At 56.4% G+C, this 68,999-nt stretch overlaps 6 protein-coding genes across 6 annotated transcripts; all 6 read right to left on the minus strand.

The window, feature by feature from the left end:
• Positions 1-12,834: 12,834 nt before the first annotated feature.
• Positions 12,835-13,514, minus strand: LOC102445701 (ribonuclease-like). Its single transcript, XM_006113839.3, has one exon. The coding sequence runs from the start codon at positions 13,498-13,500 to the stop codon at positions 13,078-13,080; it is 423 nt and encodes a 140-aa protein (XP_006113901.2). The 5' UTR covers positions 13,501-13,514; the 3' UTR covers positions 12,835-13,077.
• Positions 13,515-24,353: 10,839 nt separating this feature from the next.
• Positions 24,354-24,713, minus strand: LOC142821319 (ribonuclease pancreatic-like). The gene has a single exon (XM_075912198.1). It carries the CDS (start codon positions 24,711-24,713, stop codon positions 24,354-24,356), a length of 360 nt encoding a protein of 119 aa, XP_075768313.1.
• A 12,667-nt stretch (positions 24,714-37,380) lies between these two features.
• On the minus strand, positions 37,381-37,803 carry LOC142821214 (ribonuclease-like). Its single transcript, XM_075912064.1, has one exon. The coding sequence runs from the start codon at positions 37,801-37,803 to the stop codon at positions 37,381-37,383; it is 423 nt and encodes a 140-aa protein (XP_075768179.1).
• Positions 37,804-39,368: 1,565 nt separating this feature from the next.
• LOC142821320 (ribonuclease-like) lies at positions 39,369-39,728 on the minus strand. Its single transcript, XM_075912199.1, has one exon. It carries the CDS (start codon positions 39,726-39,728, stop codon positions 39,369-39,371), a length of 360 nt encoding a protein of 119 aa, XP_075768314.1.
• A 9,558-nt stretch (positions 39,729-49,286) lies between these two features.
• Positions 49,287-50,777, minus strand: LOC112544246 (ribonuclease-like). The gene is made up of 2 exons (XM_025180084.2): positions 50,700-50,777; positions 49,287-50,030 (listed from the first exon to the last, which is right to left on the minus strand). The coding sequence occupies exon 2, from the start codon at positions 50,010-50,012 to the stop codon at positions 49,590-49,592; it is 423 nt and encodes a 140-aa protein (XP_025035869.1). The 5' UTR covers positions 50,013-50,030; positions 50,700-50,777; the 3' UTR covers positions 49,287-49,589.
• Positions 50,778-66,373: 15,596 nt separating this feature from the next.
• Positions 66,374-66,784, minus strand: LOC142821321 (ribonuclease-like). Its single transcript, XM_075912200.1, has one exon. It carries the CDS (start codon positions 66,782-66,784, stop codon positions 66,374-66,376), a length of 411 nt encoding a protein of 136 aa, XP_075768315.1.
• Between the last annotated feature and the right edge of the window lie 2,215 nt (positions 66,785-68,999).

Here is a 68,999-nt window from a genome sequence, read left to right on the forward strand (position 1 = left end):
GGTGTGTCCGCCCGGCGAGGGGAGGGGTGGGTGGCATTGATTAGTCACTGCAGTATGACAGCTGGCGGGACGGACCTGGTCCTGGGGGAGGATTATCGCTGGGGCGATCTCGGCTGGTGCAATGGAGGAAGACGATGCGCTGGAGGGGGGCCCACCAGCTGTTACTACCGTGCCAAAGGAGAGTTGTAAATGCTTCTGAACTAGTTACGGTCCCAATTCCGCCCAGGGGGCGTCCTTCCCTTCAGAGCCATTGCAGGGCTGGGCAGAAGGGCTCCCGAGTTCTCCCCCCTGCTCCGGGCGGGAGTGGGGTCTATGGGGCGGGGGGGGGGGAGAACTCGGGAGCCGACTCTGGGGTGTGAGTCCGAGTCGGAGCAGGTGGGAATAGGAGGAGCTGGGACCCAGAACTCCTGGGTTTTCTGCCCTGTTACAGCCCCATGGGACGCCTCACCGGGTAGGGTCTCTTCAAAGAGCCCAGTCGGGCGCTAAGCAACCCCCGATCAAAGGGCTAATCTTCCCGGCTAGGAGATGAGCCACAGAGGTGTTGAGAGCCCGGATCTCATTTGGGCTCGGAGAAGCCCCGTCGGTCATGCCACGGCCTGGGCCACGATTCGGCACCATCTGCTTCGGGGCAGGCAGGTTTATTGCCCGCAGGGGGGGCACGTGCTGTTCAGAGTCCTCTCCGGCTCTGCTCCCCTCCTCAGCATTCAGGCGGGGGGCCCGACGAAGTCACGGCCCTGTGAAATGCACCAGCCCTGCGAAAGCTCAGGCTGAAGTAGCTGAAACGACCCTTTTGATGGCACAATTCCCCAGCAATAACGTTTCAAACGAAGAAGCCGGCAAAGTAAGAAACGTGCAGAGAATTCCTTAGACTCCGAGGTTTGGATGTTTCCTTTGTGTTTATTGACACAGGATGCAAACAAACTGCGTTCTAGCTGCTGTGTAGTTGTAATGGTTTGACCCTCGGTCTCTGGTGTCATGGGGGGCGGAGAATGGGGAGCAGCTTTTGACTGTCTGAAGGGGGGTCCCAAAGAGGCTGGCGAGAGGCTGTTCTCAGGGGTGGCAGGTGGCAGAACAAGGAGCAATGGTCTCAAATTGCAGTGGGGGAAGTCTAGGATGGCTACATTAGGAAAAACTCTTTCCCTAGGCGGGTGGGGAAGCGCTGGGCTGGGTTCCCTGGGGAGGGGATGGAATCTCCATCCCTAGGGGTGTTTCAGTCCCGGCTTGACCAAGTCCTGGCTGGGATGATTGAGTTGGGTTGGTCCTGCTCTGGGCAGGGGGCCGATTCGGTGTCTCCTGAGGTCTCTTCCAGCCCTGGGACTCTAGGAGTCAATAATTGTCTGACCCACCTTTGTCCAGACCCCACGATCTCCCAGGACAGAAAAGGGACGATGTGCTGGGGAATACACACTGGTTCTTTCCCTCTTTCCGTGTGCCAATGTCACGAGGGGCTGCCCCAGAAGTGGAGGTGAAGGAAAGGCCTGGCCCCCTCCCCTGCTCGCCTCCCTCAGTGAGGCAAGCCGGCCCCTCAGACAGCAGGGTCCGGCTGGGCTGGGACGGTTGGCTCTTCAGGAATCCACGCTGGCCCTTCCTCCTAGCACGGCTCTTCTCTTGCCCTTCCCAGTGCCTAGTTTAATGCCAGGCTTCAGTATTCCTCTGGGCACCCCGGCGGGGCTGTGACCCCCAGGTCCTCTTTGGCCCCCTTTCTAAAGCTCGATTCCACGTTCGCCCTTCCCCGGGGCCCCGCCCGCCCTGCATGAGCTCGTGAAGACAGTTAATGGCTGCTTCCCTAAATCCCCGGGATCAATGCCTCACGCGCTGCCCACTGGAATCTGTCCAACGCCTCCCAGTTGTCTTTCACTTGCCCTTGCCCTACTTCGGCCTGGCTTCCGCCCTCCTTGGTAATATGCGGTGCTGAGTCTCTGAAGTGAAATAAACATTACACGCCTCAGCCAACGTCCTGCCGTCCCCTGCCAAGCAGGGACCCTCCACTGCCCTCCATCCTTCCTTTGCTCCCAAGCTGTGCCAAGAGCATCATGTCACTCTCTTCTTCTTCCCCTTCCTCGATGAAGCTCATTTGGTGCCTTCGCCCTACCGGCGGGCCGCCATTTCACAAGGTCTTACCATAGGAGATTTTGCATCCCACATCCGTAAGTGTCTGCACCACTTCAGGGAGAAGAAATGGGAGGGAGCATTTTCCAGGCCATTGGTGCCTGATGGGGAGCCCACAATGCCTGGCACACTGAAAGCAATAAGATACGGGGGACGAAAGACCTTGAGCTAAGATCCCTTGAAGGGGAACCGGCCTCCAGCCCGGAGCACAAGGCTGGGCCCTGCCAACTCCACGCAGAGGTAGGATTACGGGACAGCATTTCAGGGAGTGCCACGGGCCTCGTTAATGAGGTGTTGGGAGATGAAATCACCCGAGCTTGGAGAAAGGATTCCTTCCATGCTGCTGTGACCTGCGGTTGGACTGGAGGCTTCTGCTCCGGGCCAGGTGCATGTTATCGCCCACATGGGGTCAGCTCCGACTCTCATGGGCCACACACGGAGTCTTCCTCTGCTGGACACCCCGCCTCAAAGTCCGTGGGGCACGAGGAGCAGGGTTCCCTGGAAGCCAGGTACTTTTGTGGCCACGTGGGGAAAAACTCCAGGGCTGCCCCGCTGATTAGCACAGCCCCCAGCGCTTGTTTTTTTTGTTTCTACTGGTGGTGCACATTCGGTGCATAAAATTATTCCACGCATGGATGAGAAAAATATCCTCACTTGGAAAGAACATGGATGAGGAGGCACAAGTCTAGGATTGGAGCAACGTTCCTGGAAAAGCGCTCTACCTCAGCGGAGCAGTAGATGCTCAACAAACCCTGTCCCAGGTGCAAACCAGACCCACCGCTCTTCCCCACCGCTTGGTGCCCCCTCCCTGCCAGGTCGCCAGGATCCCAGCCCGGTTGTGAGCCAAGAGAACTTCCCTGGAGCACAGCAGCCTTTAGGCCACGTTTGGGCTCTTGGGTCAGCACCGAGTTCTCCGGTCGCCTCGTGAGTTTGCGATTTCGTTTCAGGGGCCTGGTGGCAATGAGCCAAGGATGCGAGTGATCGGAATGTGTCTCTTTCCTCGGTCCCTGTAGTCCTGCCCCACAAAGAGCCACCAGAGTGTAGAAACACGGAGCTGGAAGGGACCTCCAGAGGTCACCAAGTCCAGCCACCAGGCTGGGTCAAGGACAACGAAACCCAGACCAGGCCGGAGAGGTGTTGGTCAACCTCTTCTGTAAAACCTCCCATGGAAATCAGTCGTCTCGGAAGCCCCGTTCTGTAACTTACAACTCACCCGAGTGAGACAATTTGTCCTACTACCGAACCTAAATCTCCCCTGCAGCAGATTAAACCCACGCCTTTTTGCTCTACAATCAGTGGCCATGGGGAGTAATTAGCCACTGCCCACCTGGTAACAGACTATAACACCGCTAAAAGCGGCTATCACATCCCCCATTCGGCTGCGTGCTCAAACAAAACGTCTCCGGTTTCTTTCCTCATGGCCCAAATATTCCGACTCTTGGATCGGTTTTGTCTGCACTCCTTTCAGCTTCGCCTTGGCTGTGTGTAGACTGGCCAGTTTTTCCAGAAAATCAGCCGCTTTTCTGGAAAAACTTGCCAGCTGTCTACACTGGTCGCTTGAATTTCCGCAAAAGCACTGACGTCCTACTGTAAGAAACCGGTGTTTTTTGCGGAAATACTACGCTGCTCCCATTCAGGCAAAAGTCCCTTTTGCGCAAAAGGGCCAGTGTAGACAGCTAAGATTTGTTTTCCGCAAAAAAGCCCCGATCGTGAAAATGGCGCTTTTGCAGAAAAGCATCCGTGCTAATCTAGATACTCTTTTCTGAAAATGCTTTTAACGGGAAAACTTTTCCGTTAAAAGCATTTCCGGAAAATCATGCCAGTCTAGACGTAGCCTTTGTGTTTCCTGAAGGGGGGAGGACAGATTTGAACCCACGCGGAGAAGAGCCGCTGTGAACACACCCAGGATTATGCTCCGCTGTCTTGCAACTGCATCATGTGGCTGACCCAGATTCTAGTTAGGAAGGATTAGCTTTTCATTGGCAAGCGTCGATGTCACCACACACGGACACACTGACTGAGAAAAGAGTCCGGCAATTACAGGAGAAATTGGTGCACGAGGGAAGTAAGAGAAATGCTACCAGAAAACATGTCCGAGTTTGTTTTTAGGGTTAGGGTTTAGGTATGGCTTAGGGCTACGGTTAGGGTTTGGGTTGTGTATTTGAAATGTAATACTGATTATTTTGTCTTGAGAGTCAAAAAGATAAAATGTAATAAATCTCAACATCCACTGTCATTAAATAATTGTGCTCTGACCCTTCTGTTGCATGATTAGGCCTCAGCTGGAGTTTTGTGTCCAGTTCTGGGCACCACATTTCAGGAAAGATGTGGAGAAATTGGAGAAAGTCCAGGGAAGAGCAACAAGAATGATGAAAAGTCTAGAGAACATGAGCTATGAAGGCAGGCTGAAAGAATTGGGTTGGTTTAGTCTGGAAAGGAGAAGACTGAAAGGGGACATCAGAGCAGTTTTCAAGTATCTAAAAGGGTGTCATAAGGAGGAGGGAGAAAACTTGTTCTCTTTGGCCTCTGAGGATAGAACAAAAAGCAATGGGCTTAAATTGCAGCAAGGGAGGTTTAGGTTGGACATTAGGAAAAACTTCCTACCTGTCAGGGTGTTGAAACACTGTAATAAATTGCCTGGGGGGGTTGCGGAATTTCCCTCAGGGTACATTTACACAGCAACAATATTTTGAAATAGTTAGTGTTATTTTGAAATTAGTCCACATCTACACAGCAGCAGTTGTTTTGAAATAATATCGAAATACTGTCAAGCTGGAAGACTTCTTCCTCCGACTCCTGTACCCCCCATTGTAGGAGGAGTAAGGGAAGTTGGAGGACGAGTGCTCTGTTTCGAAGTAAGTGCTGTGTAGATGCGCCCAAGTTTGGAATAAGCTGTTTCAAAATAAGTTACACAAGACGTAGCTCAATTTGTGTAGCTTTTTTCGAGTTAAGCCCTGCTGTGTAGACACAGCCTCGCTGGAGATATGGAAGAGCAGGTTGGACAGACACCTGTCAGGGATGCTCTAGACAGTGCTTGGTCCTGCCGTGAGGGCAGGGGACTGGGCCAATAATCACTCCCAGGTGTCTGTGAGACTTCCTGGACTATCACTGGCAGGAAAGAGGGTGGGTGAAAATCTACATCCTGGGTTGGGATTTGCCCCTCGCTCAGATAGCTTTCATGCAGCAGTAGGTGCTACCGACTCGTGCCCAAGACAGGAGGCTACTGGGGGTAGAAAGTCTTGCTCTGAAATGAGCTCTTCCTGTCTTCTCTGTGCTCAAGGCCTCTCCAAGCCCGCAAGGGCAACGAACAGAACTGGGGAGGGGTCCTGTCTGAAAGGCAGGCAGTGAATGAGACAGCCAGAAAACACGGAGAGAGGAATCCTTTCGCCTGCTAACCTGAGGGATCCGATTGCGTTTCTCTTCCCTTTTCGTTGGGACCGGTTCTGGGGTTTGTGCCTTATTCGTGGCAGCCACCAGAAATCTTGCCTGCAGTAGGTAATAAGCAGGCGTCAGTGTTTCATCCCAACCGGGCTGTTCCAGGTCAAGTCTGTGAGAAGCGTTATTCGGAGAGCGAGGTCCGGGCGTGTCATTCTCCACTGACGACTTGGCAGGCCTTACGGGGGTCTGCACGGCGCAGTGAGCAAGCCGGGCCGTACAAGACACACGTCAGTGGGAAGAGGCCGATGTTGGGGGATGTGCTGGTCCATATGGAACACGGGGGTCTTTTATGTTCCATGTTCTCAAGGGGGATACCAGTTCTTGTGGCATCAGAAAGGACCAGGGGTAAATTACTGTAGGGATATGCAAAAATGAAGAGGGGTCTGTACGCTGTACACGGGTGGTTAAGGAGGTCAGCCGCAGAAGACAATACCCTTGGACGTGTGTTTTCCCTTGTTTCTACAGTCTGGAAAGCTAGATGAAGAGTCTGGCCAAAACCAGCATTATCCTTCCTGCTGTATAAACATGCTCTTTCCCATCGTTCTTGTAGCCTAGGGAAATAGATACGCATGCGGCTGCTCTTACCCGCTGTGGTGCTGGATAAGATATTTTCAGGGCTACTTCTCTTGTAATCTCTGTAACCTATTCATTTGGAAAGTTAATAGTGTAGAAAAGTGTTTGATTTAATTAGAAATATTGTCAAGAGTATTTGGGAGCAGTGTAATAATATTAATCACCTGCTTATTAATATTCATGGTGTAGGAGTTACTATTACTCATAGGCTGTATCTAGACTGGCATGATTTTGCGCAAAAGTGGTCGCTTTTGTGCAAAAACTTGCCGCCTGTCTACACTGGCTGCGAGTATTTGCACAAGAACACTGACTTTGTAATGTACAAAATCAGTGGTTCTTGTGCAAATACTCTGACGCTCCTGCTCAGGGATTAGCCCTCTTGCGCAAGAGGCCAATGTAGACAGCCACGTTAATTTCTTGCACAAGAAAGCCCAATGGCTAAAATGGCCATCGGAGCTTTCTTGTGCAAGAGAGCGTCTACACTTTTCCGTTAAAAGTATTTGCGCGAAATCGTGCCAGTCTAGACGCAGCCATACAGTTTTAGGGAAAGTAGTGATAGACGTGTAAATTAACATACTAAAATAGACAAAAGGGTGTAATTGGTGCCAAACTGTTGTCACTCGGACGTTGTGTGGAATGTCCGAGGTAAACGTGCATGGGCAATAAAGCAGTTCTATTTACCCCTGCATCCTGGGTCACCTGTTTCTTCTCTAACAATTGCGCTCGCTATTAAATACACACGTCTTATTTGCTAGCTGTATTTCTCAGCTGTCTACCTCTCATCTCCAGCCGTTGGATCTTGTTGGGCCTTTTCCTGCTAGATTGAAAAGCCCATGATCACACATAGATTCCTCATGCAGCTACTCATTCACTGCAGCCAAGATAAACCCTCTTTTTTATCAACATCTGGAATTGCAGAGGCCGGAACTGGACAGGCTGTTCCAGCAGCAGCTGTTCCGGGGCCACACAGAGTGGGAAAGTTAATCTCTCTTCGCCAGCCCAGCAGTTCCCTCTTTCTGCACCCACGGGTCACCTTGGGCTGCTGGGTTCCACTGGGGGCCCGTGCTCAGCGGATGATCTGCCGTGAGGCGCTCGTGCCGTGGCACGCCCCTTGTTCCACTGGGGCAGAGCCATGGGGCGCCCGAGGCTGTCGGCTGCCCTTCTTCTCAATGGAGGGCTGGCAGAGCGTGCCGAGTCCTTGCCAGCAAGTGGAAGAGTTGAGACCTGCCGAGTCTTGCAGCCGCACATGGAGCTCGGCCAATGAGTCTCGCCGGCTCTGAGCAGTTGTGGGATAACGTTCCCTTGGAGGGGGACTCGTTTGGCAGTTAGCGCGACTCGGTGGTCAAATGAGGGTCCCCCCGGCCTTTCGAGCTGAGACCAACCATCGCTCGGGCATCCGGGGAGGCTCCCTGGCCATCTCTGGTGCCGAGAAGGTGGGTTGCCCTTTTCATCTTGGCCTTACGAGCAGCAGAACTGCCAGGTTGGATCAGTCCATCCACCCCCGGGTCCTGTGGCCAATGCCAGGCGCCCCATCCCTAAGGACACCATCCCTACCCAGCCTGGCTACTAGCCATAGATGGACCCAACCTCCATGGATGGACCCAACCTCCATGGATCTATCTGGTTCTTTTTTGAACCCCGTTATAGTTCCGATATTCACAACATCCTCTGGCACAGACTTCCACAGGCTGACTATGAAGAAATACATCCTTTGTGTTCAGCCTGCTGTCCATTCATGTAATTGGTTGACACCTCGTTCTAGTGTTGGAGGAAGGAGCCAATAACACTTTGTTTAATTTTGACACGCCTGTCATTGTTTTATAGATCGTTATCATACCCTCCCTTAATCCTCTCTTTCCAAGTTGCAAAGTCCCGGTCTTTTTCATCTCTCCTCTTATATAAATGTAAGAGCTTAATCCCTCAATCATTTCTCCTGTACCTTTTCCAAATCCAATGGATCTTTTCTGAGAGAGCTTGTTCACACAGTATTCAAATGTGGGCATGTCCTGGATTTATATAGCATCAATGTGAGATTTTTTTGCCTTATGATATCTCTCTATCTCCTGAAACACTGTGGCTATGTCTATACTGTGCTGTTTTGCGCAAGAAATATGCAAATGAGGTGAAGCATGGAATATCGCCGTGCCTCATTTGCATAATTAATGAGCAGCCGCTTTTTGAGCAAAAAGGAGCTGTCTACACAGCGCAAGCGCCGCTCTTCCTGAAAAAAATGCCAAAGCCTCTTGTGCAAAAAGCAGCTGCTCATTCATTATGCAAATGAGGCACGGTGATATTCCACACTTTGCCTCATTTGCATATTTCTTACACTCAACAGCGCAGACTAGACATAGCCTGTGGTTACTTTTTTCATTGCTGCTGAGCACTGAGCGAGATGTTTTCAGAGAACTCGCCACAACGACTCCACGATCTTTCTCGAGTGGTACCTGCGAGTTTAGACCCCTTCCTTTGACATGGGTAGGTGGGCTGTTCTCCGACGTCCGTCAGCTTGCATTTATCGACATGGAATTTCATCTGCCATTTTGGTTCTTGGTCACCCAGTTTCGTGACCTGGTAGCCCTTCGAAGTCGGCTTTGGACTCGACTGTCTAGAGTACTTTAGTAGTGTCATATGTGGGTCATGCAGCTTAGCAGGCCTGGGGTGGAAGTTTCCATCCCCGTTGTACCCAGTTTACCATAGCCTGGGACCCTGCAAGCCTCAACTGCAGCTGGCCCTTATCAGCTCTAAGCCGTGCCTTGAGCTGGGAAACTACTAAGCGGTAAACAACTTTGACCTCGGTCTCAGCCCATGAGAGTGGTAAGAATGGCGTTGAGCCAGGTACGCGCACACCTGGTAACCAACTGTAGCATAACTAGTGTTGGGAGTCCTGTGCCCACTGAGGCTCACCAGGGACCTAGACCTTGCAGGGTGCCCTGGATCCCCCCAGTTGGAGCCACGTCCACCGCAGCCTGGTGCGAGGTGACCGGAACCGGACTCTCCGCGGACTGATGGGGTGTGAGCATTTCCAAGCGCCGGTTACTCTTCCGTGCATTGCTCGGCCTGTGCTTATCGGCGTATTACTTTGCAGTAGCTGTGTAACCATGGGCAGTAGTAAGCCTGTAATAGTGACGTAGTGAGATTAATAAAAGCAACTACCCCTAATCGACCGCATCTTGAAGCGAATCCACAGTCCTGTTGGGCCTGGGCCTGTGAGCTGTCTGGTATCGTCTGTCAGTTTTGCCCCCTCACCATGTACCCCTTTTTCCGGATCACTTCCCCCCGGGAGACACCACTATAACCTCTCTCCGTTCTGGGAACCGACCATTCATCCTTACCCCTCGTTTCCTACGTCTGTAACTGGCAGTACACTCAGGACCTTCTAGTGATCCTTCCTTTAATGGAATGACAGGCCTTTTCTCATCTTAATCCCCTGCCTCTGTTTAGAAACCAACTCCCTACCCCAAGGGCAGGAGCCGGGAACAATCCATCACGCTCCTCACTCAACCTGTGCGGCGCCTATTCCTGCCTCTCCCGGGACTGTCAGTGACGTTTTAGTCTGCACGTTCCCGTTTAAGATGAGGTTCGGTTTGCAGGCCCCGTTCCTACACTAGCGGCCCCATCCCACGGCTCCGCCAGCGCCCCTCAGCGACAGACCACAGCTCCAGCAAGGCCGGCGTCCAGCGGAGCTAACTCCTCCTGCAGGTCCGGCTCTCCCGCCGCCTGAGCCAGGACGCGAGGTGCTGGGCGACGGAGCCAGCTGCTCCTGCCCCCAGTGGCACCGCCTGGCAAGGCAGGACATGCTGACACACTGGGCATCCAAGTGGCAGGTGGCTTGTTCCCTGCCGGATGCCGCGGGCCCACTGGACGCTGCAGGGAGCCTGCCCTATTCCTGAAGGGCAGCCCCATGCCCTTGGATTGTCAGCGTGAAATCAGGAGAGGGCGCTGGGGCAGGACAGACAGAGTGAGGGATTAGCGGATAATTGGCATCAATTATTCCTTTCCTCACAAAGAGAACAGGTTGGGCTGGGTCGGAGCGTTGCTTGGCACCCCTGTCGGTGCTAGGCATGGGAAGGGGAGCAGCATGAGGGATGAGTCACCGAGAGGCGCGTGTGCGCACACACACACACACACACACACACACACACACACACACACACAGATACACGCACCACAAACACACACAGGAAAATACCAGAAACGGACAGGACTCTGAGTGACCCAACCAAGAAGGGGACACAACCACACCAAGCAGAAACTGATAAAAAAAATGAGGAGGAAGCTCATTCCCACAAAACACACGCACACACACAGACACACAAAAGACACACATGTACACAATACACACATACACAAAAAACACACTCAGACACATAAAAGACACATACCCACAAAAGATACAGATCCATACACACACACAACACATAAATACACAAAAACACACACACAAACACAAAAGACACACACACATGCAGAAACACAAACACAACACACGCACACAGCACACACACAACCACAAAATACATACAAAACACAACACCAGACATGCAAGACTTAGACAAGCAAGGGAGTCAAAAGTAGGGGGCCTGTTACCCCACACTGGCCCTGTGAGGGGTACAGGGCTGAGAGAGCAGAGCCCCCTAGCTGGGGCAGCAACAGCTAACGAGGGCCCAGCTGGCCTGTATGATGGAGGGCTCCTAGGGGAACAGACAGATTCCCTCTTGCTCAGGAGGGACCTGGCTGCCAGGGCGGTTTCCTGAGACAGGGCAGGGCTGGGGAGAGGCCGGCAGGGCTGGGGGGCTCCCCTATCCCAGGCAGTAGGGCCTGAGGGTCCTACAGACACAGCCAGGGCAGGCCAAGGCAGCAGGTCCCCACCCCCTGCCAATGCGGAGCAACCGTGCCAGGTTGCACTTGGCCCGTGAGGCAGGGGCTAGGTGCCCCTGGCCATGGGTCACTGAGGCAGAGCGGGGGGGGGGAGGATTGGGGGTCCCTGGGAGGGAAGGACCCCAGAGTGCAGGGGCACTGACCTAGCACGGTACCACCAGCTGGAAGGGGACGCATCAGGGCTGGGGAGCTAGTTCCCACAGCAGCCAGCAGGAGGCGCCGTGGGGACGAGCGCCCCCTGTGGCCGGGCCCAGAACTGGATGCAACGCTCCAGCTGTGGCTGTGCAGGAGAGAGCCGGGCGTACACGTGGGATTTTACAGCGCGGCAGCGGCGAGCCTGGTCAGCCACCATCTCAGCAGCTCTGCGGCCCGCGCGGGCGCACCAATCGACAGTCCTGCGGGCCCCGTTTCATTTCAGCCGTGCCGTGGCTTCGTCCAGCTGCCCCAGACCTCTCGGGGTGTCCAGCTGCCGAATGCAGGGAGCCTTTTCTAGCCCCGGCGAAACATCGCCCACTGTCGGGTGGTTTGGTTTGCTTTAGAGCCAAGAGAGACCAGACCTCTCCAGGGAAACGTTCCTTATTTATTGCCGGCGTTAAGCACTGAACACAGTTGTTTACATTTTACAAGCCTTAAAAACAATGACTGTACAATTTCCACCGTAAATACGATCAATTCTAAAGCAATTAGCCCAGCCCAAAGCAATTCCTAGAAGCTCTACTAGAATTAAGCCTCGTACTCATTTGCCACCCACAGTACCCGGAGGAGGTCGTGGTCCCTCGGAGTCCCACCCGTCGGGATGCCTAGCCAGTGTGATGGGCCCGTCACTTCTAGTTACAACGGCAGGAGCTGTGGGTCCATCCTGCTCCCTCCCTTCCGTCGAGTCTTCTCGCTGAGCCCGTTGGATAGCAGAGCCAGACTCTGTCGTACTAATACTATTTACCAATTGATTGCGTGTTGTGTAGGATTTGTACAATGCCCAGTGCTGCTATCTGGGGAACATCCTACACAGGATGTTGCTGTTACGTGCGTAGTTGGACAGTTTCGTGGCCGCATCTGTAATTTTTGCTTATCGGAAACAGAAGGACCCGTTCAAGGCCGCTTGTCGTGCGTTCTTGATGTGGTCTCGCGTACCGCGCTTAATCTGCATTGTTATGCAAAACATTCCTGCCTCTCACAGCTCCCCCGACCTGGCCTGTGTGCTCCCTGCCCCAGACTGAGACAGGCCTGAGTTTTGCTTTGTTACAGATCCGCACTGTGGGCAAGATGGACATTGTCAGGGCAGAGCCATCTGGCTCCCCCCCGCCTCCCTCCCACAAGAGGAATTAGGGTAAAACTGGCTGGGAGGCACTTTCCTCCTGACCTTGCCCAGTTCACAACCGGTCCCTGCCCTGAAGCATGAAGGTTCATGGCTGTTGGGTGACGGCTGCTTTTGGGGGAGCCATTGTGGGTTGGCACCAGTCTGTTTGGGGGTCCAATGAACTAGCACAGGGGCACCTGGGAATCCGGGCTTTGTTGCTGGCAGCGGAGAGGGGCCGAGTGGGTTCAAACAGGCCCATACGTTTCAGGAGGCCAATATTCTATATTCAGCTCCGGTGGGCGAGGGGGTCTGGTAGGTGTGAGCAGGGCCAGACAGAGAAGCCACAACTCCAGCGCTGTGTCCCTAGCAGGAGGCAAAGACTGAAAGTGACGAGAACTGCTCGGGAAAAGCCGCCCGGCATTCCCAGCGCGCCGGTGACTCATCCCCTTTCTCTGCCCAGAATAACACAACAAGCGCCAGACAGCTTGCTGGGTATCGGTGGTTACTGAGATTTGTGAGCACCCAGCGTTGGAGGGGAGGGGGGAAAGGTGCATAAATAACGACCGATGAGGAATAACTCTGACTCGCGGTAAACGTGAGACCGATCCGGGATCAGGCTGGACACCGGAAGGGCAAAACCGGTGGGTTCAATAAATTAATGAAGGGACAGGTGTTTCGATGGCCACTAAGTGGCAGGCGAGACGCTGGGAGCGTGGCCGTTGGGGAAGGGACAAGGGGGCAGGAGGAAGCCGCCGTGTCCCCCTCCGGCCCGGCGCCGGGCCCTAGATGTGCTTCACATAGTCCACGGGGAGCCCTCTCCAGCAGGCGAGGACGACCCTGCGATGGTAGCGCGTCTCGGCGTAGGCGTGGCTGGTGGCGTTGAGGGCGCAGAGCGTGAGGTGGAAGGGCGCCACACTGCGCCGCTGGTTGGGCAGGCCGGGCCTGCCACCCAGGCTGCAGATGCTGTTGATGGAGCCCGCGGGCGCGTGGATGAAGGTGTTGGAGTCCTGGCCCGACAGGTCCCGGTGCTGCATCATGGCCTGGCAGTAGGTGCCGTCGGGGGCCTCGCTCCTGGGGTAGTTCCAGTGCCGCAGGAGGAATCTGTCGTTCTGCTCGTCCCAGGGATGCTTGTTGGCCAGGGCCAGGCCAGCCCCCAGCAGGATGAGGGGCAGGAGGAGCGTGGACCAGGTACCTGTCAGAGCCATGGCTGTGTCTGGATCCGCCTGCAGTGGGGAGGGGGGGATGGACGGAGACAGGGCAGGGGGTGGGTCTGCTTCCTCCATGGAAACGCCTTGGCCCAAACCCTCCTCACATCCCTGCACCCCTCCCACCCTGCTCTGCCTGCAGAGCCCCTCCCCTGCCATCCCCTGGTCCCATGAAAGCAGCAGAGCCCTCGTTATCTGTAGGGCAGTCGTCTCTAGCCCCCTGGAGCCCGGCACCCCTGGGACCCCAGCTGAGATCAGGGCCAGTGTCTCCTCCAGCCTGTTCCTGCCCCCTCGCCAGTCCCATCCCCGAGGTGCAGGGAGCCCCCACCCAGACTCTCCGCCCCCCTGCAGCTGCAGCCCTGCATGGCCCCGTTTTCCCCTCCATCCCCGCCAGCGGGGTCTCCTGCCACTCACACACGTCCTGCTCTGTTGCTGCCGTCGGAGCGCCGGGTCCCAGGCTGCACCTGCTGTGGAGCTTGCTCCTTGCTATATAGGGCCCCGCCGGATGCGTGGGGTGGGAGGGCAATCTAAGAGAACTGGGCCAGCAGGAGTTCCCAACCCCAAGGAATTCGGGGCTGCGGCCCAGCTGGCAGGGCCATGGCGGGAAGTGAGCGGCACGTGGCCCGCAACAGGCCTGGGCTCCCTGGAAACGTGGCAGGGTGTGTCCGCCTGGCGAGCAAAGGTGCAATTGTGCCATGGGTGGGGCACGCTAGGCCTGCCAGGGGCTCTGGGTCTGCCTCCAGCAGGCCGGCCCATGTGCCGTGTCCGCACTGTGATTGTTAGCCACGCGGCGCCGCCAGCGCATGCTACAAACACGCAGTTCTCTGCCTGAGTCCTGGCCCTGCGGCGCCTTCCTGATCCAGATGTAGCCTGGAAACTCTGTTGGGGCCCCTCTTACCCCAGCCCTGAGCTTGCCCCATCCAAACAGTTCTGGTGCCCCGCAAGCCTCATCCTCCGTTCTCTGCCCCCCTCTGCCCCTTGTCTCCTCCCTTGGAAGAGGAGGGAAGACCCTTAAGCCCGCAAAAGATCAAGCGCCGAGTCCACCGGCAAAGGGTGTTCTCTCTGCGTCCCCAGGGAACGGGTGTTTGAGCCCACAGAGAAGCAGGTCCCGGAGCCCACAGGAGCAGGACGATAGGTGCCTCCTCTTCCAAGGGAGGAGACGAGGAGTGGAGGAGTAGTTCAAAGTGCTGTCCTATGGGTAGAAATCGGGTCAATGTTGCATTTTATTAATATCAGCAGAACTGACTTAAATGGGGCCTTCCAGCCCGGGCCCCCAGCCCTGCTCTGCCCCAGGAAACCTCCCGCTCCCCAGCCGGAGTGAGTCTGTCTCCTCCCTCCTGGAACCTCTATTTATACAGCCCCGCTGGGTCCTGACTGGCCATCTCTGCCCCAGCTGTGGGCTCCGCCATCTCAGCTTTCTCCCCCCGGCTGGGTTTTAGCCTTACAGGGCCAGTACGGGGCAGATGCCCCATCCCACGGAGACTTCTAACCTATGTCTACACTGCAGCCTTCTTGCGCAAGACTGGCTGTTCTTGTGCAAAAACTTGCAGAGTGTCTACACCGCACGCTCGTTCTTGCACAAGTAAATTTACAGTACAGCGTCGGAACAGAGGGCTTCTTGCGCAAGAGTTATTCCTCTCCCCACAAGGAATAAGCCCTCTGGTGCAAGAGCTCTTGCACAAGAAGGCAGTGTGGACAGGAAACGGGTTTCTTGCACAAGAAACCCCTATGGCTAAAATGGCCATCAGAACTTTCTTGTGCAAGAGAGCGTTTGCACAGTCATGGACACGCTTGTGCAAAAGCACATGTCAGTGTGGACGTGCTCTTGCACAAGAACTCTTGCACTAACGGGTGGTGGGGGATGGGTTATAACCTCTCCCCTGTGTAAGGGAGGCTGGGGGGGCACAGGGAGCACTGGGGTGTCTGAGGGGAGGTGGGGGATGGGTTATAACCTCTCCCCTGTGTGAGGGGAGCTGGGGGGCACAGGGAGCACTGGGGTGTGTGAGGGGAGGTGGGGGATGGGTTATAACCTCTCCCCTGTGTAAGGGGGGGCTGGGGGGACACAGGGAGCACTGGGGTGTGTGAGGGGAGGTGGGGGATGGGTTATAACCTCTCCCCTGTGTAAGGGGGCTGGGGGGCACAGGGAGCACTGGGGTGTCTGAGGGGAGGGGGGATGGGTTATAACCTCTCCCCTGTGTAAGGAGGGACTGGGGGGCACAGGGAGCACTGGGGTGTGTGAGGGGAGGTGGGGGATGTGTTATAACCTCTCCCCTGTGTAAGGGGGGCTGGGGGGCACAGGGAGCACTGGGGTGTCTGAGGGGAGGGGGGGGATGGGTTATAACCTCTCCCCTGTGTGAGGAGGGCTGGGGGGCACAGGGAGCACTGGGGTGTCTGAGGGGAGGTGGGGGATGGGTTATAACCTCTCCCCTGTGTAAGGGGGGCTGGGGGGCACAGGGAGCACTGGGGTGTCTGAGGGGAGGGGGGATGGGTTATAACCTCTCCCCTGTGTGAGGGGGGCTGGGGGGCACAGGGAGCACTGGGGTGTCTGAGGGGAGGTGGGGGATGGGTTATAACCTCTCCCCTGTGTGAGGGGAGCTGGGGGGCACAGGGAGCACTGGGGTGTGTGAGGGGAGGTGGGGGATGGGTTATAACCTCTCCCCTGTGTAAGGGGGGGCTGGGGGGACACAGGGAGCACTGGGGTGTGTGAGGGGAGGTGGGGGATGGGTTATAACCTCTCCCCTGTGTAAGGGGGCTGGGGGGCACAGGGAGCACTGGGGTGTCTGAGGGGAGGGGGGATGGGTTATAACCTCTCCCCTGTGTAAGGAGGGACTGGGGGGCACAGGGAGCACTGGGGTGTGTGAGGGGAGGTGGGGGATGTGTTATAACCTCTCCCCTGTGTAAGGGGGGCTGGGGGGCACAGGGAGCACTGGGGTGTCTGAGGGGAGGGGGGGGATGGGTTATAACCTCTCCCCTGTGTGAGGAGGGCTGGGGGGCACAGGGAGCACTGGGGTGTCTGAGGGGAGGTGGGGGATGGGTTATAACCTCTCCCCTGTGTAAGGGGGGCTGGGGGGCACAGGGAGCACTGGGGTGTCTGAGGGGAGGGGGGATGGGTTATAACCTCTCCCCTGTGTGAGGGGGGCTGGGGGGCACAGGGAGCACTGGGGTGTCTGAGGGGAGGTGGGGGATGGGTTATAACCTCTCCCCTGTGTAAGGGGGGCTGGGGGGCACAGGGAGCACTGGGGTGTCTGAGGGGAGGTGGGGGATGGGTTATAACCTCTCCCCTGTGTGAGGGGGGCTGGGGGGCACAGGGAGCACTGGGGTGTCTGAGGGGGGGTGGGGGATGGGTTATAACCTCTCCCCTGTGTGAGGGGGGGCTGGGGGGCACAGGGAGCACTGGGGTGTGTGAGGGGAGGTGGGGGATGGGTTATAACCTCTCCCCTGTGTAAGGGGGGCTGGGGGGCACAGGGAGCACTGGGGTGTCTGAGGGGAGATGGGGGATGGGTTATAACCTCTCCCCTGTGTAAGGGGGGCTGGGGGGCACAGGGAGCACTGGGGTGTCTGAGGGGAGGGGGGATGGGTTATAACCTCTCCCCTGTGTGAGGGGGGCTGGGGGGCACAGGGAGCACTGGGGTGTCTGAGGGGAGGTGGGGGATGGGTTATAACCTCTCCCCTGTGTAAGGGGGGCTGGGGGGCACAGGGAGCACTGGGGTGTCTGAGGGGAGGTGGGGGATGGGTTATAACCTCTCCCCTGTGTGAGGGGGGCTGGGGGGCACAGGGAGCACTGGGGTGTCTGAGGGGGGGTGGGGGATGGGTTATAACCTCTCCCCTGTGTGAGGGGGGGCTGGGGGGCACAGGGAGCACTGGGGTGTGTGAGGGGAGGTGGGGGATGGGTTATAACCTCTCCCCTGTGTAAGGGGGGCTGGGGGGCACAGGGAGCACTGGGGTGTCTGAGGGGAGGTGGGGGATGGGTTAGAACCTCTCCCCTGTGTAAGGGGGGCTGGGGGGCACAGGGAGCACTGGGGTGTCTGAGGGGAGGTGGGGGATGGGTTATAACCTCTCCCCTGTGTAAGGGGGGCTGGGGGGGGCACAGGGAGCACTGGGGTGTGTGAGGGGAGGTGGGGGATGGGTTATAACCTCTCCCCTGTGTGAGGGGGGCTGGGGGGGCACAGGGAGCACTGGGGTGTCTGAGGGGAGGTGGGGGATGGGTTATAACCTCTCCCCTGTGTGAGGGGGGCTGGGGGGGCACAGGGAGCACTGGGGTGTCTGAGGGAGATGGGGAGAATTCTTGCTGGCCAGGGGGGCAGACAGAAGGGCTCGGTGGGGCTGGTTTGGTGCCTAATACTGACGGTCCCCAGGCTGGGGCTGCACGTGACCCTGTTTCTAAGCAAGTCCACAGGCCACACCCTGGGTGGCTTTTCGTGCTGCCGGGCGGGAGGGGGCGCGGCGCTCTCCAGACGTGGCTGAGGGCAAGGGGCTCTTCACTCCTCCCTCCTGCCCCACTGAGCTGCAGGGGCCCCGAGCTTTGGGGCAGAACGACGCCCCCGTCATTCCGCACTACAGCCCGGAGGTCTCTGGGCGAGCAGCCTTCTGCGAGGAGCCCCGGTGCAACGCGACTCTCGAGCAGCATGTTCCCCAAACCGCGGTGCTAATTGGTTTCCAAGTTGTACGTGTGGCTAGTCTGGTGCCTCTGGCTTGCCGGGTCCAGTGACCGATGCGGCGGCTGCCACGGATGGAAGAGCCGTCCCTGTACGGTGGAGCAAGGCTGAGATGAGGATACGCACTCTGTCTGAGCACCCCATCAGCAGTTCTGTGTTCTTGGGCTACCCCGCCTGTCTGACGCCCTCCCCCTGCCTTTGCTGGACCCAGAGCCGATAGACTAAGAACTCCTTTAGACAAGGGAGACAGGATTAAGGGGACGCCCGACGCCTGACTTGGATGGACGGGGAGGTGCTTCCGAGAGCAGACAGAATCCCAGGCTAAAACCACACTGCTCCCTGGGACCAAGTGAGCCGGGAAGCATTGCACGATGGGGAGTCCCTGCTGCAGAGGGGAAGGAATTCAGGCCCGCCCGCCTCCAGCTCAGCAGTTACTAGAGCAATGCCCCTAATACGTCGTCCATTGGAATTGACAATAGGGAAGCGCCCTAATTGCAGGGGGGAAGGGACGCCACCCACGGATGGGAACGAGCATTTCCCATTGTCGAGCCTGGGGCAGCAGAGGGTGGGGGGAAGGGGTGGCTATACTGTATAATGGGCACAAGGGGGCAGCAGAGGGTGGGAGGAAGGGGCGGCTATACTGTATAATGGGCACAAGGGGGCAGCAGAGGGTGGGAGGAAGGGGCGGCTATACTGTATAATGGGCACTAGGGGGCAGCAGAGGGTGGGTGGGGGAAGGGGCGGCTATACTGTATAATGGGCACTAGGGGGCAGCAGAGGGTGGATGGGGAAGGGGCGGCTATACTGTATAATGGGCACTAGGGGGCAGCAGAGGGTGGGTGGGGAAGGGGCGGCTATACTGTATAATGGGCACTAGGGGGCAGCAGAGGGAGGGCAGGGAAGGGGCGGCTATACTGTATAATGGGCACTAGGGGGCAGCAGAAGGTGGAGCGGGGAAGGGGCGGCTATACTGTATAATGGGCACTAGGGGGCAGCAGTGGGTGGGTGGGGGAAGGGGCGGCTATACTGTATAATGGGCACAAGGGGGCAGTAGAGGGTGGGAGGAAGGGGTGGCTATACTGTATAATGGGCACTGGGGGCAGCAGAGGGTGGGGTGGGGAAGGGGCGGCTATACTGTATAATGGGCACAAGGGGGCAGCAGAGGGTGGGAGGAAGGGGCGGCTATACTGTATAATGGGCACAAGGGGGCAGCAGAGGGTGGGAGGAAGGGGCGGCTATACTGTATAATGGGCACTAGGGGGCAGTAGAGGGTGGGAGGAAGGGGTGGCTATACTGTATAATGGGCACTGGGGGCAGCAGAGGGTGGGGTGGGGAAGGGGCGGCTATACTGTATAATGGGCACAAGGGGGCAGCAGAGGGTGGGAGGAAGGGGCGGCTATACTGTATAATGGGCACAAGGGGGCAGCAGAGGGTGGGAGGAAGGGGCGGCTATACTGTATAATGGGCACTAGGGGGCAGCAGAGGGTGGGTGGGGGAAGGGGCGGCTATACTGTATAATGGGCACTAGGGGGCAGCAGAGGGTGGGTGGGGGAAGGGGCGGCTATACTGTATAATGGGCACTAGGGGGCAGCAGAGGGTGGATGGGGAAGGGGCGGCTATACTGTATAATGGGCACTAGGGGGCAGCAGAGGGTGGGTGGGGAAGGGGCGGCTATACTGTATAATGGGCACTAGGGGGCAGCAGAGGGAGGGCAGGGAAGGGGCGGCTATACTGTATAATGGGCACTAGGGGGCAGCAGAAGGTGGAGCGGGGAAGGGGCGGCTATACTGTATAATGGGCACTAGGGGGCAGCAGTGGGTGGGTGGGGGAAGGGGCGGCTATACTGTATAATGGGCACAAGGGGGCAGTAGAGGGTGGGAGGAAGGGGTGGCTATACTGTATAATGGGCACTGGGGGCAGCAGAGGGTGGGGTGGGGAAGGGGCGGCTATACTGTATAATGGGCACAAGGGGGCAGCAGAGGGTGGGAGGAAGGGGCGGCTATACTGTATAATGGGCACAAGGGGGCAGCAGAGGGTGGGAGGAAGGGGCGGCTATACTGTATAATGGGCACTAGGGGGCAGCAGAGGGTGGGTGGGGGAAGGGGCGGCTATACTGTATAATGGGCACTAGGGGGCAGCAGAGGGTGGATGGGGAAGGGGCGGCTATACTGTATAATGGGCACTAGGGGGCAGCAGAGGGTGGGTGGGGAAGGGGCGGCTATACTGTATAATGGGCACTAGGGGGCAGCAGAGGGTGGGTGGGGAAGGGGCGGCTATACTGTATAATGGGCACTAGGGGGCAGCAGAAGGTGGAGCGGGGAAGGGGCGGCTATACTGTATAATGGGCACTAGGGGGCAGCAGTGGGTGGGTGGGGGAAGGGGCGGCTATACTGTATAATGGGCACTAGGGGGCAGCAGTGGGTGGGTGGGGGAAGGGGCGGCTATACTGTATAATGGGCACAAGGGGGCAGTAGAGGGTGGGAGGAAGGGGTGGCTATACTGTATAATGGGCACTAGGGGGCAGCAGAGGGTGGGGTGGGGAAGGGGCGGCTATACTGTATAATGGGCACTAGGGGGCAGCAGAGGGTGGGCGGGGAAGGGGCGGCTATACTGTATAATGGGCACTAGGGGGCAGCAGAGGGTGGGTGGGGATGGGGCAGCTATGCTGTATAATGGGTACAAGGGCTGTGGGGGGGCATATAGAGAGGTAGGGACGCACCTCATCACAGTTACATTGAAGCTCTTGGACCCAAACCTACATGGAAAAGCATCAGCTACTCCAATCCCCTTGGGCGCTCACCCCCAAAACGTTTCCATTTTCTCCAGTACAGGGGAGAGTGCAGAGTAAGCTCATAGCATTGACACCCTCCCTCCGTGTGGCGCGGGACCTCCGGCCCTGCGGTCTGATTCCCACACAACGGTTTAGAGAGAGGAAAAACAAAGACGTGCATTAGCCACGAGAGATGGCTTTTAAGTGATTCTAAGTGCGAGGAAACACATCACAGCAGGGGACAGCGCAAATAAAACAAAGCCACAAATTCAGCTTGTTGCAGTGAGCACGATGGCCATGAACAGCTGATTCCTGTGTCAGCGATGGCATGAGCCGGCTGCCGATTCTGAAGACAGGAGCTGCGTTAGTGTTACAGTTTGGGGTTCTCAGCTCTTCCTTGACAGGTTAGAAAATGTCTTAGCCTAGGCCCACGTTTCCCCCGGTTCAATGTCTGTTCCTCGAGTTTCTTGCAGTCCTCTTGGGTAGGGAATTAGTGAAGAAGAACAGACGCTGTCACTCCCCTGTCTTATCTAAGTTTTGCTTGTGGCCAGAACCCTTTGTTCCCAAGCCTGGTTCCTGTGCCATCAAGGGAAAGTACCGGCAGCCTAAGTCGGAGGCCGGAGACATCTGGTCTCCTCACATGTTCTGATAGTCACAGTAGCTATTCCTTGGGCCTTGTCTACACTACACAGGTCCTGCCTTTCCCGCTCCTGCAGGGACCACTACAACGCCCATAGTCTCTCTTCGGCATCTCCGCTCGCTCCCAGGAAGTTCTCACGTCTCTCCTACAGTCCATCGGCCTCCTTCCGCTGGGGAACTGGTGTCAGGGGCTGATCACTGATGTCACCAAAGCCCTCTGCAAAGGCAGCCTTCACGGAGCCTGGGTCCATCATTCTTCCCTCCAGAGCTCACTCTCCATCCATCCACAATCCCCTCGTATCCGGGACGACCATCTCTGCCCGCGTTCTCCACCATGTGTGTGGGTCGGACTCACCGGGCTCCCACCGCCTGCTGATGAGTCTGGGAATTAGCTCCGTTCTGCACCAGAGCACCCTCTTTGTAACTTGGTTTCAGGATTTGTACACTAAGCGGTATTCCTTTGCTAGACATGCGTGGGGAGTGCACTCAGGACTGGGTAGTAAACGTGCACTTAGCCAGGCCTTTGACCAGCGTAAGAGGGAACAGCTCTGGGTCCCTAGGCCGTCGGGCTAGAGGGGAGCTGGCTGGGGCCTCTCTCTCGTTAGCGACGGAGTGGCCGAGGACAAGCATCGCCAGATGGGGATGTCTGTAAATGCTTGTGTGAGTTCAGGGATGGGGCAGCTTGCAGCTTCCGCAAGATCACGGTGAGCAAGGGAGGCAGAAGGCCCAGCAGAGCCCTGTTCCAGCTTGCACCCCGGCAGGTCTCTCACTACGTTCCTGCAAGTCACTAATGGGTTTGTGCATCGGCAGTGGAGGGATTGGAAGTCAACGCCCTACGGAAACCAGCGCCTGGAGCATGTACCTTAACAGGCGGAGCTGCCGCATGGGGACTGCAGGGAGCGCTTCACACCGCACAGGAGGCTGTTTCTGGCAAGGGCTCCCTTGAATTCAGGGTCTCCTTTGGGGAGCTCAGTTCTCCGCAGTCATGTGGGGGTGGCCAAGACTGGAGTTTCCCTCATTCAGTCTCTGCCACTCGCCTGTCCCACTCTCTGCGGGGCAATTCATTCTGCCAGTATAAGAATTTCAGAGAAACTTGCTCAGAGGCAATGTCTCTCCCTGGCCTTCCGCCCTTGGCGGCTGGCTTGTGACCTGAAGTAGGAGTGTTTGTGTTTGTGGGGGCGGTCCCCATTGTGGGAGGGTTGTAGGGTCTAGTGGGTTAGCGCAAGGGAGGAAAGGAATCAGAACTCCTTGGACCTACGCCTGGCACTTCCGGGGGAGTGCAGCCTGGTGGTGAAATCAGGGTGGATGAAAATCCAGGACACCTGGGTCCATTTCCCATCTCTTCCTAGCGCTGTGGGGTCTAGGTGGTGTGGGCCAGAGGGGTCAGCCACGTGTCCTGGATTCTGATCCCCACAGTGAAGAAAACACAGACAGTGGGCTTGAAAGCGCAGAGAACCTCACTGAAACTGCCCCTCCCCCTCAACACACACCTTTCCCGCCTCCGCGCCCGGGGCTCAATGCCTCACACTCGTCCCTCCCCCAAATTAACACAACACGACAGCGGTTGCTTTGCAGGCAGCAGGTTTTATAGAACTTATGGAGCACAGAGAGGTACAGAACGAAGGACAATGGTGAAGAATGACACAGAGGACAATGAGAAACAACAGATAATTGTAAGGAACACAAATACAACCCAAAGTGAATAAAAAACACCAGCAGAGGGTGGGGTGGGAGAGGGGCAGCTATACTGTATAATGGGCACTAGGGGGCAGCAGAGGGTGGGTGGGGAAGGGGCGGCTATACTGTATAATGGGCACTAGGGGGCAGCAGAGGGTGGGTGGGGATGGGGCGGCTATACTGTATAATGGGCACTAGGGGGCAGCAGAGGGTGGGGTGGGGAAGGGGCGGCTATACTGTATAATGGGCACTAGGGGGCAGCAGAGGGTGGGTGGGGATGGGGCGGCTATACTGTATAATGGGCACTAGGGGGCAGCAGAGGGTGGGGTGGGGAAGGGGCGGCTATACTGTATAATGGGCACTAGGGGGCAGCAGAGGGTGGGGTGGGGAAGGGGCGGCTATACTGTATAATGGGCACTAGGGGGCAGCAGAGAGTGGGTGGGGAAGGGGCGGCTATACTGTATAATGGGCACTAGGGGGCAGCAGAGGGTGGGGCGGGGAAGGGGCGGCTATACTGTATAATGGGCACTAGGGGGCAGCAGAGGGTGGGGGAGGGGCGGCTATATTGTATAATGGGCACTAGGAGGCAGCAGAGGGTGGGGTGGGGACGGGGCGGCTATACTGTATAATGGGCACTAGGGGGCAGCAGAGGGTGGGGGAGGGGCGGCTATACTGTATAATGGGCACTAGGGGGCAGCAGAGGGTGGGGTGGGGAAGGGGCGGCTATATTGTATAATGGGCACTAGGGGGCAGCAGAGGGTGGAGGAGGGGCGGCTATACTGTATAATGGGCACTAGGGGGCAGCAGAGGGTGGGGGAGGGGCGGCTATATTGTATAATGGGCACTAGGGGGCAGCAGAGGGTGGGGGAGGGGCGGCTATACTGTATAATGGGCACTAGGGGGCAGCAGAGGGTGGGGGAGGGGCGGCTATATTGTATAATGGGCACTAGGGGCAGAAGTGGGTGACGGGTGGAAAACTCTAAATTAGCCGGTTGAAGTGCAGAGGCCGGGTCGGAGCCGAGTGCCGTGTGAAGTGTGGAAGGGGCAGAGTGGTACCAGAGAGGGCAGCTGGTGCCCTGGAATGCCCTCTGTGCACACACTGAGCATTTTGTCTACTCCTTAATTTCTACAGGGAAGCCGTGGCAGCACCTCAGCACTATTATTGCGCGAAGGCATTTCCCAGTGTAAGGGCCGTGGGGAGGGTGGAATGTGCACACGGTGATGGGGAAGAAACCTTTGCTTCTATACCAGCCATTACCCTGGTATATCCCTCCCCCACGGCAGACGTTCAAGATCTCGTGTCTGGGGGCATGGATGAAGATGTGTTTCGGTTTCCCATACAGTCCTAGGTACCGCATCATCTTGTCGCAGTAGCTGTTCTGGTTGGGGAAGAAGGTCTTTGGATAGTCGCAGTGGTACCACAGGAAATCTTCAAATGGTGGGAAACATGAGTGCCCGCTGGCCATGGCCATGCCTATCACTGGATCGACCTGCCATGGGAAGAGAGGTGGGGAGATGGATGGAGAGAACATGAGGAGAGGATCTGCTTTTTCCATGGACCCTCTAGGGCAGCTGTTGCAGGATATTGCTTGCACATTCATAATCCGCTGATCATCATTGTCATGGGCAAACAGGTGTAACAACATTGTAGGAAGAGATGTAAGGTTTCACTGCCTAGAATTGCTGATAGCAGATGCCTCCATTACAAGGTTATTTCAAAGCAAGTTACGTTGCGATAATAAGTCCCAAAATAACTATTTCGAAATAGCAAGTGCTCACTACAGGGATACCTCGAAATGAGACCCAGGCAGGCTCCCTTAATGCAGATGCGCTACCTCAACTTAGCGCCCCCAGAAACCCGGGGGAGTAATTACTTTGATTCTGGGGAGTCATTATTTCAAAATAACAGAAGCTGAGCATCCACAGGAATCTTATTTTGAAATAGGCGTTAGTCCTCATAGAACATGTGGTGATTATTTCGCTGCAACAGGCCTGGTAATTGGAAATAATGTTGCAATATTGGACTTCTGTGTGGACGCTCACCTAGGTGTTTCGAGATAAGGGGAGTTATTTCGAAATCATGCAGTAGGGTAGACAGGCCCTTAGAGACCATCCGGAGTATGTCTTAGTTAAGTGCCCATCCTCTGACAAGAAAGAGGGGGTGGGTGAAAATTTACATGGTGACTCTGTGTTTCCCCTTCCTCAGATGGTCCATACACAGCAGCAGTAGCTGCTATTGACTCTTGCCCAAAGACGGGGCAAGTAAGATTTCTCTTCTTCCCGTCTCTCTGCTCAACATCTCACCAATGCCTAGCGGGCGTGGAATAAAATGTTTCATTTGCTCCGTTTCTATGGTGATTGCATTTTCTGCTGTTTCCTATTCTGACCGTAATGCCTCGTTAGGTATAAAACAACCAATGGTCTGGTAGCACTTTATAGACTAACGAAACGTGTTGATGGGATCACGAGCTTCCATTCCACTCTCCAAATCACACTGACAGATCTCCAGGTAGCTGTCTTGTCACAAACCAGCTCTACAAGCCCGATCCACAGGGAAACGTTGGAATTAGAGTTCATCCGCAAATTCAGTTCACACGCTAATGGACTCAGTCGTGAGGAAAGTTGGTTGGGACACGACCAATTCAACAGCCGTGGAAGGTGCAAGCAGATCTCTGGGTCATATCCTTCCTGACATGGGAATCTATCTATTGACTTTGATTTTCATCTGCTTCGGTTTAAGTACCCATTTTTCAGATATTTACTGATATTCTGTCTCCCACCCCTGTAACTTTTCCTTCCCTTCCCCTTCCTCTCTCCTGTTTCTTTCAGCTGTACACCTCCCAAACTCATAACTCCAGCCATCTGAAGAAGTGGGTTGTGCCTACGAAAGCTCATGACCCCATCGACATGTTTTGTTAGTCTATAAAGTGCTACCAGACCATTTGTTGTTTTTTACTGGAACAGACGAACTCGGCTACTCCCTGAAGCTTTCATGTGGTATAGTCACTGAAATCTTTCTCTCGGTAGGTAATAAACCCGGCTAACGTTGCATCAAAACCAGCCTCTTTGAACTGGAGTGTTGGAGAAGCGTTATGTCAGAACCCCACCGACCCCGCCCGACGTCGTCACCTTCCCATGACCCCTCTCTCCCTGCTCGGCCCTACAACCTCACTGGTTATCCCTGTCCGACTGGACTGGGTTCTTCATGGACCCACACTGAGCTCCGCCCTGCACAACGCACCACTGCCCGCTCAGGGGGGAACAAGATGCCAGGAGCCCCGGATTTTCTCCCTCACCTCCTTTGACCACTGGTCCCTTCTGCCTCCCAGAAACAAACTCTGGTTCCCACCCAGGGCACACTGCTCTCTCCCTTCTCCGAGGCGCTAGGCTCCCCTGCGACTTACCCACGCCCTGGTGTCTTCGCTGTCGCGGGAGCGGTGCCTTTGCTCTGCCGAGCTGAACCCTGTCTAGCTCCGCCGTCCCGCGTGGGTTATATAGAGCCCAGCCGGGCAGGGGTGGGGGCGGGGAAATGCTATAAACCGTGGGGTCAGCACAATGCTGGGACAACTGATCATTAAGAGCAGGGGCCCAGCAGGCAGGGTGTGGGTGGGGAAGTAACAGCCGGCGTGCTGCCCAGCCCTGGGGCTCCACAGACACAGCCGCTGCGAGTGGCCCTGCCAGCAGGTGAAGGTGCGATTGTAGTGCGACGGGCACGCCGGCGTCCATTGGCCCAGCACGGGGAGTAATGGCGGACGCACAGAGCCACCTGCCAGGGACGCGGGGAAGCTCCGGGCCCACTTGTCCCCAGGGCTGTTGTTTCCCGTGCTAGCGAGACTCAAGGTGAGATGGGGACCCCTCCCCCCATGATGCAGTCGCGCCTTCGTTTCCTGTGTAGACAGGTTCTGAGTCCTGGCCCACTGGCATGTTCCTAATCCAGCCCTAGCCTAGAAACTCACAGCTCCGCCGGTGTCCAAAAGTCTCCGCTATCCATCAGAACGGCCAGGGTCAGACCAAAGGGCCCATCTTTCCTCACCCACAGCTCTGCTGGCACCCCCAGTCCCGGCCCCCATGTCTTCCTATCTCAGCCCTGGGCTCCCCCAAAACCAGAGCTCCGCCAGTGCCTCACAATCCCAACCCACAGCTCCTCTATCTCAGCCCTGAGCGCCCCCCATGTCACAGCTCTCTGGGCGCCCCCAGCCTGGCCTGAGACGCTCTCCAAGGTGCCTAAAGGAACTGGATGCTCTGGGGAGAAGTGAAGAACCAGGCCTGGAGTCGCTTGGGTGATGTGTAGGTGACTATGTGGGCAGCCGAGCGGTGAGTGCAGGGGAGAGGTTAGGAGCCCGCTTCTCACGGACCCCACTCCTGCAGCAAGAGTGGACTCACATTACCCGAGAGCCGGAGCTGGTGCCTGGGTCTCTCGGCTCGGGAGCCACGGTCCAATGGCCTAGCATGGGCAGGGGGCAGAGGCGATCTGTGTGTGTGTGTGGGGGGGGGGGAACTTGGTGTCCCGTGTGCTCCCCTGACCTCTGCCAAGGTCTGCTGTCAGGAATGTCGGTAATTACACGAGGCGAGCGAGAGATAATGAGAGAAGCGGTCGGAGGAGTGGTGAGAACGATTTCCTGCTGGGAGAAGAGCCAGGCCTTCATTGTCAAAGGGAGCAGGTTGGGTTGCGTTGGAGTTTTGGCTTCTCCCCTTCGGCTCTGGGCAGGGGAAGGAAGGTGGTTGTGGAATGAGACGCGGAGAGGAACGTGCACAGATAGACACACACAGACACATGAGACAACACCAGAGAGAGACAAGGCTCCAGGCGACCCAGCCAGGACAGAAAAACATGCCCACGAAACAGATGGGTGTCAATAAAAGAGACACGTTCAGGAGAGAACACCAGAGAGAGACAAGGCTCCAGGGGACCAAGTCACGAGGGAGGCACATGCCCACCATACAGATGGGTGGTTATAAATGATCTACACATAGACACACAGGCTATGTCTAGACTGCAGGCTTCTTTCGAAAGAGGCTCTTTCGAAAGCATCTTTCGAAAGAGCCTCTTTCGAAAGATCGCGTCTAGACTGCAGGCAGATCTTTCGAAAGAGCAAGCCACTTTTTCGAAAGAGAGCACCCAGCGAGTCTGGATGCTCTCTTTCGAGGAAGCCCTATTTACATTGAAGAACGCCTTCTTTTGAAAGAGGAACTTTCGAAAGAAGGCGTTCTTCCTCATGAAATGAGGTTTACCGCCATCGAAAGAAAAGCCGCGTTCTTTCGAAATAATTTCGAAACAACGCGGCTTGAGTCTGGACGCAGGGGAAGTTCTTTCGAAAAAAGGCTACTTTTTTCGAAAGAACCCCTGAGTCTGGACACGGCCACACACAAGGAGGCCTTGTGAGATGGCCCCTTCCCCCAAAATGCAAATGCACCCACCGGAAAGGTAGCACGGGACATGCAAGTGGCGCACAAGCAAGGGAAGAGAATGCCGGGAACACAGACCAGCCCCAGCGTGGGACGTGGGAGGAGGTGGTGCACAGGAGCGAGCATTTGGGGAAGGGCCGACAGTGGAAAGTGCTTAGATTGGTCCACTATGTCTCCATCAATACGACGGAACTAACTCCACTTCCATCAACTCTGCTTCTGCTGCTTCACCCAGAGCGAGGCGACGGGTGCTGGGCATTGGTACTCACGCTGCTTTCTCTCCATCCGTTCATCCCCATGGACACCCGGTTGTGTCCGTGCCATTGTTGGCATCTCTCAAGGCTGGCAGCTCGACAGCAGCATGGGCGGTGGCTATTGCAAGAGCGTGCTCGGCTGGTGTAATTCCTCAGACGCCACGGGGCCACCAGGGGCTATTCCTATGCAAATTGGGGACTTTTTCAGCTTCTGACCTGGCCAATGTCCTAGTTTCACTCAAGAGTCCAATGTCCTAGTTTTCCTGGGACTGGCCTTCGCTCCTTCAGCTTCATCTGCTTTGCATCGTCAGCTCAATTTCTCATTTCCGCCGAGCGTGGGGACCAAAACAGAAGTGGGGCTCAGTCCCCTGGGTTTTCTTCCTGGCTCTGAGAGGGTAGTGGGGGAAGAGTTTTGAGCTGGGTCCTTTTTCCGAAGGAGGAAGTGATTGTGGATTCATCGTTCTCTGAAAACACTATGGCTGCATCTAGACTGGCATGATTTTGTGTAAATACTTTTAACGGAAAAGATTTTCCATTAAAAGTATTTGCACAAGAGAGCATCTATACTGGCATGTGCCTTTGCGCAAAAGATTTGCTTTTGCGCAAAAGCATCCGTGCCAGTGTAGATGCTCTCTTGCGCAAGAAAGCTCCAATGGCCATTTTAGCCATCGGGCTTTCTTGCGCAAGAAATTAACGTGGCTGTCTACACTGGCCTCTTGCAAGAATACTTGCACAAGAGGGCTTATCCCTGAGAGGGAGAGTCAGAGTATTTGGGCAAGAACCACTGATTTTGTACAGTACAAAGTCAGTGTTCATGCGGAAATACTCGCGGTCAGTGTAGACAGGCGGCAAGATTTTGCGCAAAAGCAATTGCTTTTGCACAAAATCTTGCCAGTCTAGACACACCCCAAATGTGGCATGGCCGTCAAAAGCGTTAGCCATATGTTGGGAGCCATTAGGAAAGGGGCGGCTTATCAGACAAAGGTCACATCATGCCACACTATAAATCCACAGGGTGTCCACACCAGGAATAGGTCTCACCGTTCTGGTCACCGCTGATCAACAAAGCTATATTAGATGCGGAAAAGTACAGAGAGAGCCAACAGAAGGTGTTAGGGGCTTCCAATGTGCAGACAGTCAAAAGTCTGGGACTACATAACTTGGAAAAGAGTAGACAGAAGAGGGAGTGACAGAGAATCGTGAATGGCGGGCAGAAAGTGGATAGGGAAGTGTGATTTACCTCTTCTCATAACACAAGAGCCAGGGTCACCCAGTGAAATGAAGAGGTAGCAGGTTGAAAGCGAAAGGAAACACTTCTTCAGTCAAAGCACAGTCAACGTGAGGATCGTAAGATCATAGGAACGGTCAGATTGGGTCAGACCAAGGGTGCGTCTACACTACACCTGTAGCTCGGACGGGAGAGTGATCTAGAGAGACTCAGAGCTGGGCCCTATGTGGGCACAGGAAGATGCCAGCTCCCCACACCCGACGGGAAGGACTGGTGATCTGCCCGCTGGACCGGATCTTACTGCTCGCGTAGTGCTCACGCTGGCAGCTAAGCCAGGCACTAGTCTTTCCCTGCCGTATGAATGTGATTCATTGAAGGAAGAAGGACTCTCATTGGCTGCTGTTGGGTGTCTCTACTGGTTTGGAAGGGGAGAGACGCGCCCTTGGAAGGTTAATAAGGAGGGAAGAATGTAATAGCATCTGAGTGACCAGACAGGGTCAGAACAAAGGCCCATCGGGTACGTCTGGACTACAGGCTTTTGTCGACAGAAGTTTTGTCGACAGATATGGTGTGTCTAGACTACATGCCTCCGTTGATGGAGGAATGTAGATTAGACAGATAGGCAAAGGGAAATGAAGCTGCGATTTAAATAATCGCGGCTTCATTTAAATTTACATGGCTGCCGTGCTGAGCCGACAAACAGCTGATCAGCTGTTTGTCAGCTCAGCGCGCTAGTCTGGATGCTCCGCGCTGACCTGAAAGCCTTTTATCGACATCCCCCTTATGCCTTGTAGGATGAGGTTTACCGGGGAGGTCGATAAAGGGCTTTCATGTCAGCAGGGGAAAGTCCAGACTAGCACGCTGAGCCGACAAACAGCTGATCATCTGTTTGTCGGCTCAGTATGGCAGCCATGTAAATTTAAATGAAACCGCGATTATTTAAATCCCGGCTTCATTTCCCTTTGCCAAAAAAACAAATCTACATGGCTCCATCGACGGAGCCATGTAGTTTAGATGTCCCCATACTGTCGACAAAGCTTCTGTCGACAAAGAGCGTCTAGACACATCCAGTTCTGTCCACAAAGCAAGCCGCTTGCGACATGACAGTGTAGACGCAAAGGACAGTGTAGATGCAATTACGCCTTCGGTCGACAGAACTCTGTCGACAAAAGGTGTTATTCCTCGTAGAATGAGGTTTACCGCTGTCGACAAAACTGCCGAGTTCTGTCGATGTTATGTCGACAGAATTCAGCGATAGTTTAGTTGCAGGTATAGTTTTGCCAACAAAAGTCCACTTTTGTCGACACAACCATTTAGTCTAGACACACCCATTCAGCCCAGGGTCCTGTCTGCGTCCAGGGAGCGGGTTGGCTGACAGTGGCCAATGCCAGGTGCCCCGGAGGATGTGAACAAAAGGGAATCATCATGTGATGTTGTCACCCATTCCCTACTTCTGAGACACAGAGGCCAGGGACACCTGGCTCGTAGCCATTGATGGACCCAACCGCCATGAATTTATCTAGTTCTTTTTTGAACTACGCCTAAGTCCTAGACTCTGCAACATCCTCTGGCAAGGAGTTGCACAAGTTGTCTGCGCTGTATGAAGAAATACTTCCTTGTGTTTGTTTGAAACCTGCTCCTTACTAATTTCCTTTGAGAGAGACTGACTGATGTTTTAAACCTGCCACCTATTAATTTCATTCCCACAAGGAAGAGACTGACTGATGAGCACCCTAAATGATTTCCTCTAGGGACTAAAACCCTGGCTGGCTGTTCAGAAAGGGAACAGCTTGGGTCGGCAGATGAATCAGGCACCTTGGCTGGCTCCCTGCCTTGCTGGTCGGGCCAATTGATAGTGCTGATTAGAGCACATGAATCTAGCAGAGAAAGACAGAACAAGAACAAAGAGCCAGAAAGTTAAACCGGACCCAGTCTGGTTAGCTTGTGACCATCGGGAGAAAGGAAAATGTGCACTTCCGTGCCGTAGGGTTACACTGGGATGTAGGAGTCCACAGGAGCAGTTGTGCAGGAAACTTTTCTGTCTCGATCCAGCCATCCCCAGGTATGCAGTGAAAGAAATTGCACGTGATGGGGAAGGATAAATGGTGTGTGTGTGGCAGAGAGTGGTATGAATTATTTCTTGTTGGGACAGAAGCCAGGTTTGAGTTTTCAAAGGGATCTGGTCAGGTTGGGTTGGAGTTTTGCTTTGGTGCCCTGAGGCAAGGGAAGGAATGTGGGGTGTGGAAGGAGACACTTCGAGAAACGCACCCAGACGCGCACACACACACGAGACACAAGCACAGGAGACACCACCCGTAACAGACAAGACTACGAGGATACGTCTAGACCACCACTTTCTATCAGAAAGAGGTACGAAAATGGCTCTCCGTAATGTGCGTACCTTATTCCAATCGCTTTGTCGGAAGAGGCTGTTCCGAAATTTGTCCCGTCTGCACTGGGCCAAATTTTGGAAAAACCTCCTCTTTCAGAACAGCCCTTCTTACTGATGGAATGAGGAAGACAGAGCTTCCCGCATCTGCTCTTCCGCAAAAAATGTCGGAAGAGCAGACGCGTTCCCTGGACACAGCGGAGTTTTTCCAGGATCCCAGAAAAACGCGGTAGTCTAGACATCGCCTGAATGACCCAACCAGGAGGAGAAAGAACCAACACACAAGTTACACACGCACACACGGGAGGAGGAAGAGCAGGGCAGGGAGACGGACCATTCCCTCAAATCACACACACATGGCAGGCGGAGGCAAGGAACACAAATGCAGGGAACACGCACACGTGAGCCTAGCACAGGACATGGGAGGATGTGACTCATGCCAGCAGGAGTTTGGGGAAGGACCATTGGAAGGTCTGGCTTGGTTCCATCAGTAGAAAGGGAGACTCTCCATCTCCATCTGCTGTGCTTCTGGCCTAGTTTCACACAGGAAGTCACCTTGGTCCCCAAAAGTCCTTTGTGTGCAGCAGCCGTACGTTGGCCAGCTCAGCTCTTGGCCTGATGGGGATCCAGGGCCTGGTGGAGCGTGTGTGTGTGTGTGTGGGGGGGGGGGGGGTCAGGACTCCTGGCTGTGGTGGGGGAACAACGTTTGGAGTGGAGGTGTTGAGCAGCACCCCCCTTGTAGCTCTCTGTGCCCCTTACCGCCTCTTGGAGCTGGCTCTGCTTGGGTCAGGGGGCTGGACTGATGGCTCCTGATCTCTGCCAGCCCTAGGACTCTAGGATTCCATGACTGCCAGCTGGGACCATACGTGTGTGGGGGGCGTGGCCAGGATCCTGGGCCCGGTGGTTGGGCAGGGCCTGTGTGAGAAGCCTGGCGCCATGGCCAATGGCCAAGTGGGATCCAAGGCTGGTCGGCGAGACCTTCCTGTGGGGACACCAGCCAAGCAGGACCCAGAGATGGTCGCCAAGACCTTCCTACAGGGACAACGGCCGAGCGGGACCCAGAGATGGTCACCAAGACCTTCCTATGGGGACAACGGCCGAGCGGGACCCAGAGATGGTCACCAAGACCTTCCTATGGGGACAACGGCCGAGCGGGACCCAGAGATGGTCACCAAGACCTTCCTATGGGGACAACGGCCGAGCGGGACCCAGAGATGGTCACCAAGACCTTCCTACGGGGACAACAGCTGAGCGGGACCCAGAGATGGTCACCAAGACCTTCCTATGGGGACAACGGCCGAGCGGGACCCAGAGATGGTCGCCAAGACCTTCCTATGGGGACAGTGGGCGAGTGGGACCCAGAGATGGTCGCCAAGACCTTCCTATGGGGACAACGGCCGAGCGGGACCCAGAGATGGTCGCCAAGACCTTCCTATGGGGACAACGGCCGAGCGGGACCCAGAGATGGTCGCCAAGACCTTCCTATGGGGACAACGGCCGAGCGGGACCCAGAGATGGTCGCCAAGACCTTCCTATGGGGACAACGGCCGAGCGGGACCCAGAGATGGTCGCCAAGACCTTCCTATGGGGACAGCGGCCGAGCGGGACCCAGAGATGGTCACCAAGAACGGGAAGGGATCTCTCGAAGTCATCGAGTCCCATCTCCTGCCCTTGTGGCAGGACCAAGCACCGTCTGGATCATCCCTGTCAGGTGTCTGTCCAACCTGCTCTTCAATATCTCCAGTGATGGAGATTCCACAACCTCCCTGGGCAATTCATTCCAGTGTTTGACCACCCTGACAGGCAGGATGTTTTTCCTAATGTCCAACCTAAACCTCCCCTGCTGCAGTTTCAGCCCATTGCTGCTTGTCCTGTCCTCAGAAGCCGAGGGGAACAATTTTCTCCCTCCTCCTTGTGACACCCTTGTAGATACTTGAAAACTGCTTCATGTCCCCTCTCAATCTTCTCCTTTCCAAACCAAACAAGCCCAGTTCTTCCAGTCTTCCCTCCTCGCTCATGTTCTCTAGACCTTTCATCATTCTTGCTGGGGCATGTGGATACCACAAACTTGGGGATGCTGCAGGACCCCCAGAACTCCAGATAATTGTGCCTCGGGCTCCTGGTTCCATTGTTGACTCTCCGCGGGGAAAGGGTGCAGTGGTTCTGAGTAAGGTGAGCTGGGAGACAGGGCTGTGGGGTGTGGAGAAAATCATTTAAGGGGGCTGGGCCCTTAGGCCAAAAGGGCCATAGAGAAGTCCACCAGGAGTCTAGAGTGGCTGGGAGGAAGCCAGCCAATCAGAGGCCAGGAGGGACTATATGTGGAACTCCTCGCCAGAGGCTTCTGTCTAGTCTGGGAACACACGTCCATGTTGTTTATTGGATGAAAGGTCACTCAGGATAGTCTCGTGAAGAGTGTGAAAGGCAAAATCCTTGACAGAATGGGCTAAGATCCTCACTCCCCCAGTGCCGCCGGCATAGGCAGCATTCTGGTTAATGGGGAAGCCGGGGACGGGGGCCTGGTTGCAGAATGTGGCATTAGAGCAGCCTGAGAGTGCAGGGCTGGAACTGCCCCGCTTGTTGGTCCGGCTCTAGGAACCTTGCTGCCAGGGTGTAACGTCCTGGGTTCAAATCCCTGCTGGGCCCCATGTTCTCCAGAGAGCCATCTTGCACCTAGACGGGTCTGGAGACAGAGCAGCAGGGGGTTGTGGGCTGAGAAGCCCGGCCCGGGGGTGAACAACAAAGTCCTGGGGGGAGAAGCGCTAGATGTTGAGGCGGAGAATGGGACTGAGATAGAGAGAAGGTTCTGGTTTGGGACAACAGGAGTTGGGGGTGTAGTCCAGAGTCCGGCACCTGCCTCCCAATGATCCATTGCCCCCTTGGCACGCCGGACTGGTGGGGAATTGGTTTGGAATATCCGGCCCCACAGAAACTAGAGTCCCTGGTGTCTGTGACCGGATGACCCTGCCCTGAGCGGAGATTTGGGGGCTGGCACAGAGCTGGGGTCCCCCAGCTCAGTTTCTGACACAAGCCAGCCCCAGTTCCTGCAGGAGAAGGAATTATTGTCCCCACCCCCAAAGGGAATTAGGGTAAAACTGGCTCGGAGGCATTTTCCTCCTGACCATGCCCAGTTTACGACCGGTCCCTGCCCTGAAGCATGAAGGTTCATGGCTGTTGGGTGACGTCTGCTTTCGGGGAGCCTTTGCGGATTAGCACCAGTCTGTTTGGGGGTCCAGTGGACTAGCACAAGGGCATCTGGGAACCGGGCCCTTGTTGCTAGCAGAAGAGAGGGGCCGAGTGGGTCCAAATAGGCCGATACGGTTCACAACACGATATTCTATTTTTAGTGGGTGAGGGGGTCTGGTAGGTCTGAAAAGGGCCAGACAGAGAAGCCAAAACTCCTGCATTGCGTCCCTAGCAGGAGGCAAAGACTGAAAGCAAAGAGAACCGCTCGGGAAAAGCCGCCCGGCATTCCCAGCGCGCCGGTGACTCATCCCCTTTCCCTGCCCAGAATAACACAACAAGGGCTCTGTGCCAGGGATCGGGTTTTATTGAGTGCTGAGAACACCTGGAATTGCAGGACACGGGGGATGGGGGAAAGGTGCATAAATAACGACCGATGAGGAATAACTCTGACTCACGGTAAACGTGAGGCCAATCCGGGATCAGGCTGGACACCGGAAGGGAGAAACTGTCAAGTTCAATAAATTAATGAGGGGACAGGTGTTTTGATGGCCTCTAAGTGGCAGGCGAGAAGCTGGAGGCGTGGCCGGTGGGGAAGGGACAAGGGGGCAGGAGGAAGCCGCCATATTATGACGGACCGGCCCAGGTCTTGGAACAGCTGAGGGGGAATTGCCCAAATTCGGGGCTCCTTACAGCCCCCAGACTGGAGACCTTCCCAAACAGGCCACACACCAGTCCCACAGAGCGCTTCAGCTGCCTGCCTGAAGCCTCCCGAGCAAAACCCCTCCGACACCCCAGCTATATCCGTGCCCCAGATGGCCCCGGGCCTATACACAGGTGGGGGGTCCTAGCACCCAATCCCACCTACCCCGAACAAGTTCTGTCCGGTTCCAAGAAACCAGCCACAGATCCCTGGTCAATTTACCCTCCAGATCTTACCCACAAATCACGCTGGGCCAATCCTTTAGAATCTAACATCTAAAGGTTTATTATCACAAGAAAGAAAGGCATGAGAGTAAGGTTATTAAAGTACAGTACGTTACATGCACCGAATTTCCCAGTTCTCGACGCAGGCTCTAGCAGAGATGTTACAGCTGCTGGCTTAAAAGTCCTTGGTGCACATCCTATGTCAGGATGGGTCCTCAGTTCTTCCTGGCTCGTGATTCCCTTCAAGGCCGCATCTGGGATCAGGAGCAGATCTGAAGAGCAAGATGGAGTCGGCCACATGGCCTATTTATCCCTCCTTCCTGGTCTTTTCTTGGCTGCAGCAGGTCACCTGGCCCGTTGCCTATTCCCGTGTCCCCTGCTGGTAGACCCTAGGTATGAGTCCCCATTCTTGAGGCGTGTCCTTGGCCTATAGAGGGCTGTTGTTCCAGAGCTTTCCTCATTAGCATGTCAACAGGCAAACATTTCTGGCCCATTACTCAACCACATGCAGAGAAATATTCAGTACTCAGACCAAGTGCATGCTCATAACTTCACACACAGACATTACACAATCACATGAATAGCAGAGAGAGAATCGGAAGAAAGTAGGCTTCTATTTGACACCTCACATGGCCCCCTTTGTGCCACTTTTGGGGCCAACACCCCCCCCCCCCCTATGGGTACAGCAGTGATCTGGCTGCTTCCCTAAAATTCAGTAACGTGACACACGTCCTCCACCTTCCCGGCGCCGGGCCCTAGATGTGCTTCACATAGTCCACGGGGAGCCCTCTCCAGCAGGCGAGGACGACCCTGCGGTGGTAGCGCGTCTCGGTGTAGGCGTGGCTGGTGGCGTTGAGGGCGCAGAGCGTGAGGTGGAAGGGCGCCACACTGCGGCACTGGTTGGGCAGGCCAGGCGTCCCGCTCAGGCTGCAGATGCTGTTGATGGAGCCCGCGGGCGCGTGGATGAAGGTGTTGGAGTCCTGGCCCGACAGGTCCCGGCGCTGCATCATGGCCTGGCAGTAGGTGCCGTCGAGGGCCTCGCTCCTGGGGTAGTTCCAGTGCCGCAGGAGGAATTTGTCGTTCTGCTCGTCCCAGGGATGCTTGTTGGCCAGGGCCAGGCCAGCCGCCAGCAGGATGAGGGGCAGGAGGAGCGTGGACCAGGTACCTGTCAGAGCCATGGAATGGGCGAGAGGGGAGGGGTCACTGGATGGTTCCGTCCTGTTCCTTCCCTCTGAGCACCTGGTGCTGGCCACTTGTAACTTGATTTTGTTAATCAAGTTCCTTTGCTCGGCGTGCTTGGGGAATGCGCTCAGGGACTGCGAGAAGGGACTGCGTAGCAAACGAGCACTTGGCCAGGCCTTTGACCGGCGTAAGAGGGAACAGCTCTGGGTCCCTAGGCCGTCGGGCTAGAGGGGAGCTGGCTGGGGCCTCTCTCTCGTTAGCGACGGAGTGGCCGAGGACAAGCCTTCATGCATCGCCAGATGAGGATGCCCCCGCCTGTGTAAATGCTTGTGCGAGTGCAGGGATGGGGGCAGCTTGCAGCTTCCCACAACATCACGGTGAGCAAAAGGCAGAAGGCCCAGCAGTGCCCGGTTCCAGCTGGCACCCCAGGCGGGTATCTCAATACGCTCCTGCAAGGCGTGATGGGTTTGTGCATCGGCATTGGGGGACTGGAAGCCAAGGCCCTATGGAAATTAGAGCCCGGAGCATCTACCATAACAGGCGGAGCTGCCGCATGGGGACTGCGGGGAGGGATTCACACCGCACAGGAGGCTGTTTCTGGCAAGGGCCCAGTTGAACTCGGTTGCTCGTTTGGAGAGCTCAGCTCTCCGCAGTTATGTGGCCAAGACTGGGCTCCCTCTGGCTCAGTCCCCGACACTCGCCCGTCCCACTCTCTGCGGGGCAATTCATTCTGCCAGTATAAGAATTTCAGAAAAACTTGCTCAAAGGCAAAGTCTCTCCCTGGCCTTCCGCCCTTGGCGCCTGGCTCGTGGCCTGAAGTAGGAGTGTTTGTGTTTGTGGGGGCGGTCCCCATTGTGGGAGGGTTGTAGGGTCTAGTGGGTTAGCGCAAGGGAGGAAAGGAATCAGAACTCCTTGCACCTACGCCTGGCACTCCCGGGGGAGCGCAGCCTGGTGGTGAAATCAGGGAGGATGAAAATCCAGGACACCTGGGTCCATTTTCCATCTCTTCATAGCGCTGTGGGGTCTAGGTGGTGTGGGCCAGAGGGGTCAGCCACGTGTCCTGGATTCCGATCCCCACGGTGCAGAAAACACAGAGACTGGGCTTGAAAGCGCAGAGAACCTCACTGAAACTGCCCCCACACACACACACCTTTCCCCCCTCCACCCCTTGGGGATCAGTGCCTCACACTCGTCCCTCCCCCGAATTAACACAACACGACAGCGGTTGCTTTGCAGGCAGCAGGTTTTATGGAACTTACGGAGCACAGAGAGAACAAGAACAAAGGAAAATGGTTAAGGGTGTAGGGGACAATGAGAAATAACCGGTCATTATGAGGAACAGGAATACAACCCAGAATGAATTAAAAACACCCGCAGAGTGAAGCACTAGGGGCCGCAGAGGATGGGGCAGGGAAGGGGAGGGCGGGTGATTCTGTATAATGGACACACGGGCAGAAGCCAGTGAAGGATGGAAAACTCAATTAATTGACTCATCTGTGGAGGCCTGTGAGGAGCCGAGTGTCGTGCGAGGTGTGGAGAGTGCAGAGGGTGCACACAACGTCTACTCCTTAATATCTACAGGGAACCCGTTGCAGCATCTCAGGACTATTTTTGTGGAAAACCAGGACCCGGTGTAAGGGCCACAGGGAGGGTGGAACGTGCACTCGGTGACGGTGAAGTAATCTTTGCTCTTATACCAGCCTCCACCCAGGTGAATCCCTCCCCCACGGCAGACGTTCAAGATCTTGTGGATGGGGGCGTGGATGAAGATGTGTTTTGGCTTCCCATACAGTCTTCGGTACCACATCATCCTGTCGCAGTAGTTGTCCTGGTTGGGGAATGAGGTCTTTGGATAGTCCCAGTGGTCCCACAGGAAATCTTCAAATGGTGGGAAACATGAGTGCCCGCTGGCCATGGCCATGCTTATCACTGGATCGACCTGCCATGGGAAGAGAGGTGGGGAGATGGATGGAGAGAACATGAGGAGAGGATCTGCTTTTTCCATGGAACCTCTACGGCAACCTTTGAGAGATATTGCTTGCACATTCATAATCCGCTGATCATCATTGTCATGGCAAACAGATGTAACAGCATTGTAGGAAGAGCTGTAAGGTTTCACTGCCTAGAATTGCTGATAACAGATTCCAGGCATAGAAAAGCAGACACAAAGCTCTCCCTGAGAGACAAAGCCAGCCAACTGCTCAGTCAGGTCTCTAAAGCTATGTCTCCGCTACAAGTTTATTTCAAAACAAATTATTTTCAATTAAGAAGTCCCAAAACAACTGTTTTGAAATAGCACATCCTTACTTCAGGGATACCTCAGAATGGGTACGTCTAAACTACAGGGTTTTGTCGACAGATGTTTTGTCGACAGGTACTGTTGACAAAGCTTCTGTTGACAAAGAGCGTCTAGACGACATCCAGTTCTGTCGACAAAGCAAGCCGCTTTGTTGACATAACAGTGTGGACGCAAAGGACAGTGTAGATGCAATAACGCCTTCTAGCGACAGAACTCTGTCGACAAAAGCCGTTATTCCTCGTAGAATGAGGTTTACCACCGTCGACAAAACTGCTGAGTTTTGTCAACATTATGTCGACATAACTCAAAGGCAGTGTGGTATAGTTTTATCGACAAAAGTCCACTTGTCGACAAAACCCTGTAGTCTAGACACACCCAATGGGTCCCAGTAGGCTCCCCTAATGTGAATGCGCTACCTTGAATTAGCACCCCCAGAAGTTTGGGGGAGTAATTACTTTGAATGACTCTGGGGAGTCGTTATTTCGAAATAACAGCAGATGAGCGTCCACACGAATCTTATTTTGAAATAGCAGTTTTGCAATAGGCGTTATTCCTCATGGAATACGTGGTGAGTGTCTCTCTACAGCAAGCCTGATAAGTGGAAGTAATTTCAAAATAACAGACTTGCTGTGTGGACGCTTCCCTTGTTTTGAAATCGGGAGTTATTTCAAAATCACACTATAGTGTAGACAGGCCCGTAGAGACTATCTCAGCTATGGCTTAGTTAAGGGCCAGTCCTCTGAGAAGAAAGAGGGGTGGGTGAAAATCTACATGACTGTGTGTTTCCCCTCCCTCAGATGGTCCATATACAGCAGTAGCTGCTTTTGACTCTTGCCCAAAGACGGGGGCAAGTAAGATTTCTCCTCTCCCCGTCTCTCTGCTCACTGTCTCACCAATGCCTAGTGGGCGTGGAACAAAATCTTTAACTTGCTCCCTTTAGATGTTAGATTGCATTGTCTTCTATTTTCTATGTAGCCAATTCTGATCCTAATGCCTCATTAGCTATAGTCACTGAAACCTTTCTTTCAGTAGTTACTAAATCCAGCTAACGCTGCATCAAAACCAGCCTCTTTGAACTGGAGTGTTGGAGAAGCGTTATGTCAGAACCCGTCCCCCGCCCCACCTGATGTCGTCGCCTTCCCATGACCCCTCTCTCCCTGTTCTGCCCCACAACATCGCTCGTTATCCCTGTCCGACTGGACCGGGTTCTTCACGGACCCACACTGAGCTCTGCCCTGCACAATGCACCATTTTCCACTCAGAGAGGGAACGAGAGGCCAGGAGCCCTGACTTTCAGCCCTCGCCTCCTCTGACCACTAGTCCCTGGCTGCCTCCCAGAAACAAACTCTGGTTCCCACCCCAGAGGAGACTGGTCTCTCCCTTCTCCGAGGTGCTAGGCTACCCTGCGACTTACCCACGCCCTGGTGCCTTCGCTGTCGCGGGAGCGGTGCCTTTGCTCTGCCGAGCTGAACCTTGTCTAGCTCCGCTGTCCCGTCTGGGGTTATATAGAGCCCAGTCGGCAGGGGTGGGGGCGGGGAAATGCTATAAACGGTGGGGTCAGCACAATGCTGGAACAACTGATCATTAAGAGCAGGGGCCCAGCAGGCAGGGTGTGGGTGGGGAAGTAACAGCCGGCGTGCTGCCCAACCCTGGGGCTCCACAGACACAGCCGCTGCGAGTGGCCCTGCCAGCAGGTGAAGGTGCGATTGTAGTGCGACGGGCACGCCGGCGTCCATTGGCCCAGCACGGGGAGTAATGGCGGACGCACAGAGCCACCTGCCAGGGACGCGGGGAAGCTCCGGGCCCACTTGTCCCCAGGGCTGTTGTTTCCCGTGCTAGCGAGACTCAAGGTGAGATGGGGACCCCCCCCATGATGCAGTCGCACCTTCGTTTCCTGTGTAGACAGGTTCTGAGTCCTGGCCCACTGGCATGTTCCTAATCCAGCCCTAGCCTAGAAACTCACAGCTCCGCCGGTGTCCAAAAGTCTCCGCTATCCATCAGAACGGCCAGGGTCAGACCAAAGGGCCCATCTTTCCTCACCCACAGCTCTGCTCGCGCCCCTCCGTCCCGGCCCCCATGTCCTCCTATCTCAGCCCTGGGCTCCCCCAAAACCAGAGCTCCACCAGTGCCTCACAATCCCAACCCACAGCTCCTCTATCTCAGCCCTGAGTGCCCCCCATGTCACAGCTCTCTGGGCGCCCCCAGCCTGGCCTGAGACGCTCTCCAAGGTGCCTAAAGGAACTGGATGCTCTGGGGAGAAGTGAAGAACCAGGCCTGGAAGTCACTTGGGTGATGTGTAGGTGACTATGTGGGCAGCAGAGTGGGGAGCGCAGGGGAGAGGTTAGGAGCTCACACAGCTGGTAGCCACAGACCGATGGGCTACCGTGGGCAGAGGGCAAAGGTGAAGTGTGTGTGTGGGGGGGGCCTTGGTGTCCCATGTGCTCCCCTGACCTCTGCCAAGGTCTGCCGTTGGGAATGTCGGTCATTACACGTGGAGAGCGGCAGCAGGTGGAGATAATGAGAGAAGCTGTCGGATGACTGGTGAGAATTATTTCCTGCTGGGAGAAGAGCCAGGCCTTCATTGTCAAAGGGAACAGGTCAGGTTGCATTGGAGTTTTGGCTTCTCCCCTTCAGCTCTGGGCAGGGGAAGGAAGGTGGTTGTGGAATGAGACACGGAGAGGAATGTGCACAGATAGACACACACACACAGGTGACAACACCAGAGAGAGACAAGGCTCCAGGGGACCCAGCCAGAAGAGAAAAACATGGGCACCAAACGGACAGGTGTCGGTAAAAGATACAGACACAGACACGAGACAACACGAGAGAGAGACAAGGCTCCAGGGGACCCAGCCAGGACAGAAAAACATGGGCACCAAACGGACGGGTGTCGGTAAAAGATACAGACACAGACACAAGACAACACGAGAGAGAGAGAAGGCTCCAGGGGACCCAGCCAGGACAGAAAAACATGGGCACCAAACGGACAGGTGTCGGTAAAAGATACAGACACAGACATGAGACAACACCAGAGAGAGACAAGGCTCTGAGGGACCCAGCTACGAGGGAGGCACCGTGCCCACCAAACAGAGCGGTATCTATGAAGATACACACATAGGGTGTGTCTAGACTACACGGCCCCGTCGACGGAGCCATTTGGTGAGTTTACTAGACAGAGGAAAATGAAGCAGCGATTTAAATAATCGCCGCTTCATTTACATCCAAATGGCTGCCGCGCTGTGCCGATCAGCTGTTTGGCAACACAGCACAGTTGTCTGGACACGCTGCGGTCGGCAAGGGAAGTCTTTGTCAACCACTCCGGTAAACCTCATTTCATGGGGCATAATGGCGCGGTCAACAAAGTCTTCTCTTGTCGACCGCGACCCGTCCAGACTGCCCTGCTGTGCCGCCAAACAGCTGATCGGCACAGCGCGGCGGCCGTTTTGATGTCAATGAAGTGGTGATTATTTAAATCGCCGCTTCATTTTCCTATGTCTAGTAAACTCATCTCCATGGCCCTGTCGACGGGGCCGTGTAGTCTAGACGTACCCCTAGACACACAGACAAGCAGCCTTTGTGAGATGGCCCCTTCCCCCAAAGCACAAACACGCCCACCAGAAAGGTAGCACGGGACATGCAAGAGGCGCACAAGCAAGGGAAGAGAAGGCCGGGAACACAGACCAGCCTTGGCGTGGGACGTGGGAGGAGGTGGTGCACAGGAGCGAGCATTTGGGGAAGGGCCGACAGTGGAAAGTGCTTAGATTGGTCCACTATGTCTCCATCAATACCACGGAACTAACTCCACGTCCATCAACTCTGCTTCTGCTGCTTCACCCAGAGCGAGGCGCCGGGTGCTGGGCATTGGTACCCACGCTGCTTTCTCTCCATCCGTTCATCCCCATGGACACCCGGTTGTGTCCGTGCCGTTGTCGGCGTCTCTCAAGGCTGGCAGCTCGACAGCAGCATGGGCGGTGGCTATTGCCAGAGCGTGCTCGGCTGGTGTAATTCCTCAGACGCCACGGGGCCACCAGGGGCTATTCCTATGCAAATTGGGGACTTTTTCAGCTTCTGACCTGGCCAATGTCCTAGTTTCCCTCAGGAGGCCAATGTCCTCGTTTCCTGGGACAGGCCTTCGCTCCTTCAGCTTCGTCCTCTTTGTGTCATCAGCTCAGCTTCTCATTTCTGCTGGGGCGTGGGGACCAAAGCAGAAGTGGGGCAAAGATCGCATCATGCCATGCCATAAATCCACAGCGCATCCGCACCCGGAATACTTCTTACTACTGTGGTCACCGCTGATCAACAAAGCTATATTAGACTTGGGAAGGACAAAGAGGGCCAACGAAAGGTGGTAGGGGCTTCCAATGTGCAGCAAGTCAAAAGTCTGGGACTACGTGATTTGGAAAAGAGAGGGCGGAGGAGGGATGTGACAGAGAGCTGCAGAATCATGAACGGCGGGCAGAAAGTGGATAGGGAAGTGTGATTTACCTCTTCTCATTACACAAGAACCAGGGTCGCGCAGCGAAATGAAGAGGTAGCAGGTTGAAAGCGAAAGGAAACACTTCTTCAGTCAAAGCACAGTCAACGTGAGGATCGTAAGAACATAGGAACGGTCAGATTGGGTCCGACCAAGGGTGCGCCTACACTGCACCTGTAACTCGAAATAAGCCATGCAATTTGAGCTAGGCAAATTGTGTCAATTTCGAAATACTTATTTTGTAAATTGGTTCCAAATTTCTAAATAGCTCGCTATTCTGAAACATCCCTTACTCCTTGTGGAACGAGGTTTACAGGGACGTAGGAATAGCAAGCCCATTATATTTCAAAATAACGTAAAGATAGCTATTTTGGGGTACCAGAGGTATCCCGAAATAGCATCACAGTGTAGATGTAGCCCAAAGGTCCATCTAGCTCTTCTGACAGTGGCCAATGGCACAGTTGTGTTCCTAGAACATTCTGTGAAGACGAGAAGTGAAAACTGGGTTCAGAAAGATAATTGCGCGGAGGATAGGTCCACCCGTGCTTGGTAGCCAAGATGACTGGTGTTGCCACCTCCTTGTCTGCCCCTAAGCCGCTGGGTGCCAGAAATAGGAATAGGCCCTGAGGGACTGCAGCCCTTGAGAATTGTCCTCGTGTGTTTATTCCCTCTGAAGCCCCTGTCTCCGGTGGCTGTGGGAAGACAGGACGTTGGGACCGACAGACCGTTGGCCTGTCTGGAATGTTCCCCGCGCTGGCACTCGGAGTGCAGAACGTGAGAGCCTGCAAGGGACCTTCGAAATACCTTGTCTTCGTGTGCTTAACCCCCGCCCCCCCCCAAGATTGCAGATTCCCTGGCGTTGGGAGAGACCTGCCACTACCAGAGAGCAAACCCCCTTCTTCTTCACCCGAGGAAGATTCACTGGGGCACCTCTTCTTGTGGGGTTACACAAGCTCTTCTACCGCAAGGGGGCTTGGGAAAAACCCCACACAGCCTGCAATCTCCGATCGCTGAGCTCTCAGTCTCCGGCCTGCGCACACAGACCTCCTGCACCTTCCCGCACACGAGGGTCAGACTGCAGCCCCAGACACCCGGACTCCTGGAACAGCAACGCTGGTACCACAGGAAGAGACGGGTTTACCAATTTTTCTTTTTGGAGATTAAACTTCCCCTACACATAGGAAAGTCTTATTTACCCCTTCACGTGACCAAGGAACCAGGGGTCATCCACTGAGATTAATATTCCACACGTGTGAAACAAAGACAGCGCTGCACCAACTAACACACAGCCAAGGATGGATGCTGTGGGTACCAAAACCTCCGTTTGAGTGTCCCTGGAGGGCTCAGGGCAAGACCGTGGGACTGGGTGAGAGGGGATGGATCTTTCTCTGGGTGCCACGCTCAGAAGACGGGCGAGTGAGCTAGAGGGACCCAGAGCTGGACCCCACGTGGCCTGTCTTATGGCGAACTGAGCACAGGAAGATGCCAGCTCCCCACACCCGACGGGAAGGACTGGAGCTCTGCCCGCTGGACCGGATCTTACTGCTCGCGTAGTGCTCACGCTGGCAGCCAAGCCAGGCACTAGTCTTTCCCTGCCGTACGAACGTGATTCCTTTGAAGGAAGGACTCCCATTGGCTGCTGTCGGGTGTCTCTCCTGGTTTGGAAGGGGAGAGACGCGCCCTTGGAAGGTTAAGAAGGAAGGAAGAACGTACGAGCATCAGAGCGGCCAGACTGGGTCAGAACAAAGGCCCGTCCAGCCCAGGGTCCTGTCTGCGTCCAGGGAGCGGGTCAGCTGACAGTGGCCAATACCAGGTGTCCTGGAGGACGTGAACAAAAGGGAATCAAGTGATCCCTCCCCGTCACCCATTCCTACTTCTGAGACACAGAGTCCAGGGACACCTGGCTCGCAGCCATTGATGGACCCAACCACCATGAATTTATCTAGTTCTTTTTTGAACTACGCCTAAGTCCTAGACTCTGCAACATCCTCTGGCAAGGACAAGTTGTCTGCGCTGTGTGAAGAAATACTTCCTTGTGTTTGTTTGAAACCTGCTCCCTACTAATTTCCTTTGCGAGAGACTGACCGATGTTTTAAACCTGCCACCTATTAATTTCATTCCCACAAGGGAGAGACTGACTGATGAGCACCCTAAATGATTTCCTCTAAGGATTAAACCCAGGCTGGCTGTTCAGAAAGGGAACAGCTTGGGTCGGCAGATGAATCAGGCACGTTGGCTGGCTCCCTGCATTTCTGGCAGGTCCAATTGATGGCGCTGATTAGAGCACATGACCAAGACAGAACAAAACAAAGAGCCAGAAGGTTACACCGGATCCACACTGGTTTGCTTGCGGCCATCAGTAGAATGGAAAATGTGCACTTCTGTGCCGTAGAGTTAGATGAATCCGCACGGGTAGTTGTGCTGGAAACTTTTCTCTCTCTATCCAGCCATCCCCAGGCATGCAGTGAAAGAAATTGCATGTGATGGCAAAGGACAAGCGGGGTGTGTGTGTGTGTGTGTGTGTGTGTGTGTGTGTGTGAGAGAGAGAGAGAGAGAGAGGCAGGTTGTGTGTGTGTGTGTGTGTGAGAGAGAGAGAGGCAGAGTGTGTGTGTGTGTGTGTGTGTGTGTGTGAGAGAGAGAGAGAGAGAGAGAGAGAGAGGCAGAGTGTGTGTGTGAGAGAGAGAGAGAGAGGCAGAGTGTGTGTGTGAGAGTATGAGAGAGAGAGGCAGAGTGTGTGTGTGTGAGAGAGAGAGGCAGAGTGTGTGTGTGTGTGTGTGTGTGTGTGTGTGAGAGAGAGAGAGAGAGAGAGAGGCAGAGTGTGTGTGTGTGTGTGTGTGAGAGAGAGAGAGGCAGAGTGTGTGTGTGTGTGTGTGTGTGTGTGAGAGAGAGAGAGAGGCAGAGTGTGTGTGTGTGTGTGAGAGAGAGAGAGAGAGAGAGGCAGAGTGTGTGTGTGTGTGTGTGTGTGTGTGTGTGTGAGAGAGAGAGAGAGAGAGAGGCAGAGTGTGTGTGTGTGTGTGTGAGAGAGAGAGAGAGAGAGAGAGAGGCAGAGTGTGTGTGTGAGAGAGAGAGAGAGAGAGAGAGGCAGAGTGTGTGTGTGTGTGTGTGTGTGTGTGTGAGAGAGAGAGAGAGAGAGAGAGAGTGGCAGTGTGTGTGTGTGTGAGAGAGAGAGAGAGGCAGAGAGAGAGAGAGAGAGAGAGAGAGAGAGAGAGAGAGGCATACATTATTTCCTGTTGGGGTAGAGGCTGGGTTTGAGTTTTCAAAGGAACCGCTCCGGTTGTGCTGCAGTTTTGCTTTCCTGCCCCGAGGCAAGGGAAGGAATGTGGGGTGTGGAAGGAGACACTCAGAGAAATGCACCCAGACGTGCACACACACACGGGACACAAGCACAGGAGACACCACCAGAAACGGACAGGACTCCGAGGCTACGTCTGGACCGCCGCTTTCTGTCGGAAGCAGGTACCCAAATAGCGCTCCACAATGTGCGTACCTTCTTCCACTCGCTTTGTCGGAAGAGCTTTTTCCAGCATTTGGCCTGTCTACACCGGGCACGAGGAAGACAGGGCGAGTTGGGACTGGTCCTGCCTTGGGCAGAAGACTAGACTTGATGACTTCTGAGGACTCTTCCATTTCCATGATTCCCTATCTGCTCTTCCACAAAACGTGCCACATTCCCTGGACACAGCAGTGTCTAGACACAGCCGGAGTGTAGCATTGGAGCAGCCTGAGAGTGCAGGGCTGGAACTGCCCCGCTTGTTGGTCCGGCTCTAGGAACCTTGCTGCCAGGGTGTAACGTCCTGGGTTCAAATCCCTGCTGGGCCCCATGTTCTCCAGAGAGCCATCTTGCACCTAGACGGGTCTGGAGACAGAGCAGCAGGGGGTTGTGGGCCGAGGAGCCCAGCCCAGGGGTGGAGAACAAAGTCCTGGGGGGAGGAGCGCTAGTTGTGGGGAGGGAGAATGGGACAGAGAGAGAGAAGGTTCCGGTTTGGGACAACAGGAGTTGGGGGTGTAGTCCGGAGTCCGGCACCTGCCTCCCAAATGCTCCATCGCCCCCTTGGCACGCCGGTCTAGTTGGAGAATTGGTTTGGAATCTCCAGCCCCACAGAAACTAGAGCCCCTGGTGTCTGTGACCGGATGACCCTGTTCTGAGCGGAGATTTGGGGGCTGGCACAGAGCTGGGGTCCCCCAGCTCAGTTTCTGACACAAGCCAGCCCCAGTTCCTGCCGGAGAAGGAATTATTGTCCCCACCCCCAAAGGGAATTAGAGTAAAACTGGCTCGGAGGCATTTTCCTCCTGACCATGCCCAGTTCACGACCGGTCCCTGCCCTGAAGCATGAAGGTTTATGGCTGTTGGGTGATGTCTGCTTTCGGGGAGCCTTTGCGGATTAGCACCAGTCTGTTTGGGGGTCCAGTGGACTAGCACAAGGGCATCTGGGAATCCGGACCCTTGTTGCTAGCAGAAGAGAGGGGCTGAGTGGGTTCAAAGAGGCCAATACATTTCAGGACACGATATTCTATTTTTAGTGGGTGAGGGGGTCTGGTAGGTTTGAAAAGGGCCAGACAGAGAAGCCAAAACTCCTGCATTGCGTCCCTAGCAGGAGGCAAAGACTGAAAGCAAAGAGAACCGCTCGGGAAAAGCCGCCCGGCATTCCCAGCGCGCCGGTGACTCATCCCCTTTCCCTGCCCAGAATAACACAACAAGGGCTCTGTGCCAGGAATCGGGTTTTATTGAGTGCTGAGAACACCTGGAATTGCAGGACACGGGGGTTGGGGGAAAGGTGCATAAATAACGACCGATGAGGAATAACACTGACTCGCGGTAAACGTGAGGCCAATCCGGGATCAGGCTGGACACCGGAAGGGCAAAACCGGTGGGTTCAATAAATTAATGAAGGGACAGGTGTTTCGATGGCCACTAAGTGGCAGGCGAGACGCTGGGAGCGTGGCCGGCGGGGAAGGGACAAGGGGGCAGGAGGAAGCCGCCGTGTCCCCCTCCGGCCCGGCGCCGGGCCCTAGATGTGCTTCACATAGTCCACGGGGAGCCCTCTCCAGCAGGCGAGGACGACCCTGCGGTGGTAGCGCGTCTCGGTGTAGGCGTGGCTGGTGGCGTTGAGGGCGCAGAGCGTGAGGTGGAAGGGCGCCACGCTGCGCCGCTGGTTGGGCAGGCCGGGCCTACCACCCAGGCTGCAGATGCTGTTGATGGAGCCCGCGGGCGCGTGGATGAAGGTGTTGGAGTCCTGGCCCGACAGGTCCCGGCGCTGCATCATGGCCTGGCAGTAGGTGCCGTTGGGGGCCTCGCTCCTGGGGTAGTTCCAGTGCCGCAGGAGGAATCTGTCGTTCTGCTCGTCCCAGGGATGCTTGTTGGCCAGGGCCAGGCCAGCCCCCAGCAGGAAGAGGGGCAGGAGGAGCGTGGACCAGGTACCTGTCAGAGCCATGGCTGTGTCTGGATCCGCCTGCAGTGGGGAGGGGGGATGGACGGAGACAGCGCCAGAGAGGTTGTGAAGACCAGGAGTGGAACAGGGTTCAGAAAGGAACCAGCGAAATTCATGGAGGTTGGGTCCATCAATGGATGGGCAGGGAGGGTCCCTGGTCTCTGTGTGCCAGGGCTGGGAATGGGCGAGGGGGAGGGGTCACTGGATGGTTCCCGGTTCTGTTCCCTCCCTCTGGGCACCTGGTGCTGGCCACTGTGGCCGACAGGACCCTGGGCTGGACGGGCCTTCGGTCTGACCCGCTCTGGCCACTCTTATGAACTAGGGCAGGGGGTGGATCTGCTTTCTCCATGGTAACTCCTTGGCCCAAACCCGTCCCTACAGCCCATCAACCCCTCCCACCCCCCATCATCCCCTGTAAGACCATAGTCCTGGGATGTCCCAGCTGCCTTCAGGGGCCCCTGGAGCCCGGCACCTCTGGGACCCCAGCTGAGATCAGGGCAGTGTCTCCTCCAGCCTATTCCTCCCGCTTCGTTCCCAGAGCTGGGAAAGGAACCCAGGAGTCCTGACCCCTCGCCAATCCCATCCCCGAGGTGCATGGAGCCCCGGCCCAGCTGGACTCCCCACCCCTCTGCAGCGCCGGTGTCTCTGTTCTCCCCTCTCCCCCGGTGGGTGGGATCTCGTGCCACTCACCTAGCGCTGGTTCCTTTGCTGGGGTTGAAGCTCCGGGTCTCAGTCTCTGTGGAGCTGCACCTGGATACTCCTTCCCTGCCTGGAGCAGCCTATATAGAGCCCAGCCGGATGCAGAGGGGGCGGAGTGGGAGGGGAAATCCAGGCGAGAAGTGGGCCAGCAGCATTTCCCAACCTCGGGGAGTTCAGAGCCGTGGCCCAGTGGGCACGGCAGCTGTGGGAATCGAGCAGCCAGTTTCCTCGGGAACATCTCAGGGTGTGTCCAGCCAGCCAGCAAAGCAGCAATTTTGGGACAGGCCAGTGGGGCCATGCCTGCTTTGTGGGCACGGCTCGCAGGCAGCACAGACCTCACGGCCGTGGCCCCGTGGCTGTCCTCAGGCACGTCGGAGCTGGCGCAGCAAAGCCGACGCGCCCAACAGACACACCGTTGTGGGCCGTGCAGACGGACAACTCCTGACCCCCCGGCTCTTTCCTAATCAAGGGCCAACCACAGCTCAGCCTGGCCTGCAGCCCCCGGGTCCGCCAGCCCTGCGCTCCCCTCCTCCCACAGCTCCGCAGGTCCCCACCCGCCGTCCCCGTCCCCTGCCGCCTCCTGCAGATGCGCCCTTAGAAACTGACAGTCCCTTTGGGTCAGTGTCACAGTCCTTGTAATGTCCTGATTTCCAATAGTTACGTGTGAATTTCACCATGGAGTGACGGGGGGTCCTCGCCCAACTGAGAAGGCAGCAGCGCAGCCAGACGGATGACACGGCCTGGCATGGCCCTGCCGCCATTACTTCCACCTTGCTGTGGGCAGCCGCTGCTCTCCAGCCTCCCAGCTCGGAAGGCAGCACAGGAGGAAGGGTGACGATACTGCGACCTCACAGCAGTCACCTTCTGGCAGCCCCACAGTCCTTTTTGGGGTGGGGCCCCCCGTTTGGGAAACGTGGCTCTCCCTGGTGAAAGCCGCAGGAAAAGCTACGGAAGTCTGGATTTCACAGTCCGTGACCCATTGTGCATGATAATGAGCTATGAAACCCGTGTATTCCCCTCTCTCTGGTCATTATATTTCTGCCAACGTGGGGCAGAGAGAGAGGTGCACCCACGCACATCATAGGCTGAATTTTTGCAAGCCCTCCCCCAAGGGATTTCGATGCAGCTGAGCTCGGGGGGAAAGGGAGGTGTCTAAATCCATGTGGCAATGTAAAGGTGAAGCCTATGTTAATACGGCGCTGTTAATACAAGAAGAGAGGAGATGAGCCGGTTACTTCTAGACCAGCTGTCCCGCTCCCCGACCCACAATGCCTGGTTCCCAGCCTTGGCGCGCTGATCCCCAGAGAACTAGCGTCATGGCACAGCAGGGCCGGGAGTCGGCGTGAAACTTTGTTCCTCCCTGCCGGATGCGAGCAATTCGCCGAAGGAGGAAGGCCGCTGTCTGGGAGCCCCTTAACGAGGAGCAGCCCTTGGACATTCAATAACGAGAGGGCAGCAAGACTGGGAAGGACACAGCACGTGTGAGACACCCTGGGAGCCCGATGGGGAGATGAGGGGTCGTTGATTTCCTCGTGCCCCAAGCCATGGCTGGGTTTAGATCCGCCTTCCTCCCGCAGTGAGTCCAGGCAGGGCAGGGCGTGGGTGTGGAAAGAAACCAGTTGGGGAATGCTGCCGCTCACCCAGGAAACAACGCCGAGATGGACAAAGGCCTCGTTCACACCGGCAGGGGAGCAAACACCGTCCCGAGACAGCTCCCGGGAATCACCCGGCTCTGACTCACAGGAGCAGGAGGCTCAGACATGCCAACCACAAAGACAAACTCCAGGGGGGAGAGGAGACGGGTAGGATGCCCCCAGCCAAGCGGTATGTGCCCACAGCACACACAGACACACAACACGGGAAGCACACAAGACTCACAAGCAAGAGATTCAAATACACAAAACGCAGCCGAGGCCAAACATGAAATACCTAAGACTGGCTCCCGGAAACTCACCCGCCAGCCCTGAAAGGAGCAAAAGTTGGTGTTTTCCTTTCTGGACCGCGAGTAGCCGTAGGAAGGGGGTTTTACTGCTGCAGCGTGCGGGTGCCGCCAGAGAGGCCTGTGTTACACTGCTCTGAAACCTGGCCATGCGGGTTCCCGGCTTTGACACCAGGGGTGGAAGAGAGACAGGTGCGAACGCGATACAAAAGCTGCCCTCAATCTGTCCCCCGTCCCTACACACTGGTGTGTCTCTCTAGCCAGCCCTCCCCATGCACCCCACTTCCACGCTTTGCTAGGCCTTGGTGTACCCTCGTCTGACGTGACTTTTCCCAGCAAGCTCTCTGGGCCGTCTTCCGACCCACTTGGCTGTTTCTGGCTCTGTGGGATTTTTGCACTTTTGACGGAGATTGGCACGTCCTTCCCCCAAACATCTGTCTAGATTGGGGGCAGCCGCTTGCGATGGACTTCGGGGTGGCAGTAAATCCGACAGCTCCAAGGCAGCTGCCGGTCTCTCCAAATGACAGTGTCACACGCCTGTGCGACATCACCGAAGCAGACAAAATTCTGGAGGTGCCCCGCAAGAATGAGGGGTGTCCATACGGGCCAGCTGCTAACACATCTGGCTGTTCTCCAGGGAAGAAGCAGAAAAGGCCATGAAATCAGGGGCCTCCCGCCGTGGGAATCTATGAATTCTGTCCCCTTGAGGCTCCAGCATGGTGTGGTTAAGGGGGCCCAGACCGACCTGGCCCTGGGACCCCAGGGGAGCCCACAGTGCCTCTTACGCTACGGAGGATGCTGCAGGAATGGGGCACAGCTGCAGTTTTCATATTGGGCTCCCCGTGTGCACCTCCCCCCGACACTCTCGTGTGTTTACAGCCCATGCACACGTGTGTGTCTCTTCTCTGTCCCACCAGGCTCTCCAGGGACTAAATAATGTTCATGGTTAACCGCATTGCTCCTCTCCTGCCCACCCTGCGTGTTCTTGGCTTCCGCATTCTCTCTACAGCAACACTCCTCATACCGAAACGAAAGATCCCTGCAGTGCCCCCGAATCCTAGAATCAGAGCCCCAGGGCGGGCACCGAGTCCAGCCCGCTGTCCGAGGCAGGACCAGCCCCAACTCAGTCATCCCAGCCAGGGCTCAAGCCGGGACTGAAACATCTGTAGGAATGGAGATGCCACCCCCTCCCTAGGGAGCCCAGCCCAATTTACAGAGGAGTAGGACCCCCCTGGCTTTCGGCTTCCACATCCCCTCTAGGCTCCAGCTCCGTGTGGCTCACTGAGACAAAACCAATTATGGCCCCGGCACCCAGGGAAGCCAAAAGTGCCTCTGTGACGCTGCAGAAGATGCTGTAGGAATGCGGCCCAGCTACAGTTTTCATACTGGGCTCCCCGTGTGCACCTCCCCCCCACACCCTCGTGTGTTTACAGCCCATGCACACACGTGTGTCTCTCTTGTCTGTCCCGCCAGGCTGTCCAGGGACTACCGTTTGTGCACGCCCGACCTGAGGGCCGGCAAAGGCAGGTTGCATCTCTGCAATGTCCGGCAGCCTCCTTCCTACTAGAAAGCCAGAATTTCATCAGCTCGGCGCCTCCCTCGCTCACACCTGCTGGGCCGTGGGAAGTTGTTGTTCCAGCAGCCTTTCCGGCAGGTGTGACTGAGGGAGCTGCCCAGCTGATGCAATTCAGGCTTTCTAGTGTGAAGGAGGCCGTCGGGAGGAACCGCCCGGCAATATGGGCATGGCCCAGAGTGTCTCTCACTTCCGCTCCCCGGGGCTTCGCGTTCTAGGAGCGCGCTGTTGGTAGCCGCGCTGTCCACAGAGATGTGGGTGCTCCCTGCCTTTGTGGTGGAAGGTCCGCAGCCTCGCCACGGGAGAAACGGGGGTTTTCCCGATAGGAAACGCAAATTGTTTCCCTCATGTCTCTAATGATTATTATTAGCACTAGCGAGGTGCACCACCCTCCCATTACCCTGTCAACATTTGAATTGCTAATGGGGTTGCCCTTATTCCCATCTGCCTGCCTCTCTGAGCACCCTCCCTGCCCCTCCGAGGAACCTGGCTCCTGTGGCCAGCGACAATGGGAAGTACATTTTCATATTCAGGCAACAGGGAAAGGAAATGAATGGGGGGATGTGAAACCAGCTTGGGAAAAGGCGGGAGACTGACCGGAAAGGGTGTAGTCTGCGCGGCAACCAGAGACAGTAGACTTGTCTCAGAGAGGGGGAAAGGAGCCTGTATTTTCATGGAGAGCTGTACCCGGTGGAGGGGAGGGATGGGAAAAACTCAGGATCCTGATTTAATGGAAAATCCACCAGCGGTGCTGAAAAAGATTTTGAGGCTGAGAAACCTGCCGCAACAGGCTCCAGTCCGTTTGGGGCCCTCGAGAGCGAATTGTCTGGAGCTATTTTCTGTTTCAATTAGTGCTGCGCTTTCATGGCCCTTTATGAAATAGCGTCGGCCAGCTCTTTGCTTCTGGTGGGGCCTGGGAGACGGAGCAAGGGGGCTGGGATTCTGGACTCCTGGGTGTCCTGGTAGCTAGTTCAGGTTTACCCCCATGTGTGAACAAGGGCGAATATTTTGAAATAATGTTTTATGCGTGTGCTATGTGCCTCACTTTCCCCCGGGGCTCCGTTGTTCCCCAGCGGAGGGGCGGAAAGGGACTGCTTGCTCTCGGCACAGGCTAAGAGAGCTAGCGGTGGGCATCACCCGGGACTTGGTCCCCATATCGGTGGGGCATATGAGACGACAAAGGCAAATCCGTTTGACACCTAAGCAACCAAGGACCTGGAGGGAAAGGAGTCTCTTTGCCTCTTAGCTAGGAGTCTGGACGGGGAAGGGATGAGGCGAGGGGCTGAGACAGGGACGGGCAATAAGCAGCCAACAGGCCGGATGCAGTTGGCCAGGATTAGCACTCGGAGGGCCACCAGCCTCATATTTACCTGTGTGACCACAGGTACGGTTCCTGACGGTTTCTGGTCAATTGGAGCTGTGGCAAGCGGTGGACCGGTCCAGAATGTCAATCTGCAGCCAATGGGAGCTGCAGGAATAGAATCATATAGAACACTTGGCCTGGAAGGGACCTCGAGGGGTCATCGAGTCCAGTCCCCTGCCCTCATGGCAGGACCAAATACTGTCTAGACCATCCCTGATAGACATTTATCTCACCTGCTCTTAAATATCTCCAGAGACGGGGATTCCACAACCTCCCTGGGCAATTTATTCCAGTGTTTGACCACCCGACAGTTGGGAACTTTTTCCTAATGTCCAACCTAAACCTCCCTTGCTGCAGTTTAAGCCCATTGCTTCTTGTCCTGTCCTCAGAGGCCAAGGAGAACAAGTTTTCTCCCTCCTCCTTGTGACACCCTTTTAGATACCTGAAAACTGCTTCATGTCCCCCCTCAGTCTTCTCTTTTCTAAACTAAACAAACCCAATTCCTCCAGCCTTCCCTCATAGCTCATGTTCTCTAGACCTTTCATCATTCTTGTTGCTCTTCTCTGGACCCTCTCCAATTTCTCCACATCTTTCCTGAAATGTGGTGCCCAGAATTGGACACAATTTTCCAATTGAGGCCTAACCAGCGAAGAGTAGAGTAGAAGAATGACTCTCGGAAGTGGTGTAGGGGTCCGTCATATCAATCCGCAGCCAATGGGAGCTGTGGAAGTGGTGTAGGGCTCCGTGATGTCGATCTGCAGCCAATGGGAGCTGTGGAAGTGGTGTAGGGCTCCGTGATGTCGATCCGCAGCCAATGGGAGCTGTGGAAGTGGTGTAGGGCTCCGTGATGTCGATCCGCAGCCAATGGGAGCTGTGGAAGTGGTGTAGGGTTCCGTGATGTCGATCCGCAGCCAATGGGAGCTGTGGAAGTGGTTTAGGGCTCCGTGATGTCGATCCGCAGCCAATGGGAGCTGTGGAAGTGGTGTAGGGTTCCGTGATGTCGATCCGCAGCCAATGGGAGCTGTGGAAGTGCTGTAGGGTTCCGTGATGTCGATCCGCAGCCAATGGGAGCTGTGGAAGTGGTGTAGGGCTCCGTGATATCGATCCACAACCAATGGGAGCTGTGGAAGTGGTGTAGGGTTCCGTGATGTCGATTTGCAGCCAATGGGAGCTGTGGAAGTGGTGTAGGGTTCCGTGATGTCGATCCGCAGCCAATGGGAGCTGTGGAAGTGGTGTAGGGCTCCGTGATGTCGATCCGCAGCCAATGGGAGCTGTGGAAGTGGTGTAGGGCTCCGTGATGTCGATCTGCAGCCAATGGGAGCTGTGGAAGTGGTGTAGGGCTCCGTGATGTCGATCCGCAGCCAATGGGAGCTGTGGAAGTGGTGTAGGGCTCCATGATGTCGATCCGCAGCCAATGGGAGCTGTGGAAGTGGTGTAGGGGTCTGTGATGTCTATTTGCAGCCAATGGGAGCTGCCAGTGGCTGTTCCTACAGACGTGCAGGTGAATATAGTGCCCGCGACATGCCAGGAACTTACCTTGGAGACCCATGTCTGGTCCACGGGCTGCTTCTTGCCCCGCCTCCCCCAGCCTCGAGCTAAGAGACGTGTGCTGGAGAGGGTCAGGGCTCTCCCTGGGAGGCCGACAAAGGAGGTCAGATGGAAAGTGAGGCAGGCTTTGAACAAGGAGGCTCACTCTAGCCCCAGTACACATGCCCCGTTGGAATTTCGTTGGCTCAGACTCGTCCGAGCCCCCGTGCAAGTGGCAGTGCGTAGGGAGACCTCCACGGGGTGGAGAGATTTGGGGAGGGGGACCCCTTTTTGTGGTGCAACCCCATTGGATGCAGGCGGCCTGCACGGCCTAGGCTAAGTTTCCACCTGGGAAGCTGTTTGCTCTGCTCAAGGCTACGACCCGGAGGCAGAGCCAGGAAGGGACAGAGTGGCTGGGAGTGGGGATCTCGGGGATGTGAGCTGCTCCATGGGGCAACTGTGCTCACGCCAAGACAAAACCAGCCCCTGTGTCGGCCCCGGGCCTGAAGCCGCGCCCGCCTGCCGATGAAAGCAGATGCCAGGGAACATGCAAATAGCGGAGCTGGCAGGGAGAAGGGTTTTCCCCTCGGCTGCCAACACAAAGGAAGGGCTGTTAAGCTCCGGACACTTTTCTGTCTCACCAGACGCCGGGATGTGAGTGGGGCACCCACCCGCCTCCACCCAGGGGATGTGAGTCACACGGGAAGCCCCGCTGCCCGGGAAGCCAGCTCACTGCCCTCGCTGGGAAGCAGAGGCAGAGGTGAGCCCAGTGGTAGCTGGGACCCAGCTGACGTGAGGAGTCTCAGGCAGGAACGGATGCTGGCCGAGCTGGTTTGGCCTCTCCGGGGGAAGCAATAGAGAAGGGTGAAACAGCCAGAAGGACGCTGCTGTTAACAGAGACGCCTGGTCAGAGGGTGGCCAGGCCCTGGTGGACTCTCTTGAACAAGACTCTGCTGAAATTCTTACAAGGGCCTGGTCATATGGGGACCACGGGGACGGGGAAGGCTCTGCCACCTGAAGGGATAACATTGGTGCATTTGAACTTCCCCAGGCCCTGGTTAAAGTGACCCTGCTCAGTTTGAAGGGGAAGAGCCGTGATGCAGTGGAAATATATTATCATATTTTTATGAGTCCTCTTTGTGCCTCAGTTTCTCTTCTAGGCTTTTTACCAGGGGATGGAAAAGGACGGCTGTCTCTCAGAACAAGCTAAGAATGGGTACCACCCAGCTGTCTGCACCTCAGTGCCCCTTTCTGGGTAGTTAAGTCCCCCATCACCACCAAGCAATCAAGTGACAGCGGTGGCTTTCCAGCCACGTGCAGATTATGCCTGTGCATGCTGGTCAGACACTGCTAGAACTTTTCCAACTCTTTCTTCTGTCCCCATCTAAAGACAGGAAATCAGTGCATGCCAGTGTGGTGTAAGCCATATGTCGGCCTGCAGGGGTTACATCTGTATTCCTCTTGGCAAGCCATGAACCATGCCAGTGAAAACACCAGCAGTTCTCCGTCAGATGGCCTTCATCAGCTGCAGCCCTATGCTTCCTAGCTGAGACCCTAGTATGGAATAAATAGCATGACCTCGGTTCTCAGCTCAGTGGGAACGTTGAATGGCATTGAGCCAGTATGCACACACTCGGTAAACAGCTGTCACGTTGCTGGATCTTGAGGGGAGCAGCCAGATCACTGATGCACTCATAGGTGGGGGTGTTGGCCCCAAAAATGGTATAGAAGGGGGCCATGTGAGGTATTGAATAGAAGCTTATTATTGGATAATCCTATGTACGCTGTTCATGTGTTTGTATAATGTCTGTGTGTGCAATTATTAGCATGTACTTATATGGACACTGAAGATTTCCCTGCATGTGGTTGAGCATTGGGCAGGGCCAGGCCTGTGGACATGCTAATTACTGAGGCCTTGTGGGACAATGGCTCTCAATGGGCCAAGGACACACCCAAAGAATGGGGGCTGTCACCTGAGAGCAGCCAGCAGGGAACACAGAGATTGGCCTCTGTCCAGGTGACTTGCTACATACTAGAAGAGGCCGAAGGGGGTATAAAGAGGCCATGTGGTCGATGTCATTTTGTTCTCAGCTCAGCACTTCATCCCAGAGGCAGCATTGCAGGGATCGAAGAGCCCGGAAGACCTGTGAGCCCATCCTGATGCTAGGATGTGCAACAAGAACTTTTAAACCAGCAGCTGTAACATCTCTGCTAGAGCCTGCATCGAGGACTGGGAGATTCGGTGCATGTAACGTACTATTCTTTAACAACCTCACTCTCAGGCTTTTCTTGCTTGTGATAATAAACCTTTAGCTATAGATTCTAAAGGATTGGCCCCGCGTGATTTGTGGGTAAGATCCAGAGGGTAAATTGACCAGGGATCTGTGGCTGGTTTCTTGGAACTGGACAGAACTTGTTCAGGGTAGGTGGGATTGGGTACTAGGACCCCCCCACACCTGTGTATAGGCCCGGGGCCATCTGGTGCACGGATATTGCTGGGGTGTCAGAGGGGTTTTGCTCGGGAGGCTTCAGGCAGGCAGCTGAAGCGCTCTATGGGACTGGTTTGTGGCCTGTTTGGAGAGGTCACCAGTCTGGGTACTGTAAGGAGCCCTGAAGTTGAGCAATTCGCCCTGAGCGGATGCCCTCAGTTGTGCCCAGACACGACCCGGTCCGTCACAACAGCTAAGGTAGAAGATCACTGGAAGTCCCATCCCTGGTGAGTCTCACCAGGGACCTAGACCTTGGAGGGTGCCCTGGATTCCCCCAGCTGGAGCAACATCCACTGCGGCCTAGTGCAAGGTGACAAAAACGGGACTCCCCGCAGACTGAAGGGCGTAAGCATTTCTAAGTGCCTGTTACTCTTTTATGCATTGCTCTGCCTGTGCTTATTGATGTGTCACTTTGCAGTAGCTGTGTAACCATTTGGCAGTATTAACCCTGTAATAGTAGTGACAATGAGATTAATACAAGCAACTATCCCTAATAGACTCTGTGTTGAAGCAAATCCATAAGCCTGATTGGCCATGGCCCTGTGAGTTGACAACCAGCTCTAAAGGGGAGTTCTGTGCCACACGCATGGCTCACACGCGCAGAATCTATGTCTGGCGCAGAAGGGTATTTTTGGCTGCAGAAAACGCATGTTGCAGGCGAACGGCTGCAGTTCTGCCTTCCAGCCAGGAGAGGCTGCTGTGGGGCTGTTATGGTGCCATGGTGCCCTCTGGTGGGCAAAAGGTGCCACTGCAGCACTTTGCTAGGACAGTGTATTTTCTCTAGGGAAAAGTTTCTGTGCACACCCAGTGGTGCAGAATTCCCCTGGAACCAGAAGTTTATCACAGCACCCTGCCCACGATGCTCAGTTAGCAGAGAGTGGGCCAAGGGTGGGGGACACAGACTGGTCTTCAGAATGGCTAGTGGAGGAGGAAGACCAGGGTAAGGGCTGGGGAGCTAATGAGATGCCAGCGTTCAGCCAGGGTGGGTGGGAAGTGGTGGTGAACGGCCACATGGGGATGGTGGAGAGGGGCTGCAGGGACACATGGGGATGCAAAGGAGCAGGCAGCAGAGATAGCCAGGGAAGAGGTGTGAGGACAATAGCATATGCACCTGAGTGAATGGGAGAGGGTTACAGTCAGGCAAGGTCTGCGTGGAGGAACCTCCCCCGCAACTCCTTAACAATCTTTCTCCTCCCCCAAAAACTTGTTCCAATCCTTTTTTCCACCCACATCCAACAACCCTACAGGTTCACTCCAGGCTCCATTACCCCAGACTCCCCCAGCCTTTTGTACTGCGTCTGAGGGGTGTGGGAACACACTTCTGCACAGGAGCTTAAGTGTATTATCCAACGTTCTGCGTTAATGTGCCTTGGAAGGAATTCGTTTGCCAAAATATTTGTCAACATTGGTCAAACCAGAATGTTTTTGTCTTTATTGTTACAGACATACCCTTGGCAGGCAGTTTGAAATACATGACCTGAACAACTGATACTGGTAGGGTTAGATTGGGGTATTTTGGCAACTAACGTAGGTAGAATTTTCAAATATTGTGTCCATGCTATTGAAGTGTTTGGTGCAGAATTTGCTCAGGAATAAGATTTGCAGCTTTGGTAGGTAGAAAATACTTTAAAAAATAATGAATACTCCTGCAGCATCCTCAAGACGTAACAAAAATTCGTAGACAGTATCATGAGCTGTCTTGGGCACAACCCACTTCTTCAGATGAATGGAGCGAAGGGGTCCAGGGTGCAGATCAATAGCAGAGAAAAAGAGGGGATGGGGAGGGAAAGAAAAAAATTGGGAAAAAATGGTGAATTAGAGCGTCCATGCTAAATGAAGCGGATAGAGTGGGTTCTAAGTACTTTTGAGTACCCCGTGCTTGGCTTGTTATGTCATTAGGATGTGGAACGTAGCCGGCCATCCAGTTACGGTCTTTGTTGAAGCCTCTCTTGCAAGTGTTAAACTTGCAAATGAAATCAAGTTCTGCAGCCCCTCTTTTGAGGTGGGGAGGTGGAGTTTTCCACTGACGACATGAAGCACATTTCACCTCCCCTCTGATCATTCTCAGCCACCCGGGCCCAACAGAACCTTCTTATACGCAAGTTCCAAAAGCGTCGCTCCATCGCCCAATTCCCAACGTCCTCGTCCCCTCCTCGGTGTGCGGTCGGCAGGACGAGTCGCCGACGCTGCCTTTCGGAAAGGGCCAGCTGTGATTTGGAGCAGCGCTCCACGGATCAGGGGACATCTGCTCCAGTCTCTCCTTCGTAACTTGATAGATAGGCGGCTCCTTCTTGTGCAAAAGCCCCTTCTGCATAAATGGCGGTGTGGCGGGTTTTAAGGGTGCGAGCTCTACACCCCGTGGCTTCCGCCCACACCCCGTGCCGGGGCCGGCGGAGTGGGGTGGGGCTCCGCGAACCCACCGCCTTTGAGCGTTCAGTTATCCCGTTATCCGGGGTCCATGAGTGAGTCTGGCCCCGGGGCGATCACCCCTCGCCCTGAGTGGGGCCGGGAGGGCTCGGCGGACCCGGGCCGGTACCTTCCCGGGTGGCCCCCGCTCGGGGGCCCGGCCAGGGCTCTTGAGCCATCCCTCTGGTCCTACTCCCTTCCTCTCGGTCCCTCTCGGCGGGTAGGGGGAGGTTGGGTAAAGTGTTCGGCTATTTCCGCCTTGAGGACCTACGCTGAGGTCGGGATGTGGGGAGTGGGGGACCCGGGCTCGCCCTCACCACTGGGTCCCAGCCCGAGGCCCTAAGTGGGGTGGGTGCCTTAGAGCGATCCCCCCACGGCAGGCGGGGCAGCTGCCCGAAACTCGCCTGCCCACGGGCGCCAAAACGGTCCCGCCTCGGACTCCTTCCACTCTCGCGCCGCCGGCCCCCCGTGCCGGCGCAGGGTTAAGTCCCTTACCCCGTCGCAGACGCCGTGCCCGTCCCAGGGCGAGTCGCCAGCTGCCGGCGTCGTCTCCATTCGTTGCCCGGAAGGCCGGGTGCTTGGGGTGCCGGGAAGCCAGGGTGGCTGCCCGCTCGCTCCCCCCCTTCTGAGCGTCCCCGACCCCTGTTATGGGCGCTGGCGGGTGAGGTCAGGGGCGTAAGCCCCGCCCCCTCCGGGGCTTTCCAGCCCGGCTCCCGCCGGAACGCACCCATGGCTCCGCCCATGGGCGCAAACCGTGGTGCCCTAGCCGGGCGTTTCGCGGCAGCCTACGGCTTCCCCCGGCACGCGCCCGCCCCCGCTTCCTGCCGCGGCGGGGCCGGCGGCACAGTGTCGAGCGGCTTTCGGCCGTCCATGGCCGCCGCTTCCCGCTCGGGAGGGGGAGCCTCCCCCGCTCCTAGTGCGGACCCTGCTGGGTCCGTCACAGGCGGCTCATTAGGTATGCAAATGAGGCACAGTAATATTCATCACTACACCTCATTTGCATATCTTCTTGTGCAACAATGCGAAGCATAGACGTAGCCCTGGAGTACCAACACCTCTTTTTTAACAAAAAAAAAGCTCCATCGCTATCTATCTATCTATCTATCTATCTATCTATCTATCTATCTATCTATCTATCTATCTATCCCCACACACACCCTCTATCGATCTTCAGGGAGCTGATCCAGGGATCTTCCTTATCTACTGATTCTCTTACGGTATGTCTACACTTGCAGCCGATTTCGGAATTAGCCTGTGTCTACACTTGCTAATGTAGGCGTCGGAATTGCAAATCAAGCCTGGAATTTAAATATCCCGCACTTGATTTGCATCTTCCCAGCCGGGCGCCATTTCTGAAATTGACAAGCCCGGAACAACTGCCCACATCTACACGCGGCAGTGAAATGGGCACTCGAAATAAAGCCCCTAAATCGAACTACCTGTTACACATCATTGCAGGAAGGATAACAGGTAGTTCGATTTAGGGGCTTTATTTCCAACACCTGTTTCACCGCCGTGTGTAGATGTGGGCAGTTATTCCGGGCTTGTCAATTTCAGAAATGGCGCCCGGCCGGAAGAAAATCAAGTGCGGGATATTTAAATCCCGGGGGTGATTTGCAATTCCGATGCCTACATGAGCAGCCCTATTCCGAAATCGGCTGCAAGTGCAGACATACCCTGAGTAAAACATCGTCTCTCCAGGGCAGAAGCTGGTGCCTGCCCCAGTGGCTGGTTTCGGGCAGTCCCAGCAGGCCCCAAGCCCCGGCGGAAGAGCTCGGGGGAGTGTCCTGCAGGAGCAAGGAGGGACACGGTCGGGGGGAAGGAGCTTCTCTTGGGCCCAGCTGCCAGTGGGGAAAGCGAGGTGCTGTGGAGACACCCCGACCCATCTTCAGGCCGAGGGCGGGTCTTGCTGATCCGGCTCCCTGTGCAGGGACGATGCATTTCCGCCAGCAGGGGGCCCTCGGCGCCCATCTCCTGCCCCCTGGGGGAGTATTAGTGGGCCCCTTGCTGAGTGCCAGGCACTGCAGCTGCTGTGTGCTGCAGCAGGTGAGGGGCGGCCCTTGCTCCGCTCCAGACAGGCCCGGCTCTGGGCAAACTGTCCTGTCAGGAGGACACAAGGTGGCCGAAATCCCTCAGCCAGACTCTGTGTGTCTCCCTCCACGGCCTCTGTCGCTCTCACTCCCCCCGGCCTCTCCAACGCAGTGCACCGTAGGGCTGGTGCCAGCCCTCACATTCCCCTAGCGGGCCTACCCGTTCGGGGGGGGCATCTCCCGGCTCCGATCGCTGCCCCCAGGGGAGCCCCTGCAGCCGCCCCCGGCCACCAGCGATGCCTGATGCCGGCTCCACGCCCCTGTGGTCCCGACCCCGTGGCCGGAGGAGGTGCGAGTAGAGCCCCCCCTCCAGTGAAACTGGAAGCTCCTTTTGTGAAACTGACTCGTTCTCCGGGACGCCAGCCGGAGCCTCCCGCCAGTTCAGGGCTGTGTTGGAGCCCAGGGGAACGGTGTCACGGCTGTCGGTGAACTCCAGCCCCGCAGCCTCTCTCGGGCATTGGAGAGTGAAATTCCTTGGCAGAAGAACTGGGCTGCTCTTCCATTGGGATTGGAGACCGGACAGGCCGCCGCTCGGAGCCGGAAAAGCCTGTGGCTGATGCAGCGTCGGTCACATCAGCTCTCTGATCGGTGTAAGTGACGTCACACTTGGGGTGGCTTTTCCACACACACACCCCGCCCCCCCCGAGCGACGTGGAGGGTGAGCATGGGGCTTACAAACCCGACGCAGCCTGCGAGGAGGAGGACGGTGGCGCGTCGTGCATGTGTGACTGGTTGGGGGAGAGACCACAGAGAAGTCCTGCCGACAAGTGCATTGGTCTTGAGGAATACGGCGCCCACTTCTAGAGCCCACGTGCCAGTCCCTGGGGAATGCTGGTATTTCTGGTGCAGAAGCGTGGAGCCAATGGCGTGTAGGGACGGGTTATTGGGGGGGGCAAAGGGGTGCAGGGCTGCAGTGAGGGGGAGGCCAAGAGGCGGGTCAGGATTGGGTGTTGTAAGTAACCCAAGTTGCTCCCCAGCCTCCCCCATCCAAAAAACCTATTAACTGCCCCATCCCTATTAATCAGCTCAGCCCCCAAACCAGCTGGAGCCCTCCCCCCCTCCCTGTGGGTCTAAAGGGGGAGTCTCATCCGGGGAGCATGCAAGCAGCAGCTCAGACACTGAGGGTTGGGCACAGCTGCTCAGCAGAGTTGGAGCGATGTGGCCACTGCCATTGTATCTCTGCGGCAAGGCGGGGGCAGGACACAATTAGGCACCAAACCCGTCCTTCAGCTAGGGGGTCACCAATTGAAATGAATAGGTAGCAGGTTTTAAACACACACAAGGCAGTTTTTCTTCATGCAGTGCACAGTCAACCTGTGGAACTCCTCGCCAGAGGATGTGGTGAAAACCAGGAATTGAACAGGGTTCAAAAAAGAGCTGGATAAATTCCTGGAGGACAGGTCCATCAGCGGCTATTAGCCAGGCTGGACCGGGATGGTGTCCCTAGCCTCTGTCAGCTGCTGGGAATGGGCGTCAGGGGAGGGGTCACTGGATGGGTCCCTGCTCTGTTCCCTCCCTCTGGGGCTCTGGCGCTGGACACTGTGGGCCGACAGGACTCTGGGCTGGACGGGCCTTTGGTCTGACCCAGCCTGGCCGTTCCTACGTTCTCCTGTTATCCCCTCCCACCACACGCTGCCCCTCCCATTAGCCCGCCCGCCCCCCCACGGTCTGGGGCCAGGAGCGAGGGCTGTGAGTATCGCACGGAAACCAAACCGGACCCCGCTGTGCTGGTGAGACCAGGGTCCTGAGAGCCAGCGACCTCCCTTCTCTCACCCCCTCGCCTCCCAACGTTGGGGAAAGGACCCAGGAGTCCCAGCTCCTGCCCCGCTCTCCACTCACAGATGGAACAGGATGGAAACCGGGAGCCCCCGTCTCAGCGGCTAGACCAGCCTCACTCCCAGCAGGTCTCACCGGGCTGAGGGGCTGTCCGGTCTCCCGGGTCCCCTTCCCGTCAAAGACCCTCCCTGGACCCCCAAGGCATCGCACACACACACCGGCGGCTGCTTGGCGGGTCCGTTTATTGCGCTTAGGAAGCCCAGGAAGTCGCAGACAGAGGGGAACCGGCCCCGCACCAGGACGCGGCTAATGGCACATGGCGGGGAGCGGGGATCAGCCGCGCTCAGGTGGAGCCCGGGATCTCAGGAGGGCCAGGCTGGAAGGCCTCGTTTCTCTGGGGCAGATGGGTGAGGGGGCGGGGAAGGGGCGGCCCTACTGGCCAGCAGGCTCTAGGGTAGCGGGGGAGCAGGGAGCGGAGATGCTGGAGCGTCCCTGCAGCCCTCTAGTTGACGACCTTCACAAAGGTCACAGGGACCCCGCTCTTACACGTCACGCGAATCTTTTTGGACAAGCTTGTGCCAATGTAGGTGGATCCCTGGAATTTGCAGCTGGTGAGCTTGAAAGGGCCTTGGCTTGTCACCTTCCCGTTCGGCTTCTTAGCGCAGACCCCGTTGATGGACGCGATGGGGGCGTGGATGAAGGTGTTGTTCTGCTTGGAGATCCCTCGGCAGCGTGTCAGCAGGCTGCAGTATTTGGTGCCGCTGGGGGCTGGCGTCTTCGGGTTGTCCCAGCGCCGCCGCAGGAAGAGGTCGTTGGATGGAGACGGATTTGGCTGCCCGCTGGCCAGAGCCAGCCATGCGCCCAGCAGGGCCAGGGGCAGCAGGAGCGCGGCGCAGGAACCTTTCAGAGCCATGGCTGGGCCGGGGGGAGCTGCAGTGGGGAGAGGCGGGAGATGGATGGAGATCGTGGGGCCCGAACCCCACTGCTCATCCCATTATCCCCCACCCACCCACTCTGCCCCGGAGCCCACCCACACCCGTCCCCCCTCCCACCCACTCTGCCCCCGGAGCCCCCCCCACCCGTCCCCCCTCCCACCCTGCCCAGGCCCGCACCCTCAGACTTGCAGCGCGAGGACTCTGCTGTCGGGGGGGTGAGACCCGGCGCTGTGAGTCCAAGGGGCCGCCCTACGTGCTGTGCAATCTGGGGGTACTGGGTTGCCTCGACTTTTGCTGCACCCCAAGGGGGCTGCAGGGAGGCTCGGGGGTCCCAATTTGGAGGCCCGTGGCAGAGCTTTTCCCTGGATACAGCGCCCCCAAGCCCCCCATTTCTGACAGTCGCTGCATTCTGGGCACGTCGCTTTGCTCCGAGACGGAGCCCAAACCCGCCTGGGCAGCAGGGTCCCTCGCCCTGCAGGGCTCCCACATCCGAGGGCTTCACGCCCCGGGCGGGGGGAGACGGGATCGCAGCGTAGCATTGCACGGAGGGGATTGCACGGAGCTGTGGGGCGGCTACACACCTCGCGGTGCCCCCCCCCCCCCCGCCGCCACCCGGCGCCTGGGCAGAGACAGAGGCGAACGGGCGGGAGTGCTCAGCTCAGGGGGTCTGTCACCCTCCCCCTCCATGGTGCCCAGTTCCTCCGGGCGCCCAAAGCCCCAGAGAGGCCGGGGTGCACGATTCCCTCTCCAGGGCTGTCTGCACTCGCGGCTTCTTGCTCCAGTAATATGCAAATGAGGCTAAGCGTGGAATATCGCCAAGCCTCATTTGCATACCTAATGAGCCACCATTTTTTTTAGAAGAGGCTCTTGTACAAGAAGGAGCGTCTGCACTGCCCGTTCTTGCACAAGAAACCCCTCTGGCGCAACGCCTTACAGCGATTTCTTTTCAGGAAGACCGGCATGGCGCGAGAAGGGGAGTGCAGACGCTCCTTCTTGACCAAGAGCCTCTTCTAAAAAAAATGGTGGCTCATTCGGTATGCAAATGAGACTGGGCAATATTCCACGCTTAGCCTCATTTGCATATTACTCACGCAAGAAGCCATGAGTGTAGACACAGCCCCTGTGTCCACGGCATTTCTTATTGGAGGGGAACGTGACTGGAGCCCATCCGGGCAGTCACCGGCTCCTTAACCCCCTGCCCATCTCCTGGCCGACAGGCCCCCAACCCAAGTCAACCAGGAATCTTGACTGCCAGCCTCCTCCCCCCAGCTCTAACCACTAGACCACACTGCCTCCCTTGCTGGTTCTGCCCCATGTGACACTGTCCCCGCTCCCCCCTGCACGCCAGTGGGGTCTCCGGCACCTCACCTGAGTCCTTGTTCCTCTGCGGGCGTCGGCGCGATGGATCCGAGTCTCTGCGGAGCTGAATCCCGTCCTGGTCCTCCTGCCGTCTTGGTGCAGGTTATATAGAGCCCGGGCGGCCCCGAGGCGGGAGGTGTGGGAGGGAAAATCCGGGAACCAGCTGGGTGGGTGCGATTTCACCGACGCTGGCAATGCAAAGTGGCAGCCCTGCAAGCCAGGCGCGGGCGGGGAGGGTGCAGCACAGATCCGACCGGAGCTGAGGGCCCCGCCGCAGTCTCGGGGTGTGCCTGCCCCACGAGGGCCGGTGCGATTGCAGGGCAGGGGCAGAGCCGAGCCAGCCGCTTTCCAGAGACTGCGCTATGCCCCAGCGCCCGCCTGCCAGGGGCCCGCTCTGAGGGCCCGGCCGAGGGGTCCCCACGGCTGTAGTGACCTGCGTTAGCCAGGCCGACGCTGGCCAAGGGACGCCCACCTGGGCTGCCACCCTCGCCCCTGCCTAGCCCGGAGACCCACAGCTCTGCCGGTGCCCCCACCCCACAGCCTCCTCCTTGGGCCTTACGCACCCCCACTCCACCAGTGCCCCCCACCCTACAGCCTCCTCCTTGGGCCTTACGCACCCCCCACTCCACCAGTGCCCCCCATCCCTCAGCCTCCTCCTCCTTGGGCCTTATGCACCCCCCACTCCGCCAGCGCCCCCCACCCCACAGCCTCCTCCTTGGGCCTTACGCACCCCCCACTCCACCAGTGCCCCCCACCCCTCAGCCTCCTCCTTGGGCCTTACGCGACCCCCACTCCACCAGTGCCCCCCACCCCACAGCCTCCTCCTTGGGCCTT

Source organism: Pelodiscus sinensis, chromosome 30, assembly GCF_049634645.1.
Source record: "Pelodiscus sinensis isolate JC-2024 chromosome 30, ASM4963464v1, whole genome shotgun sequence".
Taxonomy (NCBI): Eukaryota; Metazoa; Chordata; order Testudines; family Trionychidae; genus Pelodiscus; species Pelodiscus sinensis.

What these genes read in the sequence shown, in the direction of transcription:
- LOC102445701 (XM_006113839.3), bottom strand. Translation starts at nt 13,500, where the DNA reads ATGGCTCTGACAGGTACCTGGTCCACGCTCCTCCTGCCCCTCATCCTG.
- LOC142821319 (XM_075912198.1), bottom strand. Translation starts at nt 24,713, where the DNA reads ATGGCCATGGCCAGCGGGCACTCATGTTTCCCACCATTTGAAGATTTC.
- LOC142821214 (XM_075912064.1), bottom strand. Translation starts at nt 37,803, where the DNA reads ATGGCTCTGACAGGTACCTGGTCCACGCTCCTCCTGCCCCTCATCCTG.
- LOC142821320 (XM_075912199.1), bottom strand. Translation starts at nt 39,728, where the DNA reads ATGGCCATGGCCAGCGGGCACTCATGTTTCCCACCATTTGAAGATTTC.
- LOC112544246 (XM_025180084.2), bottom strand. Translation starts at nt 50,012, where the DNA reads ATGGCTCTGACAGGTACCTGGTCCACGCTCCTCCTGCCCCTCTTCCTG.
- LOC142821321 (XM_075912200.1), bottom strand. Translation starts at nt 66,784, where the DNA reads ATGGCTCTGAAAGGTTCCTGCGCCGCGCTCCTGCTGCCCCTGGCCCTG.